We start from the raw sequence: 72,089 nt of genomic DNA on the forward strand, positions 1-72,089 counted from the left end.
ATCTGGCTAGCCTTATAGTTTGCAATGTCCGCAAACCACGGAGCTCCAAATATAGCAAATAGCTGCTCATTAGGAAAGGCTTCATTAACTGGAAAGGTGGTCGGCTACCTTATTCTCCATACTTTTCCTATCTCTGATCTTAACATCAAACTCCTAAAGAAGGAGCACCCATCTTATTAACCTGGGCTTAGCATCCTGTTTGGTCAAAAGATACTTTAAAGCAGCATGATACACTACTTAATATTATTTTAGGATGGACACAATAGAAGAACTTATCCCCAAAAGAAGCAGCAGTTAGAAGTAGATTAGATGGACGATGAGCAAAGAGAGTAAGAGGCTAATTGGGAAGAGACAATGGATCAGACCCATGAAGAAAGTTTAGCTGTAACTAAGGAAGAGGCATTGACACAAAGGCATCCTCAGACACAGGAACAAGCTGCTGTGATAAGAACCATCATTACATATTATATCATTGAATGATTATTTTTTTTCTCAAACAGAGAATTACAAAAATTTATGAATTTTTCTTAGGCATAACAGCCAAATGCAGCATGTACCAAACAAACTAAGTCAGCAGCAAGTTCTAGTAAGAAAGGATAACAACAAAAAGAAGACAAAAGTTGGTGCTCCAACAAAGTCATATGTCATCCCAACCACACCTTAAGAACGACCACAAAGAGTTACTGTATCAACAAGTCAGACAAGATCAGCTACTATGCACCATTCAAACCACCAGGAGCATTACAAAGACCAACTAGACCAACTGTAGCAGCAACCAGACTACATGCACCATAGCACAGGGCCAAATTAGCCACATATAGGCCTTTAAATCCAGTTAATTCAAAACCAACATCGGTGAGGCCTTCTACAGTAGTGAATAGGGCTACATCTTCAAGCATAAGGCTATCTGTGAGTGTTGAAACCATGGAAGCAGCAAGTCTTGCAACAAGCAGCATATTTATGCAATTCATGCCCACATCAACTTTGACAACTCAGCCCCAAAGTGGACCAAGTGTCTCAGTCCCAAACAAGGTCCCAACATGAACTGCAAGTCTTTTTTTTTTAATGGTTTTTGATCAATTAAGGCTTAACAAGAATTATGTCAAATATATGCTGAACAACTCTTTCTTGGTGGCTTTTTTATTTTTTGCCATAATTATATTTAGGTATAAACATTTTATGGTTTGATTGTTTTTTGAGTTTACTGCCACCAGGCATGGATCCAGGTAGAAGTAAAAGGGGGCATTTGCCCCCACAAAAATCTTGATAAAAAAAATATAATTATATATAAATGTTAATATTTATCTTTTTATTATATTATGTTTATTTTTAAAATTAATTAATTAATTAATTAATTAATTAATTAAAAAATAGTGATAATTAACTTCATGAACTAGCTAATTAGGAGTTATTTGGAATATGTCTTAAATATCAGTAGTTCATTTAAGAAAATGTCCAGAATTTAAATTTTACTTTGTATATATAATAATTTATTGGACATTAACAGACTCTTAAATAGAGTTTAGATCTACGATAGATTAATCTTTGATCTATTATGTTAGAATATAATATAAAAAAAGATAAAATAAAATATCTATACATAAATTTTACTTTATATATTTTTGTCCCATTGTTAATTTTTTTTGGGTCCATCCCTGACTGCCACAACTGTATTTAGTTATAAACATTTCTAGCATTTGGTGTTGTTATTTTGTACTACTTTATGTAACATGGATACTTTAATCTATTCCAACATTCTCAAGTTCACACATAAGCAAAAATATGCAATGAATACAATGTAGTCATTATTCATTCATAAATAGCAAGAAATACATGTTCATTTCAATTACAATTTTAGCATTAAGCACACCCAAAGATAGCACTCTCTACTACTAATAATTTTTACCACCATATAGCAACAACAACACTACCACTACTACCTAAATAATGACAAAATGTTCATTATTATAATAAAAGCTACCCCAATTACAAGCACCAACAACAAAGTATCTATCATCCTCATGTGCTCTTCAATCACATATGACCTCATAGCTATGTGCTCTGTAACTCCCTCATTGTCCAAGATTTTCATTCCTTCACTCTTTCCAGTTTTCAGATTAATTTTCTTAATATCTTCTTCCACTTCATCAACCCAAACAAAATACTCACATCCCATTCTCAATTTCTGTTAAAATAGAAAGCAAAAAGGGAAAGATTCAACAAATAAAAAGAATCATAAAATTTGTTTCAATGGGTTTCATTCAAAACGATATACCTGCCAAGAAAGACGATGAAAAAACCAATGCCTAGGATTGGCATGCGTATTCAATTTTAGCATCACCACCTCCTCACGGCAGAAGCAGCTTCCATCAAATGATTTCCCCTTCTTTTGGTGCAGCCCTCATAGTTGTTCTCATAGATAGAATCATCATTCTCCATCAACAAATATTTTTTCCGTATTTTTGCTCCACTAACTACTTAATTTGGTGCTTAGGGTTTAATTCAGGTTAAAATGTGATGGACTCCCCATGTAGATCACTCTAATCCTCCAGGTAAATACTTAATGCATCACATAAACATCTCCATTAATGTCTAGAGTGAGGAGTTAACGTCGAGGCCATTTTTTCAAATGGTGCATAATTTTTTAGGTTCATTTTGTCAAAAACAAATGGTAGGGTCCATTTTGACAAAACCAGAATTTTTCGGGGGCTAAAATGGCTATTTACTCCATTTTACATAACTTTGTGATTTTGCTATGGTTCAACATATCATTCATCAATAATTCTAAATTGATTTGTTTGTTTTCCTAATTTGTCAAAATTTTCTATAACTTTGTGAATTAGGAGTGGTTTGACATACCATATCATATGTGTTTATGCCTAACTAGTACTTATTCATTGGTTACAAAATTATAAAATGAGACCCTTTAAATAGTCACTTCCAAATACTTAGAATTAATAACATAGAGAAAAGACAAGAAATGAAGAAGGGAAAGAAATAACAACTAGAAAAAGAAATTAACTAATGTTTGACTTTTTAGTAGGCCCTTTCTATTTTATATTCAGTTGAGATCTGCAATAAATTATTGTGAGGGAACTAATTTTTCTTTCCAATCTTTAGACTTGAGTCTTAGATGCTATTAACCTAGATAGTTTCATATGATCTATTCTGTGCGAAATAAGAGGCTCATCATCAATTTTATTTCCACTTGTTGCCCAACCAGAACTAACATGAACCAATGGACCTATATGCAAAGGCCTCCTATGGATATGCCCAGAGTGATTGTTTTCGGTTTCTTTAGCATCTTCTGAATGTTTAGGTAGGTAAATTAGTTGTTTGGACACATATTCTCTATGAGAGTTGGAGACTTCACTTCGATTCTTTGTAAATGAATATCGTTGTACTTGCTGCATCAAACAATATAACCAACTGAGGGATAAAAAGAGAGATAAAAAGAAGATAATGAAAAATAACCACAAATGTAGGGTAAAAAAAAAGATTATTATTGCAAAGCATATTAATGGGTTAATAAAATGTTATATACGAAATAAGCAACCAATAATAGTCATACAAATCTACATCCTTTTCTGTGCTCATACATTATTTCTTTTCTACATCTCAAAATTAAATAAGAATATGTGCCACATGACTAAAAAGTCAACTGCAACCATAACACAATTAGCATGTGTTACAAATAACTTAGCAAAAAAAGCATTAGTTAAATATTTTTGTTGACTTTAATAATAATATCAGGTAAATAACTAAATTTCAAACAAATAAATTTCTTTATATTTCACAATGATTCATTTCCTATCTACAAATTTGTTAACTGAATCAATACAAAGTCCAAAGAATTATAACTTCTTCCTTTCCCTAATTTCTTAATTACTATACTATACGATATTTTCATGATTCAAGAGGTATCCAATAAAAATTGTTACAATAAAAATTGAATCTTTTTTTTGAATTACCTGTATTGATGTTTTTGAACCAATATTGTCTTTTGACGTGACATATGCCTTTGATACTTGTCTAATTCTTGAGTCAATTTTTTTCTCCCTATCTCCAGCATAACACTGCCTGAAAGGATATTAAAAAATGGATATGTATTAGTTATCTTATCAACAATAGACTTATGGAACAAGGAACACCTTTTTAAAAATGAATTGATCGAGTGACTTAAAAAGTATGACAAAAAATAGCAATTGAATTATTAGAAGCATACAATTTTTGTTGCATTTGCAATATTGTTTAGGTTAACTAGCTATGATATAAAATAATATCTTCAAGAAGCCACCAAAGTCATTGATTGATCTTCTCCTAATAGTTTAAGCATTGAAGATAGTCTATTCATGAGATTAATTCAAAAATTAAATAACTATAAAGTTTAAACTTTCGTATGAGTGAGCATGCAAGACTTGGAAGAAGGAGGGATTATCATATTTACTACAAGTACATGCAAAACTCTATCAATGATTCTTTTGTTCATAGTAGAGTTTAACATTCAAATTAAATAATAAATAAGAGATCAACTTAGTTAACCAATAATATATTAAGACATGAAATTCCATACTAGTGGTTATAGGGAAAGCAAATGAAAAAATCTATCATGTATTATAAAATGTAAAAAAAAATATACATAGTGCTGGAATAAAAAAATGACTACTAACAACAATTATAATCCAAGGACTTTATTAGGGGGTGAAAGATAACTAATAATACAAACTAGTAATAAAATAAAAGGATAACAAAAATTAACTATTTTTGTCTCAATTTTAAAAAAATCAACTATTCAAGTACCTTCTGTTTGCTTCATCTCGCAATTTGGCGTCGATTTCTTTGCTGGGAGGATATTTTGGTAAGCTTGATGGATCACAAGGCAGAGGTTCTAATGTAAAGAACTGTGAATAAATAAAAAAAATTTTAAAATAGAAAATCACACCCCTCTAATACAAAAAAGTTCAAACAATATTACATATAACTCAAGAGTGTGAGTAACAATTATTATTTCTTCATTTATTCCACACACACAGAGGTTATATTTATTTGTAATAATTTATTTGTAGATTACAAATTAAGCCTCGGTAAGTACATACTGGCCACTGTGGGTATCACTTCTTGTATGCCATAGCAAAAAGATGCTATTTAAGCACATGAGGAATTATAAAAAATAAAATATATCTTAAAAATTTGAGAATAATACATTGTTTAAGGGGTGAAAGAACAAAGTTATCATTACTCCTCTAGATGTAGCATGCATGATCTATAACAGATGGGATGACATAAAACACATATAAAGAACACTAAAGTTAAAATTCAATTGAATTTTTTTTCATTAACTAATTTCCATTGTATTTATTGTTTAACAAGAAATTACGGCAGAAACTGCATGTAGAATTATGAAGATATCTCTGGACATCTGTCAAATATCTCATCAAATGAATGTAATTTGGATATTTTCATTATAAAAAAATTCCTTTATGTTATGGCAAATGTTCTTGCACAATTGTTGAAAATTCTAAAAAAAAAACATTTATGAGTTAAGTGAGCATAAAAAACATCAGTTTTTCCATGTACATTGGAGAAATTCAAGTTAAATTATTTATCAAACAACACAATAGCATTGAGTCATTGAATAAATTTTCACAAAATCTATTGGCTTATCAGTTATAGTAGAGTTTTGTGATATGAACAATATGATAGTAGGAAACATCATGAACTTTTTATCATGCATGTTATAAACAGTAAGTAAATGACCTCAAAATATCACTTAGATTAGATAAGAGAATGATGAAGCTAGCTGAATTAGATTAGATAAATTACTTGCTAAAAAAAGAAAACTTCATACCTCACTTTTGAGAGCAGCGGCAGCTGTCCCTCGGTGTGTTGGATCAATAGATAATAAAGTCTCTATAAGCTTCACAGCAGCATGTGGATAATCCTTGAATGTGTCTGCAATACATCTCCTATAATGGTGTGGAGACTTAAATACTGTTGAAAGTGGCAACCGCAATTTCATCCAATAATCATCAGATGGGGAACCACAAAGTTTAAAAATCCGATGTATCTGCTCAACCTATAAGGAAGAAGTAACCTTCAGTTACCTCTTATATACCATCAATAACATTGTGCATTAAAATTTGAACTCACAGTCAACAATAGTAAATATGAATTAAAAACTAGAGTTGTACATAGGAAGTAGAGTTCATTAATGTTTCAAAGATGGCTAAAATAATTCATTTTAATTAAATAAGATCAATTTCATAATGTAACAACATTGGGAAAACGCCTTTTCTTGGTAGTTCTATTGGTCATGTTAAAACTGTATGTATATGCAATTTTGATAGATCTTAGTTTTTGAAATTGGTAGGCATACCACAAAATATAAAGATATCATATTAACTATTAACAAAGATAAATGGCTAATAGAGCATTCGTAATAACTAAATGATGGACACCAGAACATCACACCTCGGTTTTTCCTGGCAATATAGGTCTGCCACTATATAGTTCTCCTAATATGCAACCAGTGCTCCATAAATCTACAGCAACCCCATAATGGTTTGCTCCGAGTAAAAGTTCTGGTGGTCTATACCAAAGAGTTACAACACGTCTTGTCAATGGAATACTATGATGGGGGTCAAAAAAACTTGCCAAACCAAAATCTGCAATCTTTAAGACATTATTGTTGTCAATGAGAATATTTGATCCCTTTATATCACGATGGATGACACCATGACTATGACAATGATCCAATCCACTAAGAAGTTGTTGCATGTAGCATTTTAGCTGACACAAAAAGGTATTGTTAGAAGTTTTTCTATAAAAAATGATGTAGAAAGATAGTCAATAATCGAAGCTTTGAAAAGGGATAATGCTTCCTATGTTGCTTCTTATCTTATTCAATACACGTATGCATAATGATCTCAATTCTAAGTAAAATAGAAGACATAGAATGAAAAGAAACATGACTACCTGTGGTTCAGAGAATTTAATGGCAGGATTTGATGCAAGTCCTTTAAGATCATGTTCCATATACTCAAAAACAAGGTACAAGTTGTGGGATGTCTCTGATGTTATCAAGCTATCCAACTTTATTATGTTTGGATGGTTGAGCCTACGAAGAATAAGGATTTCTCTTGCCATAAACTTGATGCTCTCAGGGTTAAGACTGTCAAAATGTACCTTTTTTAACGCAACAATCTTTTGATTAGTCACATCACGTGCCTTATAAACAGTACTATAAGTTCCTTGCCCAATCTACGTAATAGAATGTCATCAAAAGATTCATTCAGTGCCATAGACTAATATCATCAATGATAAAAGTATCAGTGTACAATTTGTTTCGTAAGATTCAAAGTACACAATTTACAAAACCAATGAATAACATTTTAACCACAACAGAAAAAGAAGGGTCTCTTTATCATGGTAGAGTTTAAAAAAAGCCTCGCAAGCACATTCACAGAATAACATTAAAAATTACTTAATAGTTGAATCATAATACAAACATAGATAGACAACGAAAAAAAGTAATTAGCATCTTACTTTATGTAACCTTTCAAAAGTATTTGCGCTCCTTGGTATCCATCCCTTGATAGCTTCACCAGCAACAGAAGAAAGCCAATCCGGCCATCCTGCTGAAACTTGCTCTGCCTTTTCAGCCTTTGGAATCCTTCCAATAGCAGGATGGTCAATAATAGTCAATTCAGGTTTCTCTATCTTCTTCTTCCCAGTTTGATCATGATATGGCTGAACTGAACCATTGTCTTTCTTATCAATTGATGAAACTTTCACATCATAATTATCAAGTGACTTATCTTTAACTTGAATACCCTCAACCATCTTCGAGGAATTCAACTGTAAAATATTTTGATCTGATGCCCTAGTGCAACATGATAATTTGTTTGTGATCCATTCTCTACAGTCTTCTATGTTCGAACTCTTTGAACATATACAACCCATGTTGCAGTAACAAAGTTTATATATAAAATTGCCCTTTTAATAAAATAATAATTAGGACTACCACCCACCAACTAGTACTTCATCATCTTCTAACTGCAAACCAAAAAATTCATGAATAGTCACAAACTAAATAAATAAAATTTTTAATTTTATTCTATATAAAATCAAAGTTAGAATTTTTTTTCTCTATGGGGATATACAGATACTTTTTCTATTGCAACACATACCATAAACACAAATCACAAAAAACTACAATTTTGGAGTCTAATTGAATATTTTACTTTGACTCAATTAAACCAAACATACAAAACTCACACACTGTTAGTAATAGTTAACCACCGTAAAAAATAACACTTTTCACAAATAAAATCTAAGCAAAAAAAAGCAACGTTCAACAAAGAGAAAAAAATACTAGATAGTAATGACAACAATGAAAAGAAAATTTAGCCATCAAATTAAAAAATTAAAAATTGAAACAAATTAATGAATAAAAAATATACCTCAAGTGGTAGGAACTTAGAATTGGGATTAAGATGTGGTTTAAGTATGGTATCAGTATCAGTATCAGGAGCATAAACAATATGTGTGAATATTCTGTCTTCGACTGGAGTTTGCACAAATATGAGAATATTCATAGATATCACCTAGTAGTAAAATACTAATCAAATTGAGTGTGACTTCTGCTCATCAAAAGTGGGATTTAGTAAGCATATTCTAACTAAATAATAGAGCTACTGAAGGAGGAGGACTCTTGACCCTATCAAACAATAGGTATAGAGTTTCAAGTGAGCTTTGAAAGAAGGTTAGACGATGAATCTAGGAAAGCAGATTCTACTGAAAAAAAAGTACATAGGCTTAAGCTTAAGAAAAGGAATTTATTCTTTGAAAAAAGGCCATTTATCCTAGGAGTAGGGAAGGATGCTATTTCATTCTCTTTTCTCAAGGAAGATTCTAAAAAAGTTCAAAAACTTGTATTAAAAAAAATTAAAATAAAGAGAGAAAAGAAAAATAGAAAAAGAGAATTTGATGATGAAGCATAAAACAACCTTATATGCTTTTATTAGCTATGCCTATGCTCAATCAAAAGAAAGCACTTTCTCTCTCTAGAATGAGTGGTGCTATGGTATGAGTAAATGAGTGAGAGTGATGACTTCATCCACTATGTTTTTGCTCTAACAAAGAACGATGGATATTGAGTCTATGTTCAAAGTTCAAACTTCAAAGCAGGTCACCAATTTTTGTTTGGAAGATAAATATAAGCAAGGGCCACATTAAATATGTTTTTAATTGCATTTAACCTTGTTGACTAATTAGGAACTCGTTTATATTATTCCTTTTTTAAGATATTAATAGCTAATTACCTAATAAATATGTAACAATAAAGGTTTAATTACTCTGTTAGTCTCTATAGTTTCATTGAATTTTCAATTAGATCCCTATACTTTTTTTTTCGATTGTGTCCCTATACCATATCAGATTTTATAATTAAGTCCATACCATGATAAAAATGTTAGAATTAACGGAATATTCTGTTAAGCAAAACGAATATGCCTAACACTTGACTGAATATTCTATATAGTTTAACAAAATATTCTGTTAATTTCAACGTTTTTGTCACGTTAGGGACTTAGTTACAAAATCTGATATGGTATAAGGACCTACTTGAAAAGAAAAAAAAGTATAGGGACCTAATTGAAAATTCGATGAAACTATAAGGACTGACAGAGTAATTAAACCAACAATAAACTATCATGAAAATAATCAAGATAATAGATTATTTGTTTAATAAAAATTTTTACTTTAAATAAATAACAAAAGAATTAATGGTTATCCTCAAATTATTTTTTTTAGAAAGCCAAAATAATTTTTATAAATAATCAGTGGGTATTCGTTTAAAATTATATTCTTAGAAATATTATATTTTGGGTATTGTAAAAAAATAACTTATTTGTTTAGATGACACCATGGTGTGGACAAGTGAGGTTGAGTAAGTCCCTCTCTTGTTGCATCGGGAAAATCGGTAGAAGGTTGAATGAGTTTCTTCGAGTCAATTCCAAAACTATGATGTGAACAAGCTAGGTTGAGGAGTCCATTTCTTGTTGCATCAAGATATTGGATAAAAAGTTGAATGATTCTCTTTTTATTTAACTAGATTGAGCTTTATATTTGTGGAATCAGGTTTTTTTGTTTTAACATAATAAAAGGTTATATACCTCCTAGACTATTGGGCTGAGTTTGGAAGAAAGATTGAGATTGAGAGACAAAGACTAAAAAACAAAGACTGAGAAACAAAGACTAAATTAAGTTCTATATTATATTTGATGTAAAGTATACAAGACTAAGTTATATCTTAGTATCATTTTTTATTTAAGATAATATAAAGAGTGAAACAAATAAAATTAGTTAAATTCCCTTAAAAAACAAAAACAAACTCTAACCCGTTTTGCCTTTTCCTTTTCTCAAGAACTCTGCCTCCCTTCACCTGAGTCCCTTCTTTCGTCTCTATTTGTAAATGAAAAAATATCAACTTACTTAGACAACTAAATTTGGTATTGGTATTAGCACTATACCAAATTAAAAAGATTTATCTTGGTTGACATTCTACAATTTGACAATTGTTGTATTTAGGTCACAAATAGAGTCATATCTTTGAAAGCATATATTATTATTGTTTCTCATCTCATCAACTTTTCTGCTTGAATAAATAAAAAGAAAAAACAACCAAGTGAATCAGTATTTTGAATAAGGCTATTATAGTAATGATTATAACATCCATCCATCACTACAAAGAGAAGTAAAGAGAAGATCCATTTTGGCATCGCGTGTATATTCTCAAAGCCATAAGCATCACAAATCTATATTGTGAGGATGGTTAATAGTTATATTGATAAGAATAAGAACGAAAGTGAAAAAGCTTTAATTTGTTTTCAAAGAGCAGTAAAATTAGAATTTGAAAAGTTAAATGAGAAATGACACAAAAGTCATGTCAGCTTGCACAACACACAATAGAGTATTTTTAACCAATACTAATTGGAGATATAAATAATTATGTAAGCTCTTAAAAGAAAAAGAGTGAAAATAAATTCACAAAAACTCATCGGAATGTAGCTTTTTTGGGACTGAGGCATGATGAACACCATTCAAAAACTGCCAAGCAAATCATTTCACTAATGCCATAGCCATTAGTTTATGAACTAAATAAATTTGAAACGGTATCATAATTTATAATAATAAGATATAGTAACTTCCATTTTTAAGAACCTTAATTCTCTTGCTAGTTGAAATAATCATAGTAGAAGAAGAAGAAATGTCATTATGTGTTACTATTTGTACTTGTTCTTTGTTTGAAATATGACAAACCATTTGGCAGTTGGATAATATTTTCCAATAACACTCAAGTTTCTCACTTATAAAATAAGACAACGTAACTTACAACTTTTTCGCTTTCTCCATCTTCCTCTTTCACCCTTCAAAGAAAATAACAAACAGAGAGCAAAAATAGTAAGATATTTTTTCTAATTTGAGAACCAAAACAAAATAAATATTCGAGAAGGTAGATATGATGAACTGAAAACTATGCAAGGTTAGGGCTAAAACGTTTTGCGAGTCGAACCAGGTTAGCTTATGCTAGACCTGCGACACTAATGCTCATGATGCTAACTTCCTTACGGTTAGGCACTCCAGGACGATCCTCTGCTGGAGGCTTGTGGAGAGGAAGTCATTTGAAGCGGAAGAAGTAGATGGTACCAATATCACTGGTGCTGATACAAGTAACGAGGTGAAAGTCGCAGAAGATAAGGTTGGACTATAAAACACCGGAGTCCCAAAAACTCGAAGCTACCTCTTCAGATATACAGAGAATGATAGATTTAAGAGAGAAACAAAATTAGGAATGAGAGCAAGAGAAAGATTCAAATCATAAATTTAAAATGAAAAAAGATTAAATCTTACTTAAAAGCTTTTCTTTTAAGGAAAATTTCAGTTGAGCCAATTTTAATGTTCAAATTTCGTTTGTCAAGTAAGGAAAAAGTTGTTGTATAGAAAAGTTGTTGTGCAAAAGTGAATTTTTAAAGTTCACATGGTATTGTTGTGTTTTCTTGCCTTCCACATGTCATTCAACCAAAATGCACATTGGCCGAGCACTCGCTGCACCACGTGTCGATAAAAAAATCATCTACTACATTCCTATTATATATTAATAGATAGATATATATCCTTTCACAATAGTATCATGTTTTTTGACCAAGACTCTAGCCGGTTAATTAATGATGCGTTTCTGAGTTAAGTCTCTTATTTTTCTTTCCCAACATTTGAAAATCTTTGGATGCATCTTCCCTTTCTTAAAATTAATAAAAAATATTAAAAATAAATGAAAAATTATTGATCAACAAAAGTGAAATATAAAAATAAAAGTTTGCAAAAACCTGGAAACTAAGACCAGAAAAAGGTAGTGAATTGTTTAAAAATAGTGAAGGGGAAAATTTTGGTAAAGCAATTTGAGGTGGAGGAATGATTAGTTGAGAAAAATAAATATAAAAGACCAACTTCTAAAACTAAATTATGGGAAAACTCTTGTTAGAATACAGTCAACAGAAATAATTTAACCTCTTAAAATGATAAAAAAAGAATAAAAAAACTGTTCAGTAAATATGTTTTAAATTTATAATAAAGAAATGAAACTTGAAGAAATGAAGAGTTCTGATACTAATATCATAACAAAGATTTCAAAAGCATAATAAATTTTCAAAATCAAGAACAATAAATCGAGAGAGAAAAAGCACAAAGAGAGATGAGGAAATTTTCAATTTCAAAAGTATGAATTATTTTCGAATTTCGGGAATATCATGCATAAACATCAAAGAAAAATTTATCGAAAAATCATTTGGATGGTTGAAAAAATTTAAGATGTGGCATCAACGCTCATCCACTCATAGTGCCAAAACCATTCATCATTCCACGATGCAGGAATTCAGGAAAACAATCAAGAGCTAAGCAACACACACAGTAACATAAAACCATGAAGAAACATAGCAATAAATTGTCCAATCACCGGAGCCTTTAAGGGAGAAAACAAAGATGTAAAGTACTAGGAGATAGTAGAAGATGCAGGGCTGCATAGGAGTTGCTTAGCACCATTTCTACTGCTCAAATTTCTTAACATTAAATTCTGCCTCTTGATAAACACACAAACTTGTCAGATCAAATAACTAAAAGAAGTACTTATATTGGACCATAATGAACAAACAGCCTAGCACAAGAAAAGATCAAATAGCATGAAAGCCCAAACAAATTAATTTTCCTTCATTTATTCTCTTATATTTTTCTACATCTTTCTAGAAGTGGTGACTCGGTATTCTGTTAGTTATTGAGAATCTTTTAGGATTTGCCATATCATCAATATGATTTGATTATCTATATATTCTTCTCTTGTATATGTGTAACAGCTCCAATCATTTGTAAATGAAGGAAATACACACAAATATTCTGCACATAATATAACCTCTGCTCTTTAGCTTAATATGGTATCAGAGATCTCTAAGAGCTCTGTTGATACTCTAACATGGTAAAAATTGCCAACCCCGATAATCATTCTTCTCCTTCTTTTTTCCTTCCATATCTATTGTCATGGATGATCCTTCATAAAATACATCACAAAGCCCCTCTAGTCCATATTATATTCACCCCCAATTAAAATCCTACTTCTGTTTTTGTCACTCCAGTACTTAGTAAGAACAATTACCATTTCTGGTCAAGAGTATTTTCTATGGAAGAGATTTCCAAAAATAAATATGGCCTTCTTACTGGTCTTCTTGCTTCTCCTTCTCCTGATGATCCTCTATTTTCTGTCTGGAAGCGCTGCAACAACTTAGTGCTCTCCTGGCTTTTCACTCTCTATCTTCATCTATAAAACAGAGCGTAATATACCTCTCAACTGCTGCCTCTGCTTGCTCTGGTCTCCATGAGAGATTTTCTCAATCTGATATTCTCAGAATTGCTGAACTCCAGGAGCAAGTTTATGCCTTAAAACAGGGCACCTGATAAACCCCAATTTTGTGGTTTATCTTGTGCTTATTTTGGGGGAGTTTATCACCTTTTTCCATATTTATTCAATGAAATAGCATGTTTTTGTAATTCTCCCTTAAATTGTGCTTAAGTGTAAAAACATGCTTTTTAGGCCCTTAAATTGGTGATTTTAATTCATTTTAATTCCATTCAATGCCTTGATGTGTTTGTTGAGTGATTTCAGGTTCATAAGGCAAGTATTGGATGGAAGAAATGGAGAGAAAAGCATACAAAGTGGAGAATGCATGAGGAAACAAGGATTTGGAGTACATCAACCCACGTGCACGCGCCATGCACGCGCACGCGTGCATTGGAGATTTTTCAAGCCACGCGCACGCGTCAAGCACGCGTACGCGTGAATAGGGGTTTTTGCCATCGACGCGCACGCGTGATGTGCGGCACGTGACTCACTTAAAGGCAAATCGCTGGGGGCGATTTTTGAGCTGTCCAGGCCCAAATCCAACTCGTTTCTAAGGGTATTTCATGCAGAATTGAAGCTTGAGCAAAGGGGGAGCAATTATTTGTAACTTAGCATCATGTAGGTTAGTTTCTAGAGAGAGAAGCTCTCTCTTCTCTCTAGAATTAGGGTTCTTAGGGATATTTCCATCTTAGATCTAGGCATCCCTATCAATCATAAAGTTTTACACAGCTTTAAAAACTCTCTCGGGGGAGCTTGGTAATGCCCAGCCTCTCCCTCCTTGCACTTGTGATGAGCGGATAATTTATACGCTTTTTGGCATTGTTTTTAGTATGTTTTTAGTAGGATCTAGTTACTTTTAGGGATGTTTTCATTAGTTTTTATGTTAAATTCACATTTCTGGACTTTACTATGAGTTTGTGTGTTTTTCTATGATTTCAGGTATTTTCTGACTGAAATTGAGGGACTTGAGCAAAACTCAGATTCAGAGGTTGAAGAAGGACTGCTGATGCTGTTGGATTCTGACCTCCCTGCACTCAAAGTGAATTTTCTGGAGCTACAGAACTCGAAATGGCGCGCTTCCAATTGAGTTGGAAAGTAGACATCTAGGGCTTTCCAGAAATATATAATAGTCCATACTTTGGCTAAGAATAGATGACGCAAACTGGCGTTCAACGCCAGCTCTCTGCCCAATTCTGGCGTCCAGCGCCAGAAAAGGATCCAAAACCAGAGTTGAACGCCCAAACTGGCACAAATGCTGGCATTCAACTCCAAGAAGGACCTCTACACGTGTAACACTCAAGCTCAGCCCAAGCACACACCAAGTGGGCCCCGGAAGTGGATTTATGCATCAATTACTTATTTCTGTAAACCCTAGTGACTAGTTTATTATAAATAGGACCTTTTACTATTGTATTAGACATCTTTGGACGCCTGGTTCTTAGATCAGAGGGGCTAGCCATTCGGCCATGCCTGGACCTTTCACTTATGTATTTTCAACGGTAGAGTTTCTACACTCCATAGATTAAGGTGTGGAGCTCTGCTGTTCCTCAAAGATTAATGCAAAGTACTACTGTTTTCTATTCAATTCATCTTACTTTGCTTCTAAGATATTCATTCGCACTTCAACCTGAATATGATGAACATGACAATCATCATCATTCCCTATGAACGCGTGCCTGACAACCACTTCCGTTCTACATTAGATTGAATGAGTATCTCTTAGATCTCTTAATCGGAATCTTCGTGGTGTAAGCTAGAATGATGGCGGCATTCAAGAGAATCCGGAAAGTCTAAACCTTGTTTGTGGTATTCCGAGTAGGATTCAATGATTGAATGACTGTGACGAGCTTTAAACTCGCGATTGTTGGGCGTAGTGACAGATGCAAAAGGATAGTAAATCCTATTCCAGTATGATCGAGAACCGACAGATGAATAGCCGTGCTGTGACAGGGTGCGTTGACCATGTTCACTGAGAGGATAGGATGTAACCATTGACAAGGGTGATGCCTCCAGACGATTAGCCGTGCCGTGACAGGGTATTTGGATCATTTTTCCGAGAGAAGACCGAAAGTAGCCATTGACAATGGTGATGCATTACATAAAGCCAGCCATGGAAAGGAGTAAGACTGATTGGATGAAGATAGCAGGAAAGCAGAGGTTCAGAGGAACGAAAGCATCTCTATTCGCTTATCTGAAATTCTCACCAATGATTTACATAAGTATTTCTATCCCTATTTTATTAATTATTTTCGAAAACCCCATTACTATTTTATATCCGCCTGACTGAGATTTACAAGGTGACCATAGCTTGCTTCATACCAACAATCTCTATGGGATTCGACCCTTACTCACGTAAGGTATTACTTGGACGACCTAGTGCACTTGCTGGTTAGTTGTGCGAAGTTGTGAACCATGGTATTGGCATCATGTTTTTGGCGCCATTACCAGGGAAAGAAAGAGCGATGAATTTTACATAATCAAAGTGTAATCACAATTTCTGCGCACCAACTTGTCCGGTGAAGACACACCGCTCCCAGGACTTTATCATCCACTTCCTCAAAGGGCTTGACAAACGTTTTTTTGTGGTTCATTCGCAACTCCTCTTGCTCGATCCTCTGTTGTTAATAAATCGCGTCTTTGCCATGGTGATATAGTACGAATGCCAGGACGCAGTGATGTTGCTGCCAAACTTTGTACCTATTATGGGCAGGGAGGTCACACCATGGAGGTGTGTTATGGCAAGCATAGTTATCCTCTTGGTTATCCGTGCCATCTTGGACGGTCTCGGTTCTCTAACCGCAACACTACTACTGATCGTGCTCAACGTGGAAGTGGCTCTGATTCAGTGAATAAAGTGGCTACCTCTTCCCCCTAATTTTCAGAATGTGCTAAAACTTGATAGGATTCCCACTCATCACCCAAGGATTAGTTTTAGGCTTCACTTCAACCCAACGTCACACTCTCATGGCCCTTTTAAAATAAGTTGAAGCCCACAATCAAGAATGCAAGGACCAAATTAAAGATATCCATTCATCTCAAACTGGGCTTCTCTCTAGCCCGAATTTGGGTAGCCATTTTCTTTGTTCATATCACACTTTTTCCATTTTAAATCATATATCTTCAGAAACAAAATTTTTTTATACTTGAATTTTTTATTCTGGAGCTACTGATCACATTGTATCTTACTTATCTTGGTTCATCTCTTATTCCAAAATTAGTTCTATTTTTATTCATTTGCAAAATAGTTCCTACATCACAGCTCACTATATGGGAATTGTCAAATTTTTAACTTCATTAATTCTTGCAAGTGTCCTTTATTTTCCACATTTTCAATTTAATTTCATTTCTATCTCCAAAGTGACATATACTCTTCCATGTGAAATCACTTTCTCACAATTCTCTCATACTTTGCAAGCACCGAACAACAAGAAGACGATTGGTTTAAATAAAGTGAGAGACTGATTATATATACTTGATTAAGCAATTCATCAAAATAACCTGTTACCATTCTACTCAATAAACTCCACTTATCGTACACCCATTACGCAAGCAAATTTATGGTACTTTCGTTTAGGTCACCTATTCGGACATAGACTTAGTATCTTAGACAAGCAATTTTTTTTCATTCATTCACACCATGATGAAATTTTGTGATGTATGTCACTTGTCAAAACAAAAGAAATTTTTTTCCTCAAAGTTCCAATAGAGCAAATAGCATTTTTGACATATGGATATTTGAAAAATTTTTTGTCAACATTCCATCCATAATCATAAATATTTTTTGACGACTGTACATATCATAGTCGCTTTACTTGGGTCATATTATTAAAATCGAAGAGTGAAGTGACTCAACATGTCCAAAATTTTGTCACACTAGTAGAAAATCAAATTAATCCCAAAGTTAAGGTCCTTCGTTCCGATAATGGGCCTGAAATTTTTATACCACATTTTTTCTCTTCTAAAGGAATTATTCACCAAAAGAATTGTGTTGAAACCCTCCAACAACATAATCATGAAGAAAGAAAACACCAATATATTTTAAATGTTGCCTGTACCCTCATGTTTCTGGTTGATAGATTGGACAACCCCCAATTCTATATTCCTCACTAAGAATTCGAACCTGGGTGCAGCTCCAAACAAGGTAGGTGATGCTGCCATTGATCCAAGGCCTCGGCTGCATCATTTATTCTCTTGAACACACACAAATCCATGTCTCCGGAAATGTCCAATTTCATGAATCCTTTTTTCCCTTTCACAATAATAATCACATTCCATCAAGCTCAACCCAAACTCTACATGATATTTTCCCACCCATTGCTTTAGAATTCTCTATGGCCCAACCTCACCATAAGCCCATCACTTATTCTCTTCCTATCGGGCCAACAACCCTACCCATTGACCCCAAGTCACAATCACCCTATCCCCATCTTACCTTCAACAATCAACCATAAACACCACAACATTTCTCTCCGTCTCCAACATCATCTTTCCCTTGCTTAACCCTTTCACCGTCTTCCTCTCCTACCAAACTTATTCCTCTCGCTATATCACCCAACTCTGACACTTCTGTGGTCCCTCCACCTCGTCGAAGCCTTCGCCAGAGCCGACTCCCAACCCGCCTTGCTGATTACATTTGCAGCGCCTTTCTCTCTTCACCCACACCATCCTGTTCTCGGTGCTGGTATCCCCTCAAGTATGTCTTTTCCCTCTCCTCGTTATCTTCTTCTTATCGCAGCTTTATCTGTTCTTTGTATTCTGATTATGAGCCTACGTCTTTTTCGGAGGCCAATAAATTACCTCATGGCGTGTGGTGCACGAATTGTGAATCACACTTTTCACAACTCGTACCACTAACCAGCAAGTGCACTGGGTCGTCCAAGTAATACCTTACGTGAGTAAGGGTCGAATCCCACGGAGATTGTTGGTTTGAAGCAATCTATGGTTATCTTGCAATTCTTAGTCAGGAAGTCAATTATATTTATTAGTTGAATTGCGAATAAACAAGAGAGCATGGGTTAAAGGTTACTTGTTATGCAGTAATGGAGAATATGTTGGAGTTTTGGAGATGCTTTGTCTTCTGAATCTCTGCTTTCCTCTGTCTTCTGATTCACACACGCACATCCTTCTATGGCAAGCTGTGTGTTGGTGGATCACCGTTGTCAATGGCTACCATCCATCCTTCCAGTGAAAAGGGTCCAGGTGCGCTGTCACCGCACGGCTAATCATCTGCAGGTTCTCAGTCGTACCGGAATAGGATTTACTATCCTTTTGCGTCTGTCACTACGCCCAGCACTCGCGAGTTTGAAGTTCGTCACAGTCATCCAATCCCAGAATCCTACTCGGAATACCACAGACAAGGTTTAGACTTTCCGGATTCTCATGAATGCCGCCATCAATCTAGCTTATACCACGGAGATTCTGATTAAGGAATCTAAGAGATATTCATTCAATCTGATGTAGAACGGAGGTGATTGTCAGACACACGTTCATGGATTGAGGAAGGTGATGAGTGTCACTGATCATCACCTTCTCCATAGTTAGGCGCGAATGGATATCTTAGATAGGAACACGCATGTTTGAATGGAAAACAGAAATACTTGTATTAATTCATCGAGACACAGCAGAGCTCCTCACCCCCAACAATGGAGTTTAGAGACTCATGCCGTTAAAGAGTACAAAGTTCAGATCTAAAATGTCATGAGATACAAAATAAATCTCTAAAAGTTGTTTAAATACTAAACTAGTAACCTAGGTTTACATAAAATGAGTAAACTATAACAGATAGTGCAGAAATCCACTTCTGGGGCCCACTTGGTGTGTGCTGGGGCTGAGACTAAAGCTTCTCACGTGCCTGGGGCTGTTTTGGGCATTCAACGCCAGCTTTGGATCCTTTTCTGGCGTTGAACTCCAACTTGCAACTTGTTTCTGGCGCTGGACGCCAGAATCAGGCAGAGAGCTGGCGTTGAACGCCAGTTTACGTCATCTATCCTTGAGCAAAGTATAGACTATTATATATTGCTGGAAAGCCCTGGATGTCTACTTTACAACGCAATTGGAAGCACGCCAATTGGAGTCCTGTAGCTCCAGAAAATCCATTTTGAGTGCAGGGAGGTCAGAATCCAACAGCATCAGCAGTCCTTTTTCAGCCTGAATCAGATTTTTGCTCAGCTCCCTCAATTTTAGCCAGAAAATACCTGAAATTATAGAAAAATACACAAACTCATAGTAAAGTCCAGAAATGTGGATTTTGCCTAGAAACTAATGAAAATAAACTAAAAACCAACTAAAACATACTAAAATCTATATGAAATTAACCCCAAAAAGCGTATAAAATATCCGCTCATCACAATACCAAACTTGAACTGTTACTTGTCCTCAAGCAACTAGACAAATAAAATAGAAGACTAATAAGTCAAGAAGCAATAATATCTCAGAGTTTTTGAGTGAAGCTCAGATTCTAATTAGATGAGCGGGACTAGTAGCTTTTTGCTTCCGAACAGTTTTGGCATCTCACTTTATCCATTGAAGCTCAGAGTGATTAGCATCTATAGGAACTTAGAATTCAGATAGTGTTATTGATTCTCCTATTTCAGTATGATGATTCTTGAACACAGCTACTTTATGAGTCTTGGCCGTTGCCCTAAGCACTTTGTTTTCCAGTATTACCACCGGAAACATAAATGCCACAGACACATAATTGGGTGAACCCTTTTAGATTGTGACTCAGCTTTGCTAAAGTCCCCAATTAGAGGTGTCCAGGGTTCTTACGCACACTCTTCTTTTTTCTTTGGACTTTGACTTTAACCGCTCAGTCTCAAGTTTTCACTTGACACCATCACGCCACAAGCACATGGCTAGGGACAGCTTGGTTTAGCCGCTTAGGCCAGGATTTTATTCCTTTAGGCCCTCCTATCCACTGATGCTCAAAGCCTTAGGATCCTTTCTATTACCCTTGCCTTTTGGTTTTAAGAGCTTTGGCTTTTTCTGCTTGCTTTTTCTTTCTCTCTCTCTTCTTTTTTTTTCTGCAAGCTTTGTTCTTTGCTGCTTTTTCTTGCTTCAAGAATCATTTTTATGATTTTTTAGATTATCAATAACATGTCTCATGTTTATCATTCTTTCAAGAGCCAACATATTTAACAGTCTTAAACAACAAATTCAAAAGACATATGCACTGTTCAAGCATTCATTCAGAAGACAGAAAGCATTGCCACCACATGTTACTAATTAGAATTTTTCTTATTAAAAACTCGAATTTTATTGCCTCTTATTCAAAAGATCTACTATTTTATTCATGTTTGCTGATGATGAGAAAAATAGACTATAACTTAATTGGAGGTAAAATCAAAATAGACACTAATTACTACTATATGACTCCTAAGGTAAACTCCTATAACGACAACTATCACAGAGTTAAAGCAGAAATTGGAGGGAAGTGGATGTTCCTCGGATCTGTGGGGTGCTTGGTCCTTCAAGAGATAACTTCTGGCGCTTCAATTCCCTCAAGTAACGCCCTTGCTCTTCCTGTTCTTTAATCAAATAGCAAAGAATTTGACTTTGTTCCTTCTGTTCCTTTATTATTTGTTCCATAGCTTCTTGCATCTTGGTAACTGATGTTTCAAGATACTCCCAGTATACAGATTGAGGGATTTCTGGGAGAAATTCCTGTGTTTTCTTCTTGATGGGGGTCATCATGTGCTTGTTGTTTTTCTATTGATGCTTTGGTGATTGGTTTTTCAATTGAGATATACTCAGTTATTCCCATCCTTACTCCAGCGTCCTTGCAGAGTAGAGAAATCAAGCTTGGGTAAGCCAACCTGGCCTCTTTAGAATTTTTATTAGCAATTTTGTAGAATTCAGTTGAAATCAGTTGATAAACTTCTACTTCTTTTCCCATCATGATGCAATGGATCATCACTGCTCTTTTAACAGTAACTTCAGAACGGTTGCTAGTGGGCAGCAGAGAATGCCCAATGAAGTCCAACCATCCTCTGGCGACTGGTTTGAGATATTCTCTTTTGAGTTGATTTGGGACACCCTTCGTGCTGGTGGTCCACCTGGCTCCAGGGATACATATATCCTCTAGAATCTTATCCAGGCCCTTGTCTGTTCTCATCATTCTCCTGTTGAAAGAGTCTGGATCATCTTTCAGCTGAGGTAGCTTTAAGATCTCCCTGATCTTGTCAGGGTTGGTATGAACAATCTTTCCTCTGACCACGGTCCGATATTCATAGAAAGCAGTTTCAGATAGTTTTTGCTTGTCTGTCTGCCACATGTTAGCATAGAACTCCTGGACCAGATTCCTTCCCACTTTCGTCTCAGGATTAGCTAGGACCTCCCAGTTCCTGATTCGAATTTGCTCCTGGATCTCCGGATATTCGTCTTCTTTCAGCTTGAATCTAACTTCCGGGATCACTGATCTTAGACCCATTATTTTGTAATAATGGTCTGAATGTTCTTTAGATAAGAACTTCCCTTGATTCCAAAGTGGTTTTTGAATGCTCTCTTTCTTGCCTCTTGAAGTGGGTTGTTTTCCCTTAGGAGCCATGATCTTAGTGATCACGGATAAACACACCAAACTTAGAGGTTTGCTTGTCCTCAAGCAAAAGAAAAGAAAGGAGAGGGATAGAAGGAGAGCTAGGTGCAATTGTTGATGGAAGGGGAGGGAGGCCGAACCCATATTTAAAGGGAGGGGGTGGGTTCAAAAATTTAGAAAATATATGATAAGAGAGGATATAGTTTAAAATTGAAAAGATATGAAAGATTTTTGAAAAAGATAAATCTAGATTTTGAAAAAGATAATGTGGAGATTTGAAAAAGATATTGATGAGTTGAAAAGATTTTTGAAAAAGAGTTGAATTGGATTGAAAAAGAGGATTTGTGCTTATGGATTAAGATACATTTGATATTTTTAAAGTAGGATTTTTAGAAATTAAGGATTTTAGAAATCAGGGTTCTTAACATGTTTATGCAAGAAATCATGATTTGAAACTTGGAAATTAAAATTAGAATGAAAAATATGAAGAAAAAAAAACGAATTTACCTCCTCCCCATCATCCTGGCGTTTGAACGCCCAAACGCTGCCTGTTTTGGGCGTTCAACGCCCAAATGCTGCTCTCCTGGGCGTTCAACGGCCAGTTGTTGCCCTTTTCTGGCGTTGAACGCCAGATAGCTATCCTTACTGGCGTTCAGCGCCCACTGGATGCCTCTTTTGGGCGCTGAACGCCCAAAATAGGCTCTTACTGGCGTTTTCTTGCCAGTGAGCTCTTTTTCTCTGTTTTATGTGCAGATTCCTTCTGTAACCCTGTGAACTTATGCAATTAATTCATTACCTTAGTATCAATGAACTTTATATAAACAAATAAAAATAAAAATAGGGCAAAATGCTCAGAGGATTGATGCCCCATGGCTGGGTTGCCTCCCAGCAAGCGCTTCTTTATTGTCTTTAGCTGGACCTTGCTGAGCTTTTAATCCAGCTTCAGCCTTGAGCACTCTTGCTCAACGTTACCTTCAAGATAGTGCTTGATTCTCTGTCCATTGACAATGAACTTCTTATCAGAATCAATATCTTGAAGCTCCACATAACCATATGGTGATACACTTGTAATCACATATGGTCCCCTCCACCGGGATTTCAGCTTCCCGGGGAATAGCTTGAGTCTAGAGTTAAACAGCAGAACCTTCTGTCCTGGTTCAAAGATTCTAGATGACAGCTTTCTATCATGCCACTTTTTTTTATTTCTCTTTATAAAGCTTGGCATTTTCGAAAGCAGTGAATATGAATTCCTCTAGCTCATTTAGCTAGAGCAATCTTTTTTCTCCTGCTAATTTGGCATCAAAGTTTAGGAATCTGGTTGCCCAGTAGGCTTTATGTTCCAGTTCCACGGGCAGGTGACATGCCTTACCATACACAAGTTGGTATGGAGAGGTCCCTATAGGGGTCTTGAATGCTGTTCTGTAAGCCCACAGAGCATCATCCAAGCTCCGTGCCCAATCCTTTCTACGGGTACTTACTGTCCATTCTAGGATTCTCTTTAATTCTCTGTTAGAGACTTCAGCTTGCTGACAAACCCCAATTTGACGGTTTGTTTTGTATTGATTTTTGGGGATTTTATCACCTTTTACCCATATTTATTCAAGAAATAGCATGGTTTCGTATATTCTCCTTTAATTGTGCTTGAATGTGAAAACATGCTTTTTAGGACTCAAAATAGCTAAATTTAATTCACCTTGATTCTATTAGATGCCTTGATATGTTTGTTAAGTGATTTAAGGTTTAGGAGGCAAAGATTGGATCAAGGGAATGAAGAAAGAAAGCATGAAAAGTTGGAGAACTCATGAAGAAATGGAAGAACCGGAAAGCTGTCAAGCCGACCTCTTCGCACTTAATCGGCCATAACTTGAGCTACAGAGGTCCAAATGATGCGGTTTCAGTTGGGTTGGAAAGCTAACATCCGGGGCTTCGAAACGATATAAGATTTGCTATGGTTGAACCGCTCATGATGACGCGTACGCGCATAGTACGCGCACGCGCCGTTGCTGCCACCTGGTTCACTTAAAGCAAAACGTGGCCAGCGAATTCTGAAGCCTTGTGGGCCCAATCCAACTCATTTCTGATGCTATTTAAGTCAAGGATTGAAGGGGGAATGAAGATACTTTTCATACTTTAGATGTTAGTTATCATTAGTTTAGTTTTAGCTTAGTTTAGTAGTGAGAGTTAGTTTCTAGAGAGAGAAGCTCTCACTTCTCTCTAGAATTAGGATTAGGTTTAGTTCAATAATCTTAGATCTAGATTTTAATTCATGCTTTCATCTCCTTCTATCTCTCAATTCTTTGTTGCTACATTCATCTTCTTCTATTCTTTTATTGTAATTTCCTTTATGTTGTTCTTATATTTTGTTGTAGATCTAGTATTGTTCCTTCTACTTTCTTCCAATTCAATAAAAGGTAATTCATAATAATTGTTCTTCTTTGCTTTTCTATTGTTGATCTCTTGCCTTTGTAGTTGTAGATTCCTTTAATTCTTGCAATTAATAATGTTTACTTCTATTGCACTCTATGTGTTTGTTGAAATGCCTCTTTTAGTTTTAGTGTAGATTTTGTTCCTCTTGGCTATGGTAGAGTAATTAGTGACGCTTGAGTTATCTAATGTCTTTGTTGATTGATAATTAGAAGTTGCTAATTGATTTAGATACCACTAAAGCTAGTCTTTCCCTTGGGAGTTGGCTAGGACTTGTGGAATCAAGTTGATTCATCCACTTGACTTTCCTCCATTATTAGAGGTTAACTAAGTGGTAGCAATGGACAATTGTGGTCACAATCGAGGAGGATAACTAGGATAGGACTTCTAATTCTCACAACCTTGCCAAGTGCTTTTTAGTTGTTAGTTTATTTTCATTGTCATTTACATTTCATGTCTCTTATCCCAAAACCCCAAAATACAATCCATAACCAATAACAAGACACTTCATTGTAATTCCTAGGGAGAACGACCCGAGGTCCAATACTTCGGTTTATAAAATTTAGGGGTTTGTTACTTGTGACAAACAATCTTTTGTATGAAAGGATTAGTGATTGGTTTAGAAACTATACTTGCAACGAGATTTCATTTGTGAAATTCTAAACCGTCAAGAATCCGTTCATCAAAATGGCGCCGTTGCCGGGGAATTGCAATGGTGTTATGTTATTGGTTATTGTATATATGTGAATATTGTGAATATGTTTGCCTTTTGCTTCTTTGTTAGTTCTTACTAGTTTTTAGGATTTAATTTTCTTGCTTCTTATTTGATTTTATTTTTATTTTCTCGTTCCATTATGAATTCTCATTTTGGCTATGAGTGTGATTACAACTATGTTGTAGGTGATGAGGACTATAATGGAGATGTGTATTAAGGATGGGACAATCAAAGGTGGGAAGAGCCATATGCTTATGATCAATCATCATGGCAACAACCCCCACCAATGCACTATGAGGAAGAGCCATTCTTTGATGCATATCAATCAAATGGCTATGGTGGATCTCCTTGTGATTTTCAAGAACCACCACCATATGCCTATGAGTCATATCCTCAACATGACCCTCAACCACACTCACAAGCCTATTTTCAACAAACACCTCCATATGACCATGATCCTTACCCACCATACCAACCTCCTTTTGAACCATATGAGCCATACATGGAACCACAATTCCAAGATTACTACTCTCAAAAACCACTTCAATACACACCACCACCTTACCAAGAAGAACCACCTTCCTATAATGAACCCTTTCTCCAAGACAATGAACCTTCTTATCCACTCCAACCTCTAATGGATGGAACCCTTGTTGTTCTTCTTCAAGGACATGAGGAGATGACAAGGGATGTGCAACAATTCATGACCGCCTTGGATGCGGTGGTAAACCGGTTAGCATCCCAACTTTTGGACACTCAAGGAACTCCCATGGCTCAAGAAGAGCATAGCATGAAGGAGAGATTGGAAACTCCGGTGGAAAAGGAGGAAGGCTACTTTGTGTTAGAACAATTGGAGGAACCTAGGACCATTGAAGAAGAGGAAGAAGTGGTTGAAGACTTAGGAGATGCGGAACTTCCATGGGAAGCTAAAATCAAAGAAAACCCCTCCAAGAAGAGTAAATTTGATGTTGAGGAGGAATGTGCACAACCTCCGAGGCATATTCTATATGAAGACTTGGAGAGAATGAAGCAAGAATTGAGTTCCCTTGGTGATGAAGATCATGCATCCAATCTTCTTGGTGAAGAATCCTTCGAATTTGAAGAACCTTCTCCCAATGAATTTAAAAGTGATGTGGAGGTAGATTTCTCTCAACCTCCCATTTATGACTTGAGTAATGTTGAAGAGTTAGAGGAAGTTGATGAACAAAGGATTGAAAATGAAGAAGTTTATGAAGAGGTGGAGATTGACAAGGAAGCAAATAAGGGAGTAGAGCTTGCAAGCACATTGGAGATACCTCTCCCCAAGCCACCACCATCCATTCTCTCATTCAAGTGGATAAATTCCTTATACTTAAGCTTTGTTATTCTCCTTGAATATGGTTTGCTTGAGACGGATGATCAACTTAGAAAAATTAGTGGCTTTAAGAGTAAAACGGAGATGGTTAGTGGTTGGAAGCATCATTCTAGGTTCATTATGGTCACGTGTCCAAAGCTTGATAGCAAAGGTTGGTGTATAACTAGAGTACATGGGTCTAGAAGGATGTTTGGTCACTTTGTTGAGAATTCACCTTGCTCACCACCCACATGGATTAATGATAATCAACTTGGAGATGGGTGTGAAGACAAAATATGGGATCCGGGAACACATGAGGATCAACATTGGGAGCACATGGTTTGTGAAGAACTCCATCAAAGCTTGGAGATATTAATCTTGAATGATGGAGCTATTTGGAAGTCCAAGCATTGGTGGAAGTTCCAAGATGAGTACAAGCACAAGCCACCTTGAGAAAAGCTCCCCATAAGTCCAACTTAAGGACAATAAACAAAAGTGCTAGGTGGGAGACAACCCACCATGGTAAAATCTTTTCATTTTCTCTTTTGTAAATATTTGGTAGAATTAGTCTAATTTCATATTTTGTTTAGATAGTTGAGTTTAGTTGGTAGTTTAGTATGTTAAATAAGGTTTTATGGTGTTTTGGTAGCTGTTTGGAGGTTTGGAATGCTTGGATTGGTGCAAAAACATAGAAAAAAATTTTTGAAAAACAGAGCACCATCCACGCGTACGCGTACATGGCGCGTACGCGCACTTACAGCATTTTCGACCATCCACGCGCGCGCGCCATGCGTGCATACGCGCGGATTGAGAAGTTCCAACCTCCATACATTTTCCAGAGAGTTGTGCCTGTGCCGCGCCAACGTTGTGCCTCTGGCACAAACCCCACTTGCGCACACGCGCACATGACGCGTACGCGCCACTCTCGAAATAAGCCAACGACGCGCGCGCGCCATGCGTGCGTACGCGCGGATTTCTTTCTCCCATCCACTTTTCTTTTCTTCTCCTCTTTCCAATTCTTTCCTTCTCCTTTCTTCTTCCCTTCTCCTACCCCTCATCCAACACTTCCAAACACCATGGATAACCATTTATTTTAGTTAGTTAATTAGTTAGTTGGTTAGTTAATTAGTTAGTTTTAGTTTAGCTTTCATTTTATTTTCTCTCTTTTCATTATACGTGTTGGATTATTGACTTTGTTTATTATACGTTGCTGCCCTTATTGCCTAAATGCTATTTTAGCATGAATGTTTTTAGATAATCTTTGTTGGATTCTATGATTGAGATTATATTTTGTTACTTGGTTTTGAGTTCTTCATGCTTACCTTTTGAAAAATACCAAGTGATGAGAATTGTCTTCGAGCTTATAACTCTTTTGAATTGCATGTTGTAGCTAGCCACCATGTGATTTGAACCGTATTCTTTGATTAGGCAATCTCTTGATGGATAATGTTGAGCATTTACCTTAATGCTTTGTATTTCATGATTATATCCATCCATATGTTTGACTTGAATGCTTTCATGCTTCTCTAATGCTTGTCTTACCTTACAAGCTTACTTAAAGCATCTCAAGCACACTAGAATGAGTACAGTGCATGCTTCTTTTGTGACATAGCTCTTTATACTAATGTGTATTCTAAACCACGCAATTTAGAATTCACACACCTAATATTTCTTAATGTCACACTAATTCACTCACCTCATTCTAGTGATTTACCTCATTCCAACAATGTATGCTTCCTTGCTTTTATATCTTCTCATCTTATGGTGTTATATTTTTGTTTTTCATAACGAATGCACCACAAACAACCATGGAGGTGGAAGAAAGAACACATAGCAATCCGGAGAGTCGTCGTACCCCCTTGCTCATCTTTGAGTGCACCGAGGACGGTGCAAACTTTTAAGTGTGGGGAGGTCGTCCGACCGATCGGCAATCTTGGGTGACAAATTTCTAACTCCAATACTTTTGCATTTCATTCTAGGATTTTAGGATTTTTACTTGCATTTTCTTATTTTTGCATATGCATACACAATAAGCTTAGTCAAAATAATGAGAATTTTTCAAGATTTCTATCTATAGGGCATGTCAATTGATTTGAGTGAAAACTTTTCATAGAACTTGCTTGAATTATATATATTGTGGAACATGAATTTTTGAGCTAAGAACACAAGCTTGCGAGATTCGAGCCTAATGGCGTGGTTACATCTTATAACCATTTATTTTTCCTTCTTGTGTGCATTATTCTCTTTCTATGATTGTAATCTTTGATTTGTTTGATTCTTTATGTCCATTATTTTGTGTATTCATGCATTTATGTGATTGAGGCCATCATTTCATTTAGCTCACTTACCCAAATAGCCTACCTTTTATCTTCCATTGTTAGCCAAATTTGAGCTTACGATTAACCCACCTGTTCTTAATTTAGCACATTACAAGCCTTAAAGCGAAAAACAATAAATGTCCTTATTTGGATCTTTGATTAGCTTAGGCTAGTGTGTGTGAGTATCATTCAAGTGTGGGAACCTTGGGACATTGGGTGAATAAAAGGGTAGTTTTGTATTATTATTGTAAATATTGGGAATTGGGTACATGCTCATGTATTGATTAAATGTATAGACCTTATGCATTGGTACTCTTGTATATAGTTTGAAAGAAAGAAAAAATGAGAAAAAAAAATATATGAAAAGTATAGGAAAAAATGGAAAAAGAAAGAAAACGAAAAAGAAAGAAATAAAAAGGGGACAAAATGCCTCAAGGTGAAACTCAATAAGATCAATGCATATGAGTTATGAAATGAAAAGAAAATGCATGAGTATGTGAAAAGGTGAAAAATGGGTAGCTAGATTAGAACTTAATTGTATAGGATGTCATAGGTTAGGTGGGAAGTTTAAGCTTATCAAAGATTCAAACTTCAAGCTCACTTGACCATATATGCATCCTACCTTGACCCTAACCCCATTACAACCTAAAGAAAAGACCTCATGATACTTGTATGCATGCATGAAATGTATGTCGATTGTTAGAAGAAAAACAAATCTTGGAAAGCATGAAATAGAGGAGAATTGAGTGAATCAACCCTAAACACTTGAGTGAATAGAGTGCAAACACTACCGGTGAGGGTTTGATGCTCAATTACATGTTTTCACCTATGATCATAATTTTCATGCAAGTTTGTAAAAATATTTAATAACTCAATTCAATTGTGGATTAGACTTGCTAGTCCTTAGCCCTTGTGCATATATGTTTCTTGGGAATTGATTTATTTTGACCCAGCACTTGCATTCATTTAGATAGTTGCATATAGGTAGATTGCATTTAGTTAGTTTCCATTGAATAAATGCCATACCCTTACTTCATTCTTGGTTTAAGCATGAGGACATGCTTGGTTTAAGTGTGGGGAGGTTGACAAACCCCAATTTGACGGTTTATTTTGTATTGATTTTTGGGGATTTTATCACCTTTTACCCATATTTATTCAAGAAATAGCATGGTTTCGTATATTCTCCTTTAATTGTGCTTGAATGTGAAAACATGCTTTTTAGGACTCAAAATAGCTAAATTTAATTCACCTTGATTCTATTAGATGCCTTGATATGTTTGTTAAGTGATTTAAGGTTTAGGAGGCAAAGATTGGATCAAGGGAATGAAGAAAGAAAGCATGAAAAGTTGGAGAACTCATGAAGAAATGGAAGAACCGGAAAGCTGTCAAGCCGACCTCTTCGCACTTAATCGGCCATAACTTGAGCTACAGAGGTCCAAATGATGCGGTTCCAGTTAGGTTGGAAAGCTAACATCCGGGGCTTCGAAACGATATAAGATTTGCTATGGTTGAACTGCTCATGATGACGCGTACGCGCATAGTACGCACACGCTCCGTTGCTGCCACCTGGTTCACTTAAAGCAAAACGTGGCCAGCGAATTCTGAAGCCTTGTGGGCCCAATCCAACTCATTTCTGATGCTATTTAAGTCAAGGATTGAAGGGGGAATGAAGATACTTTTCATACTTTAGATGTTAGTTATCATTAGTTTAGTTTTAGCTTAGTTTAGTAGTGAGAGTTAGTTTCTAGAGAGAGAAGCTCTCACTTCTCTCTAGAATTAGGATTAGGTTTAGTTCAATAATCTTAGATCTAGATTTTAATTCATGCTTTCATCTCCTTCTATCTCTCAATTCTTTGTTGCTACATTCATCTTCTTCTATTCTTTTATTGTAATTTCCTTTATGTTGTTCTTATATTTTGTTGTAGATCTAGTATTGTTCCTTCTACTTTCTTCCAATTCAATAAGAGGTAATTCATAATAATTGTTCTTCTTTGCTTTTCTATTGTTGATCTCTTGCCTTTGTAGTTGTAGATTCCTTTAATTCTTGCAATTAATAATGTTTACTTCTATTGCACTCTATGTGTTTGTTGAAATGCCTCTTTTAGTTTTAGTGTAGATTTTGTTCCTCTTGGCTATGGTAGAGTAATTAGTGACGCTTGAGTTATCTAATGTCTTTGTTGATTGATAATTAGAAGTTGCTAATTGATTTAGATACCACTAAATCTAGTCTTTCCCTTGGGAGTTGGCTAGGACTTGTGGAATCAAGTTGATTCATCCACTTGACTTTCCTCCATTATTAGAGGTTAACTAAGTGGTAGCAATGGACAATTGTGGTCACAATCGAGGAGGATAACTAGGATAGGACTTCTAATTCTCACAACCTTGCCAAGTGCTTTTTAGTTGTTAGTTTATTTTCATTGTCATTTACATTTCATGTCTCTTATCCCAAAACCCCAAAATACAATCCATAACCAATAACAAGACACTTCATTGTAATTCCTAGGGAGAACGACCCGAGGTCCAATACTTCGGTTTATAAAATTTAGGGGTTTGTTACTTGTGACAAACAATCTTTTGTATGAAAGGATTAGTGATTGGTTTAGAAACTATACTTGCAACGAGATTTCATTTGTGAAATTCTAAACCGTCAAGAATTCGTTCATCAAAATGGCGCCGTTGCCGGGGAATTGCAATGGTGTTATGTTATTGGTTATTGTATATATGTGAATATTGTGAATATGTTTGCCTTTTGCTTCTTTGTTAGTTCTTACTAGTTTTTAGGATTTAATTTTCTTGCTTCTTATTTGATTTTATTTTTATTTTCTCGTTCCATTATGAATTCTCATTTTGGCTATGAGTGTGATTACAACTATGTTGTAGGTGATAAGGACTATAATGGAGATGTGTATCAAGGATGGGACAATCAAAGGTGGGAAGAGCCATATGCTTATGATCAATCATCATGGCAACAACCCCCACCAATGCACTATGAGGAAGAGCCATTCTTTGATGCATATCAATCAAATGGCTATGGTGGATCTCCTTGTGATTTTCAAGAACCACCACCATATGCCTATGAGTCATATCCTCAACATGACCCTCAACCACACTCACAAGCCTATTTTCAACAAACACCTCCATATGACCATGATCCTTACCCACCATACCAACCTCCTTTTGAACCATATGAGCCATACATGGAACCACAATTCCAAGATTACTACTCTCAAAAACCACTTCAATACACACCACCACCTTACCAAGAAGAACCACCTTCCTATAATGAACCCTTTCTCCAAGACAATGAACCTTCTTATCCACTCCAACCTCTAATGGATGGAACCCTTGGTGTTCTTCTTCAAGGACATGAGGAGATGACAAGGGATGTGCAACAATTCATGACCGCCTTGGATGCGGTGGTAAACCGGTTAGCATCCCAACTTTTGGACACTCAAGGAACTCCCATGGCTCAAGAAGAGCATAGCATGAAGGAGAGATTGGAAACTCCGGTGGAAAAGGAGGAAGGCTACTTTGTGTTAGAACAATTGGAGGAACCTAGGACCATTGAAGAAGAGGAAGAAGTGGTTGAAGACTTAGGAGATGCGGAACTTCCATGGGAAGCTAAAATCAAAGAAAACCCCTCCAAGAAGAGTAAATTTGATGTTGAGGAGGAATGTGCACAACCTCCGAGGCATATTCTATATGAAGACTTGGAGAGAATGAAGCAAGAATTGAGTTCCCTTGGTGATGAAGATCATGCATCCAATCTTCTTGGTGAAGAATCCTTCGAATTTGAAGAACCTTCTCCCAATGAATTTAAAAGTGATGTGGAGGTAGATTTCTCTCAACCTCCCATTTATGACTTGAGTAATGTTGAAGAGTTAGAGGAAGTTGATGAACAAAGGATTGAAAATGAAGAAGTTTATGAAGAGGTGGAGATTGACAAGGAAGCAAATAAGGGAGTAGAGCTTGCAAGCACATTGGAGATACCTCTCCCCAAGCCACCACCATCCATTCTCTCATTCAAGTGGATAAATTCCTTATACTTAAGCTTTGTTATTCTCCTTGAATATGGTTTGCTTGAGACGGATGATCAACTTAGAAAAATTAGTGGCTTTAAGAGTAAAACGGAGATGGTTAGTGGTTGGAAGCATCATTCTAGGTTCATTATGGTCACGTGTCCAAAGCTTGATAGCAAAGGTTGGTGTATAACTAGAGTACATGGGTCTAGAAGGATGTTTGGTCACTTTGTTGAGAATTCACCTTGCTCACCACCCACATGGATTAATGATAATCAACTTGGAGATGGGTGTGAAGACAAAATATGGGATCCGGGAACACATGAGGATCAACATTGGGAGCACATGGTTTGTGAAGAACTCCATCAAAGCTTGGAGATATTAATCTTGAATGATGGAGCTATTTGGAAGTCCAAGCATTGGTGGAAGTTCCAAGATGAGTACAAGCACAAGCCACCTTGAGAAAAGCTCCCCATAAGTCCAACTTAAGGACAATAAACAAAAGTGCTAGGTGGGAGACAACCCACCATGGTAAAATCTTTTCATTTTCTCTTTTGTAAATATTTGGTAGAATTAGTCTAATTTCATATTTTGTTTAGATAGTTGAGTTTAGTTGGTAGTTTAGTATGTTAAATAAGGTTTTATGGTGTTTTGGTAGCTGTTTGGAGGTTTGGAATGCTTGGATTGGTGCAAAAACATAGAAAAAAATTTTTGAAAAACAGAGCACCATCCACGCGTACGCGTACATGGCGCGTACGCGCACTTACAGCATTTTCGACCATCCACGCGCGCGCGCCATGCGTGCATACGCGCGGATTGAGAAGTTCCAACCTCCATACATTTTCCAGAGAGTTGTGCCTGTGCCGCGCCAACGTTGTGCCTCTGGCACAAACCCCACTTGCGCACACGCGCACATGACGCGTACGCGCCACTCTCGAAATAAGCCAACGACGCGCGCGCGCCATGCGTGCGTACACGCGGATTTCTTTCTCCCATCCACTTTTCTTTTCTTCTCCTCTTTCCAATTCTTTCCTTCTCCTTTCTTCTTCCCTTCTCCTACCCCTCATCCAACACTTCCAAACACCATGGATAACCATTTATTTTAGTTAGTTAATTAGTTAGTTGGTTAGTTAATTAGTTAGTTTTAGTTTAGCTTTCATTTTATTTTCTCTCTTTTCATTATACGTGTTGGATTATTGACTTTGTTTATTATACGTTGCTGCCCTTATTGCCTAAATGCTATTTTAGCATGAATGTTTTTAGATAATCTTTGTTAGATTCTATGATTGAGATTATATTTTGTTACTTGGTTTTGAGTTCTTCATGCTTACCTTTTGAAAAATACCAAGTGATGAGAATTGTCTTCGAGCTTATAACTCTTTTGAATTGCATGTTGTAGCTAGCCACCATGTGATTTGAACCGTATTCTTTGATTAGGCAATCTCTTGATGGGTAATGTTGAGCATTTACCTTAATGCTTTGTATTTCATGATTATATCCATCCATATGTTTGACTTGAATGCTTTCATGCTTCTCTAATGCTTGTCTTACCTTACAAGCTTACTTAAAGCATCTCAAGCACACTAGAATGAGTACAGTGCATGCTTCTTTTGTGACATAGCTCTTTATACTAATGTGTATTCTAAACCACGCAATTTAGAATTCACACACCTAATATTTCTTAATGTCACACTAATTCACTCACCTCATTCTAGTGATTTACCTCATTCCAACAATGTATGCTTCCTTGCTTTTATATCTTCTCATCTAATGTCTTTGTTGATTGATAATTAGAAGTTGCTAATTGATTTAGATACCACTAAAGCTAGTCTTTCCCTTGGGAGTTGGCTAGGACTTGTGGAATCAAGTTGATTCATCCACTTGACTTTCCTCCATTATTAGAGGTTAACTAAGTGGTAGCAATGGACAATTGTGGTCACAATCGAGGAGGATAACTAGGATAGGACTTCTAATTCTCACAACCTTGCCATGTGCTTTTTAATTGTTAGTTTATTTTCATTGTCATTTACATTTCATGTCTCTTATCTCAAAACCCCAAAATACAATCCATAACCAATAACAAGACACTTCATTGTAATTCCTAGGGAGAACGACCCGAGGTCCAATACTTCGGTTTATAAAATTTAGGGGTTTGTTACTTGTGACAAACAATCTTTTGTATGAAAGGATTAGTGATTGGTTTAGAAACTATACTTGCAACAAGATTTCATTTGTGAAATTCTAAACCGTCAAGAATCCGTTCATCAGGCGTCCCTCCCTCCTACTGAGATCTCTGAAACCTTTCCGGATGAGCAACTCTTTGCCATTCAGGAATCACCATGGTTTGCAGACAGGAAAGGGAAGAAGCATGAAAGGCTTCTCTCAATACAGAGTCAAATAAAACCCCCACATTCAAACTCTAAGTTTGGTATTGAGAGGCCACAACCAAACTCTAAGTTTGGTGTTAAGAGGCCATCATCATGCTCTGAGTATCTGTGAGGCTCCATGAGAGCCCACTGTCAAGCTACTGACATTAAAGAAGCGCTTGTTGGGAGGCAACCCAACTTTACTTATCTATGTGAAAATTCTATTTTCCAGTGTTATTTTATGATTTCTGTAGGTTGATGATCATGTGAAGTCACAAAAACAATTGAAAAAGCAAAAACAAACTGAAAAATAGAATGAAAAATAGCACCCTGGAGGAGAGGCCTACTGGCGTTTAAACGCCAGTAAGGGCAGCAGAATGGGCGTTAAACGCCCAGTCTGGCACCATTCTGGGCGTTTAACGCCAGAAATGGGCACTAGATTGGCGTTTAACGCCAGAAAAAGGCAAGAAGCTGGCGTTAAACGCCAGAAATGGGCAGCAACCTGGCGTTTGACGCCAGGATTGGCAGCAAAGGGCGTTTTGCAAGCCTAATTGGTGCAGGGATGAGAAATCCTTGACACCTCAGGATCTGTGGACCCCACAGGATCCCCACCAACCTCAACTCATTATCTCTCTTCTTCACACCTTTTCATAATACTCTTCCCCAAAAAACCCCTCGCCTATCACATCCTACCCTCTTCCCCATCACCTCTTAACCACTCACACATCTCCATCTCCTCCATTCTCTTCTTCTTCTCAAGCCATCTTTCTTCTTTTGCTCGAGGACGAGCAAACCTTCTAAATTTGGTGTGGTAAAAGCATTGCTTTTTGTTTTTCCATAACCATTTATGGCACCTAAGGCCGGAGAAACCTCTAGGAAGAGGAAAGGGAAGGCAATTGCTTCCAAACTCTGAGTCATGAGAGATGGAGAGATTCATCTCAAAAGCCCATCACTAAGAAAGGATGGAGCAAACAAGAGAGCCCACTCATTGACCTCAACAAGAGCATTCCACTATCCTCCATGAAATTAGAGAGGACCAAAAGGCCAGGAGAGAGAAGCAACAAAGGCAAGGAAGAGACATAGAGGAGCTAAAGCACTTCATAAGATCTTCAAGAGGAAGAACAAGCCGCCATCACTAAGGTGGACCCGTTCTTTAATCTCCTTGTTCTTATTTTTCTGTTTTTTCGATTTCTATGCTTGATGTTCTATCTATGTTTGTGTCTTTACTACATGATCATTAGTGTCTTAGTTTCTATGCCTTAAAGCTATGAATGCCCTATGAATCCATTACCTTTCTTAAATAAAAAGTGTTTTTAATTGCAAAATAAAAAGAAGTACATGAATTTCAAATTTTAAAACAGATTAATTATTTTGATGTGGTGGCAATACTTTTTGTTTTTCTGAATGAATGCTTGAACAGTGCATATTTTTGAATTTGTTGTCTATGAATGTTAAAATTGTTGGCTCTTTAAATAATGATGGAAAGGGAGAAATGTTATTGATGATATAAAAAATCATAAAAATGATTCTTGAAGCAAGAAAAAGCAGTGAATAAAAAAAAGAGAAGAAAAAAATGCGAAAAAAAAGAGAGAAAAAAAAAAGCAAGCAGAAAAAGCCAATAGTCCTTTAAACCAAAAGGCAAGGGTAAAATAAAAAGGATCCAAGGCTTTGAGCATCAGTGGATAGGAGGGCCCACAGGAATAAAATCCTGGCCTATGCGGCTAAAACCAAGCTGTCCCTAACCATGTGCTTGTGGCGTGAAGGTGTCAAGTAAAAACTTCAGACTGAGCGGTTAAAGTCGTGGTCCAAAGCAAAAAAAAAAAAGTAAGTGTGCTTAAGAGCTCTTGACACCTCTAATTGGGGACTCTAGCAAAGCTGAGTCACAATCTGAAAAGGTTCACCCAGTTATATGTCTGTGGCATTTATGTATCCGGTGGTAATACTGGAAAACAAAGTGCTTAGGGTCACGACCAAGACTCGTATAGTAGCTGTGTTCAAGAATCAACATACTGAACTAGGAGAATCAATAACACTATCTGAATTCTGAGTTCCTATAGATGCCAATCATTCTGAACCTCAAGGGATAAAGTGAGATTCCAAAACTGTTCATTGTATATTCTCTTCTTTTTATCCTACTTGATTTTCAGTTGCTTGGGGACAAGCAACAATTTAAGTTTGGTGTTGTGATGAGCGGATAATTTATACGCTTTTTGGCACTGTTTTTAGTATGATTTTAGTATATTTTAGTTAGTTTTTATTATATTTTTATTAGTTTTTAATTAAAAATTCACTTTTTCTGGACTTTACTATGAGTTTGTGTGTTTTTCTGTGATTTCAGGTATTTTCTGGCTGAAATTGAGGGACCTAAGCAAAAATCTTATTCAGAGGCTGAAAAAGGACTGCAGATGCTGCTGGATTCTGACCTCTCTGCACTCGAAGTGGATTTTCCGGAGCTACAGAAGCCCAATTCGTACGCTCTCAATTGCGTTAGAAAGTAGACATCCTGGGCTTTCCAGAAATATATAATAGTCCATACTTTGCCTGAGATTTGATGGCCCAAAACGGCGTTCCAAGTCAGCTTAAGAATTCTGGCGTTTAACGCTAGAACTGGCATAAAAGCTGGAGTTAAACGCCCAAACTGGCACAAAAGCTGGCGTTTAACTCCAAGAAAAGTCTCTACACATGAAAGCTTCAATGCTCAGCCCAAGCACATACCAAGTGGGCCCCGGAAGTGGATTTTTACACTAAACACCCTAGCTTACTCATTTTCTGTAACCCTAGGTCACTAGTTTACTATAAAAACTACTTTTAGTGATTCATCTGGTACCTCATGACACTTTACACGTTTCATATTGTATTTTCTACGACATGAGTCTCTAAACCCCATTGTTGAGGGTGAGGAGCTCTGCTGTTCTTCATGAATTAATGCAATTACTACTGTTTTCCATTCTATCACACTTGCTTCTATTCTAAGATATTCATTCGCACTTCAACCTGATGAATGTGATGATCCGTGACACTCATCATCATTCTCACCTATGAACGCGTGCCTGACAACTACCTCCGTTCTACCTTAGATTGAATGCATATCTCTTAGCCTCATGATTCAGATCAGAGTCTTCGTGGTATAAGCTAGAATTATTGGTGGCCATTCCTGAGATCCGGAACGTCTAAACCTTGTCTGTGGTATTCTGAGTAGGATCTGGGAAGGGATGACTGTGACGAGCTTTAAACTCGCGAGTGTTGGGCGTAGTGACAGACGCAAAAGGATCAATGGATCCTATTCCGACATGATCGAGAACCGACAGATGATTGGCTGTGCGGTGACAGCGCATTTGGAACATTTTCACTGAGAGGACGGGAAGTAGCCATTGACAACGGTGATGCCCAACTTAAAGCTTTCCATGGAAGGAGCCTTGCGTGCATGAAGAAGAAGATAGTAGGAAAGCAGAGATTCAGAAGACAAAGCATCTCCAAAGCCTCAACCTGTTCTTCATTACTGCATAACAAGTATTTATTTCATGTTCTTTTACTTTTTACAATTAAATTTGAGAATTATTGATATCCTGACTAAGAGTTACAAGATAACCATAGCTTGCTTCAAGCCGACAACCTCCGTGGGATCGACCCTTACTCACGTAAGGTATTACTTGGACGACCCAGTGCACTTGCTGGTTAGTTGTGCGGAGTTGCAAAAGTGTGATTGTAATTTTGTGCACCAAGATACCAACTCCTTCATCCCACTTTACAGACGTATAAGCACACGGTCCAACATCAGTGTACTTCAAAGAATCAGTGATTGTTTCATTATTTAAAATAATGTCTCTGCCCTTAACATAAGAATGCACACTTCCTTCATGATAAGTCATATTTGCATAAAACTCTATAACCAACAGAGGATACACAGGTTTTTTGATTTTGAAAAAGCGATTCCAGTCTAAAAATTCTAGATTTTCAATAAAAGGAAAACCTTTCTTTTTCAAAGTAGGTAAATCTGCAAGAAAAGAGGGACACAGAGTACGATACTGAATAACTCCTTCATAAAAATCGTGGTTTATGGCAGATTTGAAACGATGGGGGTTATAGTTGGAGTGAGATGTCATGAAGTGTGATTTGTGAGCAAAAGGATCAATGTCTGGTTCTCTAACTTATTTGAGAGGGAGACGAGGGTTACCTCTTTGTGAACGCAAAGGAACAAACCTAGACTTTGGCTGAGTAGGCTCGGAAACTAGTTCCTCGGCTACCGGACGTTTGCCTTTGGATGAGCTTGGTTTTGAGGAGCCAAGTTTTGAAGGAGGCACCCTTGGAGGAGGCGTCGGCTTAGCAGAGGCAGGAAATCTGGTTGTAGTTTTGGTCCGTGCCATTGGGTCAGTTCTCGGAGGAGAGGTAGGAGGAGATGGTGAGGGTGTGAAGGTTCGGTCTTGGGAGCGAGTGGAAAGCTTTGATGGAAGCTTGTACACTTTTTCACGAGGAGGCTTGTGTGCTACGGTTTTCTTCCTCATTTGGTGGTTTCTGGTTTAAGAAGAAAAGAAGTAATAGAGATAGTGGAGAAAACCAAAGGGTTTGAGAAGGAGTTATGGAGGGAAGAGAAGGATTATTGGTAACCGTACCCAAGAAAAGGTTTCTCAAACCATGCAACTTCATCACCTTTTGAAATGACTTGAAAAGACATGACCTCATGAAGGAAAGATTTGATTTGATTTAAAAAAATTATTTTTAAATTTCAAAAACTAAAAAAATTAAAAAGAATTAAATCAAACTGAAAATCTTTTTGGAGCAAAAAACATTAAATGAAAACCCTTTTTTTAAAAAATTAAACACACAGGCCAACAAAAAATTATTAACCAAACAAAAATTGTAACATTCATATTTGGGCCCAAAGATGGTTGGATTTAAGAAAATATATTGGACCACTCTAGATCTGATATTTGAGGTTGGCCCAGATCAATTTTCACTTGCAACAAGCCTAGAACACACTGATTGAAGGGAAAGTTCTTCACATGCCCAAAATTGTCTCATGCCTGTTTATGAGATAAAAACTCCAACAAACACATCATTAATTTTTAAACAATGAATCATAGTTCAGAATTCCTAGGCTAGTCCTAAGCAAGCAAAATCTGTCCTCAGCAAGTGGTTTTGTAAAAATATCTACTAATTGCTCCTCCGATTTAACAAATTGAATGCTAATATCCCCTTTTTGAACATGTTCTCTTATTGAGTGAAATTTCACTTCAATATGCTTAGTCCTAGAGTGCAAAACTGGATTTTTAGAAATATTAATGGCACTCATATTATCACACATTAAGGAAATGTTTTCAGCATTTAATTTGTAATCGGCAAGCTGTGTTTTTAACCATAAAAGCTGAGAACAACATGAAGAAGCAGCTATATACTCAGCTTTAGCAGTGGATAGAGCCACTGTCGGCTGTTTCTTACTTGACCAAACATTTAAGGACTTTACAAGGAAGCAACATAAGCCTGAAGTGCTCCTTCTATCAACTCTATCACCAGCAAAATCTACATCACAATAACCAACTGCAGAAAAATCATCAATCTTAGGATACCAAACACCAAAATTGGATGTGCCATGAACATATCTAATGATCCTTTTAACTGCAGAAAGATGTGACTCTTTTGGTTTGGATTAGGACCTAGAACACAATCTAACACTTTGCACAATATCGGGTCTAGAGGAAGTTAAGTACATAAGAGAACCAATCATTCCTCTATACCTAGTCTCATCAACATCTTTCTCAGTTTCTCCCTTATCTAATTTTGAATTAGGATGCATGGGAGTTCCCATGGGTTTGGCATTTTCCATACCAAATTTCTTAACTAATTCCTTGGCATACTTCTCTTGATGAATGAAAATACCATTTTCAGTTTGTTTAATTTGTAGTCCAAGGAAAAAATTAAGTTCACCCATCATACTCATGTCAAATTCACTTGTCATGAGTTTTCCAAATTCAGAACAAAGGAATTCATTGGCTGATCCAAAAATAATGTCATCAACATATATTTGGACTAGAATGAAAGAATCATTAGAATTCTTGATAAATAGAGTTGTGTCTGTGGTGCCTCTTTGAAAACTATTTTTCAAAAGAAAAGAGCTAAGTCTCTCATACCAAGCTCTAAGAGCTTGTCTTAAACCATAGAGAGCTTTAGATAATTTAAAAATATGATTAGAATGCTCTTTATTTTCAAAACCAGGAGGCTGCTCCACATACACTTCTCTATCTATCACACCATTCAAAAATGCACATTTAACATCCATTTGATATAATTTAAAATCACAAAATGCAGCATAGGCTAAGAGAAGTCTTATGGCTTCCATTCGGGCAACAGGGGCAAAGGATTTATCAAAGTATATTCCTTCTTCTTGGTCATATCCTTGTGCCACTAGCCTTGCCTTGTTTCTTGCAATGCTACCATCTTCTCCTAACTTGTTCCGAAATATCCATTTGGTGCCTGTCACTTTCTTTCCACTTGGCCTAGGAACCAAAGTCCAAACTTGGTTCTTCTCAAACTCTTGGAGCTCATCTTCCATTGCCTTTACCTAAGAAGGGTCACTAAGGGCTTCCTTAATATTTTGAGGCTCCATTTGAGAGAGAAGGGCAATGTTCGTTCCTTCATTCTCTTTTCTTGTTGAAGACCGAGTTCTAACCCCATGAGAGACGTCCCCAATGACAAATTTCTCAGGATAATTCTTCAATAATATCCATTCACGAGGTTTGGTGGACTTGGAGGTAGATTCAGTCACCAAGAGATTCTGGGTGTTGCTGTTTCTAGGATCTCCTTCAGATTCATGGGACATAATGGAATTGTCTCTTGAATTTTTAGCAGTTGCAGTTTCTGGTTCAGCTTGACCAGAATGTTCTTTTTCATGATTTTGAGCAGTTTCATCTTCCTTTTGAGCTTGATTTCCAGCATCACAATCTTCCAAAATGCTTTGCACCAAATTAGTATCACAAAATGTAACATGTATGGACTCCTCAATAATCCTAGCATCTTGATTATAAACCCTATATGCTTTACTAGTTGTGAAATATCCTACAAACAAACACTCATACGCCTTTGGATCAAATTTACCCAAATTATCCTTGTTATTTAAAACAAAACATTTGCATCCAAAGATGTGCAAGTAGTCTAAGTTTGGTGGGTAACCTTTCCAAAGTTCATAAGGGGTTTTCTTCAAAAATTTCCTTATGATTGTTCTATTCAAAATATGGCAAGCCGTGTTAACCGCTTCAGCCCAAAGGAATTTTGGAACATTACTCTCACAAAGCATAGCTCTTGTCATCTCTTGTATGCTTCTATTTCTTCTTTCCACCACACCATTTTGTTGTGGTGTTCTTGGACAAGAGAAGTTGTGAGATATTCCAAGTTTCTCACAAAAGGATTCAAATAAATTATTTTTAAATTCAGTTCCATGATCACTTCTTATAGAAGAGATTTTTAAATCCTTTTCATTTTGAATTTTCTTGCAAAAAGGTTCAAAGGCCGAAAAAGCTTCATTTTTGTGTGCAAGAAATAAAACCCAACCAAACCTACTATAGTCATCCACAATCACTAAACCATAATGTTTACCTCCTAGGCTTTGAGTTCTTGTTGGACCAAATAAATCAATGTGTAGCAACTCAAGTGGTCTTTTAGTAGAGATGTCTTCCTTTGGTTTAAAAGAACTTTTTGTTTGTTTTCCCATTTGGCAAGTATCACAAGTGATGTCTTTGTCAAATTTTATCAAAGAAAGACCTCTTACTAATTCTTTCTTTACAAGTTTGTTTATTTGAAACATACTTGCATGGCCCAATCTCTTGTGCCATAACCACTTTTCAGATACTTTAGAGTGAAAACAAGCTACATTTTGATCTTTTAGTTCATCAAGAGTAAGTCCATACATATTATTAAAATGCTTGGCAACAAAAAGCACTTCATTTGTCTTCTCATTAACAACACAGCATTCAAGTCTATTGAAAGTTACTAAATATCCTAAATCACACAGCTGACTTATACTCAAAAGATTGTGCTTCAAGCCACATACCAAAAGTACATCATCAATGAAAGTTAATTGTTCATTACCTACTTTTCTAACAGCAATAATTTTACCTTTACCATCATCTCCAAAAGTCACAAAACCTCCATCATACTTGTTTAGTTTGATGAAATAAGTTGACCTTCCAGTCATGTGCCTTGAGCATCCACTATCCATGTACCATATGTCCTTTTTGTTCTTGGATGCTAGGCAAATTTGCATGAAGAGTTTCAAGTAGCCTTAGGTATCCAAATTAATTTGGATCCTTTGAAGTTAATCCATCTTGGTTCCAAGTGTATTGAAATCACAAACAACATTATAAATTTGGTTTCCCATAACTCTCTTTTCAATGAAACATTGTGCATATGAATGACCAAATTTTTTGCAATTAAAACAATGATTTTCTGATACATGTTGCTGATGTTTAGATGAGCTACCATGCTGGAAATGATTAAATGATTGAAATTTTCTAGTTTTTGGAAGATGTGCATTTCTTTTGACAAACTGATTTTTGTTATAATTATTCCTCTTTGCAAAAGCATTTTCACCAGAATTTTTGAAAAACTTTGAATTTTTCGAAAATGAGGTTTTGTTGTAAAACGGTGGTTTCTTGAAAGCTACCTTATTTTTTGAGTATCCCAAACCTGGCCTATTTGAACTAGGTTCGGTTCTTGGTGAAGGTTCAGTTTCACTTGTGTATACTTCATCAAATTTTTCTTCAAATGTTAAAACATATCCAATACCATATTTGATTGGTGTGGATTTACTATTTGATGAAGAAGCCACAAATCTTATAAAGGAATCATTAAAAACTGCATCTTCCTTGGCTATATATCTTAAACCAGATTTTTCAAATAATGGTCTTTGACTTGCAAGTAATTTGTCCAAGTTACTAGAACTTTGAGCAAATTTTGCTAAGTCACCATTCAGCCTTTTAATCATATCATTTAATCTTTCATTTTCAGTAATTAACTCATGAGAAGGATCCACAATGTGCTTTCCTTTCAATTTTTCAAGTTCATATTTTAAAAATCTGTTTTCTTCAATAATGTCCAAAGCACATTCAGTTTCCTTCACTTTTTCTTTTAAAACCTCATTTTCAGCTCTCAACACATCTCTTTCAGATCTGCATTCATTGTACTTGTCAAGTAGTTTTGAGGTATTTAAAGTGAGATCATCAATAATAGCATGTAAATCATCAATGGTCAAATCATAATAGTTTACCTCATCAAGATTGTTGTTTCCAGTCATGAAGCAGTCTTTATCTTCACCTTCAGATTCTTCTTCTTCATTTGAGTCGTTCTCAATATCTCCCAAGCTGCCATGAGCACTCTTTTCCTTTCTTTCTTGCCTTTATCCTCCTTTTTGAGCTTTGGACAGTTTAGCTTGAAATGTCCAGCCTCCTTACAATGATGACACGTCACCTTGCTCAAGTCGATCTTTTGTTCCTTTAAGCTTGAACCCTTGTATTTGCCTTTGTTCTTCATCATCCTTCTAAATCTCCTAGCAAAAAACAAAAGCTCATCATCTGAAATACCATCACTGGACTCACTCTATTTTGGTCCTATTTTTGACTTGAGGGCTATTCCCTTTTTCTTTGAGTCCGATTTTTTGTGTGTGGTTTCATATGCAAGGAGTTTTTCTCTCAGCTCATCATATGTTATGGGGCTTAGGTTATTGTTTTCGGTTAGAACAGTGGCAGTGGTTTCCCATTCTTTTGTGAGGCTTCTAAGGAGTTTTCTCACTAGGGTTTGTTCTAAGTAGTTTGTACCCATAGCATCAAGGTTGTTGATTATGATTGAGAATATCTCAAACGCTTCATCAATGCTTTCTCCATCCTTCATGTTGAACATCTCATACTCTTTTCGCAGCATATCGATCCTCGTTTCTTTGACTTTTTTAGTGCATTCGTGTGTAACCTAGAGTTTTTCCCAGATTTCTTTGGCTTTCTTGCATCTAGACACCTGCCGGTACTCTTCAAAGCTGATAGCACAGTGAAGAAGGTTGATTGCTTTAGCATTCAGCTCTATCTTCTTCTTATCATCTTCATTCCATTCAGCTTCTTCTTTTGTAGTCACCACTCCATCAGTACTTGTTTTTGTTGGGATCTTGGGACCACTCACAACAATCTTCCATATGTTGTAGTCAATGGATTGGATGAAGATCCTTATTCTTTCTTTCCAGTAGGAATAGTTCTTCCCGTTGAAGAAAGGTGGCCGATTGTTTGACTGGCCTTCAGTGAGGGTGTAGGCAACTATGGTTGTGCCCAAGTTGTTCACCATTGGATCTTTGCTCCAAGCGGTTAAGCTTGATTCTTGAGACCTTAGCTCCTGATACCAATTGAAGGTTGTGGTAGGCTTAGAGAAGGGGGGTTGAATCTATGCCTTTCTTTTATGTTACTGAAATGACCCTTTAAAACAAACTTTCAATTCTGATTCTGTTTGAACTCAGTAGCGAAAATTTATGAGACAATTTATTTTTGTCTCATGAATATCAGAAAATAGAACACAGCAGAGAGAAGAAAAGCTAACACCAGCATATATCCTGGTTTGGTTGCCTTGTGCTATGCAAACTACGTCCAGTCTCCTCCATAACAATGGAGGAATTTCCACTATAGTTAAAAGTATTACATACACCAATTTCACTCTCAAGTTCTAACCTAACTTGACATTGGCTATACTAATACCTAACTCTTCACTCTTAGTGCTAACCCAACTAAGAAAGGGATACCCAACAGGTACAAGATACAAGACACTTAATCAACCTAAAGAAATCTGAAATAAACTCTAGGCTTTTCTCTCAAGTGTTTCACTCAGCCTTTTTTCACTCATGGCTTTTACTTGAGCTCTCTCAATATGCCTTTTCACTCAAGAAATTACAGAAAGATAAACATTGAAAAGTAAAATACAATCTGTAACAAACATGAAGGAGATTGACTTCATCAACAGCCTCTTTGCTATGTGATAAACTAGATTTGCATGTCTCTAATTCAGTTCTTTATTTTGGCGGAATGCTTCTTTGAAAGAAGGCACTATCCAAGTAGAGGAACTTCTTCAGAGCACTTCACAGAACAAAACCTCAATACTCTGGGTTATCTCTCCTTGACTTCTGAATGAATAGCAAGCCTCTTTTATCTCCTTGCATGTTGCTGGGTTCACCTTCCTAGGTCAACTTCTTGAGCCTTGAGCTTCACCAACCCAGCCGTTCACCTTTTTCCCAGTAATCTTCAAAATAGAAACTTTGCTTCTGACTTCTCTACCTTGTCCGAAAGCCATAAAGCAGCAACCACAAGAGTCTTCCAATGGTCAACCGAATCTGAGCCATTGAGAAGCTACTTGGTCCCCAAGAATCACTTGTGACCGTAGATACACAGCAGTAAAGAACAGAAATCCTCTTTTCCATATAGCTCAAAAACGGAGTGGCAGAGAGTTGAAGATGAAGAGAAGAAAGTGTGTTGCATGTATGAGGAAATGGACTACCTTTAATCTTCTGATCTTTTCTTTATATGGCTTGAAATGGTTAATTAGACCTTACCCCTCTTTGCTTAACCTTCTCTTTCCTTCTTCTTTAATGACTAGCTTAGGGACTAAGCTCTCTTTCTTATTTTTTCTGAGTTCAGTGATTTGACTGAGACCGAGAAGAAAGGAACGTTGCTTTGGAAGCAATGAGAGAGAGTGAAGACTTCAATCTTGTATGAGAAGCTTGGTGGGATCAACTTGGATTGATGGACACGGGCTTGGATCGGGTTTGATTTGCTTGGCCCGTTAGTTCCTTTCTTTGTTTCTTTTGGGCTCCACTTGATTAACCAACTCATTAGCCTTGATGTTTTTATTTTCATTTCAATTTGGGCTGCTTGATTGAATTTTGGCCTACAACAATTGATAAATAATTAGCAACATATAATTATTAGCACTCAACACTAATTATTTATTTTGCCCAAAAATAATGTTTGTCATCACTAAGTAATTCAGTTAATTTCTTAACTCAACAAATTCAAAATCTTAAATTTTGAATCGTAAATTCTAAATTCTAAACTCTATATAATCTTAAACACTTATTTATTATTATTTTTTTATTCTGAAATCACCCTAATATATTCATTTATTTTTGTTTTCTATATTTTTGACTCATTAGTTGTCCTAAAAAAAGCCTCTTCATGCGTAAAAATTTTTATTTATGATATCATGCATAAAAATTTTAATAGATTAGATATATTCTACAAAAAAAAAATTACTACAACATTCCTTTTTCACTCAATAATCAAACAAAAAGGCCAATTAGAACAAAATTTTCACCCACAAAATACTAAAAAACCCAATAACTAACACACCTTTATAACAAGAATTAATCTAAATCACACCAGGTTCAAATCTTAACCGTGGACCCGTGGTGGACTTGGCTAGGTTAGTGTGTGTGAGGGAGGGTGTGAGTATATTTGAATGAAAAGAAAAAGTGTTTGAATAAAAAGAAAAAAAAATACATATTTATATATATTTACTTAATTTATTAAAAAGAGATCAAAATTAATATTTAATTTAAAAATATAAAATAAATAATTTTTAAATATTTAAAATTTACTATAAAAAATAGGTTTGACAATTTTCATACTAAACTTATAGGTATGTGTTGGTCGAAATATTTTATTTTGAAGAATATTGAGTTTGGAGAATAATAAATTTTTATTTTGAAGAATGAAGGGCTACATCGAAATAGATTTATTGAAGAATGAAAAACAGAAGCTAGTCAATTCGCTCAGTTGAGGAAGAGAAGTTATTCGAAGATGGTAATTTTCGGTTACGTAATTGTATAGAAAGAGCGAGAACAATTATTTAAAGAGTGGTACACGTGGGAGTTACATGTAAATCTGATTGGTCAAGAGTTTCTATAAATAAGTAAAAGGTCGAAGGGATTGAGGTTGGAACTTTATTTTAGAAAAAACATTCAAGTACACTCACATTTCACTGCATTCGAATTATTTTTCTGTAAGGTTTCTTCCATATTTTTAATCTCATTTATATTTTCAGTAAACTTTATTTTTTTGTGGAGATTTACCTTTTAAGCAATATTTAATTTCCTTGTTCAATTTAACCTTTTAGCATTTTATTTTCGAATTCAAAGCCCTTTGATCTTATCGAAAACAATCTACTATTTATTTAAATTCAATACAATTTCTTTCCATTCTAGACTTCTAATTAATTTATTTTCAAAATTTATTTTATTTATCTTTTTAGATTTCCTTTTTAAAAGAATAAATTTCACTCCCAAATTATTACATATCGAACTATCGATATGCTAAAAAATAATAAAACATTATCAAAGATTTTGCCAAAAAAAATTCCCTAATTAACTTACTCCAGACAACACCCTGCATCGTAGAGAAACACCATGCGTCGTCAGTCATCGGTAGCAGACGATGTCTGCGCTGTAATCACACGAACCAACGCGTCACGCAATGAGCTGCACCACGCAATTTCCTTACCTGAGTAAAAAAAATCACTTCCTCATGCTAGCTAGCATTCAGGGGTAAATAAGGATTAGTAATAACTTAACAATAATGCTAGAGAATCAAGAGGGTATCTGCCAAAAATCAGCCAAATGCCTTTGGGTGAATCTAAAATCTTTACGTGAATGGTGCTTATGCTAGGCATTAGGATGTTTCTTTTCTCTGTAAATTAGATGGTTCTAAATCTATTTTTTGATTTATCATGTTTTAGGCATTTTGAGAGGGAATGAGGGTGAAGAGACGGAAGCTAATTGAATCAATTTGCATTATTCACGTTGGAATGATAGTGAACGTATCTCCTCCTAATTTGAATGTGGTGAAACATTTAATAACCAATATTTTAAATCATAAATAAATAAGTTAATATACATGGATGTTTTTTCTGCTAAGTATCAGAATGTTTCTTTTTCATACTAAATAGATGTTCTTTTATATATTTTTTGAATGTTTTTGTATTGCAAATGTGAATATCTTTATTTTTTTTAAGAATTTCGTAGTTTTTTAAGAATTTATCTCCTTTGTTCTTTCCTTTTCACAGCCGTCGCCCTCTCTTCCATCCTCAAGATCCTCAAGTTCGAGGTGTTCGATGAAAGGATTCCCGGTGTCAGAGAAGCCATGGAAGCCATTGTTACCGCCATCACAGGTTGCCGACTCGAGAAAACTAATTTGGTGTCTAAGGACGTCGTTATGATGAAGATTCTTCAGGTTCTTGATGGAACAATGCACCACAGAGCTTCCATCTTACTCAGTGATCCCGCTGTGTGCACGCTTGTCAATGCTTGTTTTCAAGTTGTGCAGCAAATGAATGAGATAGCATTTGGATTGAAATTGAGTGGCCACAAATTTTTGTGGAGGTTTTTAGAGGTGGATATGTTAATGTAAAAGAGAAGAGAAAGGTTTTTATAAGTTTTAATTATGTTTATTTTAAAATTTTTTAAATTTTAAATTTAAAAATTTAAAATTAATTATTAATAATTATAATTAATTGAGTTGTTTATTTTTTGGCTGATTAAACACTTGATTCCCTATACTTTTTCATAACTTAATAACTGCCCAGTACCAAAGCCATTATGCACCAAAAATAAAAATGCCAAAGGCAACGACAACGCAGGGAGAAGAACCATTGCAACTCAGCTACAATGAAAACACCATTCATTCACACCGCAATTCCTTCGATCTCTCTCTCTCTCTCCAAACCAGAAAAAAACAAAAAAAAACAAAAAAAAACAAAAAAAAAAACAAAAAACAAAAGAAGCAGATCCATCAAAGAGAAAGGGGGAAAAATAAAACAAAATAAGAAAGAGGGGTAAGAATGAAAGAGATAATGAGTTCAAAGACATTGTTCTCTTCCATTCTCTATTTCTTCCTTATATCCACATTGGCCACTGCCTCCCCATTCCTTTCAAGTACATTTTCCATCTTCACATGTTTTTGTATTATTTTATTTTTCCAATCATACGAACTGTCACATTATCATAATTACACATTGTTATTATATATTTGTTAATATAATTGAATTTTGTTTTAAGACAGATGATATATTTGAGTCTGGGGCATCCACCTCCCGTTCCCTGCTACAGGCTAAGAAAGGTAACATTACATTTTGCATTACCTATTTTGATTAGTGGTAATTCAGAATATAATTACGCTGGAATTTGAAACATCTTTATAATGTTATAACTTAGGTGATAATCGAAATGATAAATTACCACTTGGAACATAATGTAGATTACTTTAAAATTTTCGGATTATTTGTAACTCAACCAGATTAGGTAATCTTTTATGTGCAAGTAATTTAATCCAATGGTACCATTAATCTAGATGTCTTAGCTAAAATAGGTATGCTTCTTCAATTGACTTTCTTTCAATCAAATGTAGGTAGTGTAAAGTTACAAAGTACCTGAAATCAAACTGATTTTTTAGGAATTGAATGTATTGGCCTTGATCATGCCAATTGGTGACAAGTTTGTTGCATTATGATTCTCTAATAAGTAACATGATAAAATACTATTTTAGTCTTCTAACTTAATCCTTAATAGTTTTATTTCAACTCCAAAAAATTTCAAATAAAATAGGTTTAATGTTGTTTCACCGTTAAATTTGACATGAATATTTAACATGTTGAAAAGTCAATAACTTTCAGTAAAATCAGTCACCAATGATCACCAATATAAAATATTTTTCTTTGATCCTAGAGTATTGATGATTGATTAATAGAATTTGGAGTTTTGTACAAGAAAGAAAACTAAAAGACGAATCGTTACAAAAAGATTTTGGTTATATTTTTCTAATACAGACTAATATATGACTTAACTATTAATATTGTTAACTTTTACCTTACTCATTTCATTAAATTAGAATTTGATCCAAATATTAAGAACTAAAATAATACTTCTCCTGAGTAATAAAATCACTTAGAGATGTCATAATTTTGTTAGGGTATTTTCACTCCGTCCTTCTAAGGGGTCTTCCGTCTATAAGATAGAATAAGTACACAAAGCATTTCTCAGGCTGAATCCACTGATAAATGTACTTTTTATGTCCTATAATGTGCAGCTTGTGGAGTTGACTTTGAGAATCAGAACTACACAATCCTAACAAGCCAATGCAAGGGACCACAATACCCACAAAAGGTTTGCTGTGAAGCATTCAAGCAATTTGCATGCCCTTTCATCAATGAAATCAATGATATGGCAACTGATTGTGCCACAGTCATGTTCAGTTACATAAACATCTATGGAAAGTACCCTCCTGGCCTCTTTGCTAATGAGTGCAAAGAAGGCAATGAAGGCCTTGATTGCACCAATGTCAAAACAACATCCAATAACAGTTCCTCTGTTTCTAACTCTGCTCATCTTGCTGCTCCTTATGACTCTATGTTGTTATTGGCCGTACTTGGTTTCATTGGTCTTTTGTTCCAACTTTTCTGAAGGCTCTCTCTTATGTCAATTGGGTCAAGTTTTGTATAACTATTATAGCAATCACTATTTTGAGCTCATAATTTTCGGAACAAGATTGCTTTATCATTCTGTAACGTTCGTGATACTCTATTTTAAAATATGTAAAGACGCGTGCTGCAGATGTGATAGGTCAATGACTTGACAATTATTTATGATAAATTATTGTGGCATTGTTTGATCCGTGTAACTAATGTTATGCAGTGAGACAAAGTGTTTTAGGTTATATACAAAGATGTATTATACATTGTACCAAGATTATGCAAATGATTTTGTTTCGTTGGCAAAATTTTTCAGTTTGCTTCATTTTTCTTGTCATACAAAGTTATAAACTGTGTTCATAGTCATATATTATTATCTATGTAACGCTGATATCTTAATGACTTAGTCTGAATTTTGATAAATCACTTTGGAGTTTGGATCATCGTTTTGATCCATATAAATTGTTACTTATTTAAACAAAATCTGGTTGTTGATACAACGATCTTCACAACACAATTTGAAAATGAAAAAAATATTACTGAATCATGGAGAGTATGTAGCCAACTCTTTTAAAATCATATGGAAATTCTGTTACTATATCAAGGACCAAGGGACCATTATTTGAAAGTGGAAAAACTGATTTTATACCATTATTGTAGCATATTTGTATCAACATTTGATTGGGCTATGAGTTACATCACCCTTTTGAAGTTGAAGATGATCTAATAAGGTGGGGGCTATGATTTGTCAATTGCTGATTTAACATAGAGGATATAATTAAGATGCAAGTTGAAAGAGTGGGGTTTGCCACTTAGAAAATTTAGTGGTCTCAAATATGTTTCTCATCACTCTCATGTTTATCTTCTAACGTCACCCTAACATTATATTTATTATTTATTTATTTTATTTTATGTCTGGACCAATTTAAGAAGATTTAATTCGATGATGACTAAAGCTCACAAATTAAAATAACCAAATCATAAATAAATTGGAGAAATTTCTTTGATAAAGTGAACACTTGAATGAAAAATAAAAAATGTAACTAAATTTTCTAAGAGAATATGTATTGAATTACATAATATATTTATTTTTTAATATTTTTTATTATAAATAGAATCTTTTTTCATAAAAAAACACTCTTCATTGTAGTATTACTCTGCTTGTATTTTATATGATAGAAACATATTCATTGAATAAAAAATTATAAACGTTATGAGGGGAGGAAAAAGTGTATTTGTTTCGCACGTTCAAGTGCACGTCTTAATTGAATTTGTCAATATAAGAATGTTAGTGTTACGTGATATACATAAGTTGAAGCATTCTTCTCCACCTGTGATATAATTGAATTTTCTCTAAAGCCACAGAAAATATTTTGTTATAGTCAAACATTAAAAGGTTTGATATATTTTTAGTTTTTTACGTCTAAATTTAGAATAGCACTTCTGAGTTCTGACACCGATCCTATCTATTTCTCAAATAATCCCGCTACGTTACTAACAATATTTCTGCCAATTTTTGCCAATTCTTATTTATAATTGTATTTAATAGAAGTATCTTTGTGGATGTGTCTAATAAAAATATCTTTTGTATGACTGTGTTCAATAGAAATATCTTTATAAATATATTTTTTGGATGTGTCTCTTTATATATGTGTTTAAAATATAATAATTAATTATTATTGACAATAAGTTGACAGATAATATGTTAGTATCCTATACTTTTCCTTTCTCAAATGACAAACTAACTTGTGATTGGTTCTTCGAAAGGGCACCCCTTTATCATTATTTTAGATTATTTATTTATTGGTACATATCTTTTAAAAAATTAATTCAATTAATGGAGATAAATAGTTGGGGACAATAGCTTTTGGATAACTTATTGAGCCATCATGGCATCATCATCATATTATCATGTCTACTTCACTTGGCATTCGTTTTCAAAGAGGATCATCACATGTTGGCCATTGAATTAAGCATCTTTTGCCGGGCAAGTTGTCCTATTTTGACTTTGTCGAAACTCGAAACCTTAACCAACTTGTTTGTTTGATTCTATAAGGAAGTTAGCACTTCCTAGTTCATAGCCATGACCATTCCAACTTTCATGCTAGTCATGTCTTCGAAAAGACATCATCCTTCGGAGCTTTCTTATTCAATTTCGAGTTGGACGGGGTGCATGTATTTGGAACAACACGAAAATGAAACTGATTTCAAACTCTGTTTAGAATAGATAAAAAAAAAAAAAACTTAAAATGATTTAAAAATCTCATGTAATTAAAATTAAATTCAAATTCATTTATTTTAATAAAATTTTATTGAAATTGAAATAATTTGATATGCTAAAAATGTAAAATTTTATTTTTATCCTGATATAAAAAAGAGAAGAGTTTAGGAAAAAAATGTGGTAGAGGTCTGGTGGTGGTCTGCCGTTGTCAATGGTAGGGACCACGGCAGTTATTACTTATTAGTGACAATCAAAAATTGAGTGGTAAATAAAAAATAAACAACAATGCTAGAATCAAATGTCTTTGGGTGAATTCAAAATCTCTACGTGAATGGTGCTTATGTTAGGCATTAGGATATTTCTTCTATTAAGTATCAGAATGTTTCTTTTTCATACTAAATGGATGTTCTTTTATATATTTTATAAATTTTTTTATATACTAAAAATCGAGATTGTTGGAAGTTCCGTGATTCCCGCTTCTATTTTTCTAACGTATTATTCAGAAATTTAATTTGGGGTGAAAAGTAATTAATATTAAATATTATAAATTAAAAACAAATAAAATTAATTAAATATAATTATAAATTAGTTAAATTGTTTATTTTTTAGCTTATCACTTCTTAGTTCCATATACTTTTCTAAAATAAAAAATAAAAATTTATAATCAAATTATTTTTTTTGTGACTATCAAATTATTATTTGTGTATATGCATAATACATTTCGGAAATGCATAACATGAAAATGCATTTAACTATCTATCATAAAAAATAATTAGAAAAATTCAAAATGAATTAGGAAAGAAATGACATTTTGATTTAAATATCATTTTTTTATTATCCAATTTGAATGTTAAAATGGTATTTTTTTTTTTTAAACTATCTTTTTATGATAGATAGTTAAATATATTTTCATTTTATGCATGTATGTACTTATATACAAACATCTTTAAATAATATTTTTAAATTTTTATTAATGATCAAATACATACAATTCCCCAACATTTTTAAAAGTATAGTATAATTAATAGGAATATTCTGATAAAATACAATACTTTAAAATTTTTATCAATACTAAAATACAATATTTCAAAATTTTTTAAAATACAATATAGTTAATGAGAATAGAAAATTTTTTTATTGGTATAGAATTGGACGAAAGATCATCTATAAATTCATATCTCTTTATATTAGTTTTAAAAGTATTTTCTTAGCATATTTAGGAACTAATGTCATGGTAAATTTTTTTGCCAATGACATCGTTCCTATGAAAAAAATAATGAAAGATTTAAATCAGGAATTAAAATTGTGAAGAGGAATTTTAAAAGGCTACGATTTGAGCATAAATCACGATAAAACGATATTTATGGAATGTAAGTTTGGTAGGCGAGAAAAAACGATAGTACTTAAATGAAAATTAGAAAAACCATCTTACCGCAAATAAAGTATTTTAAATATCTTAAGTGTATCATACAAGGTACCAGAGAAATTTAGGAAAATATAAAACATTAGATACAAAGTTGGCTGGTTAAAGGATAGAGTCCGTCTGATTTTATATGGACAAAAAATGTATCTTTAAAATTAAAAAAAAAAATTATTGCACTTAGATCGGCTATGTTATATGAAACAGTGTGTTGCACGGCAAAGGATGAAAATGAATATAAGTTAAATCGGGTAGAGCTGAGGATCTTGAGATGAATGAGCGGTCATACATGTATAAACAAATAAAGAATGAAGATATAAGAGAGAAAGTTGGCGTAGCACCTATAAGAGAAAAAATGGTAGAATCTCGACTCAGATGGTTTGAAAATGTGAGGAAAAAAAACTAGTAGAGTACATAGTTAAGAGGATGAATGAGATGAAAGGTGAACAGGTAGTGAAAGGTAGAGAAATTCCTAAAAAAACCATATACATGAGGTGTATTAAACCACTCTTCTATTAGTCCACATTAGCCCAACAACAACAAAGAAATCTTAAACCAACCCATAAATTCAACTCAACAGAATACATAAATACTGCCACAATTTTAGCTTTTATTGTTCTTATCTTATCTTTATTTGTTATCTTATCTTTATTCATTATCTTATCTATTTTTATTATCTTATCTTTCATAGACAATGTTGTCTATATATTTAGCTTTACCTTTATAATTTTTCAAACAAGAAATACAAAGTACAACATTTTTCATCTTTTCTTATTCTTTCATAGTTTTATTATGGTATCAGAGTGATGATATCTTCTTTGAAGAGGAAAACTTATTTTGGTTCCGGTGAGAGGACCATATTCTTCTTCATAAGTACTCTTCTTCTCTGTCATTTTTTTCTTTTCTTTTGTCAGTGTTTTGATGCTTTTTTTCACCTCACCGATTAGTCTATCATCTCCGTCTTGTGTCTTTCTAAGTCTAATAAATTAAACATTTTTGTAATCAGCTACTTATTTACTCATGGAAAAATCATATATTTTTCGCTTCCTTCTAGCAATTTCGTCTACGCTTCTTTCTGGCAGTTCCGTCTGCGCTTCCTTCCGACAACTCTGCCTGCGCTTCCTTCCAGCAGCTCTGTCGCGCCTCTCTCTTCCCTTATCTTCCTCTGCGTCGCATACGCTCTCTGAAGATCACTGCTTGCTTTGTTTCTACCGCCGATAGCCCTAGCTCCGCCGCGCCGCTCTCTTCCTCTGTGTCACTGAGCCGCACTCATGTTCTTCCGCGTCACCGTACCGTACACATCTTCCCTAACCATTTCATCAGAACTTATCCAAGTTGTGGATTATTGACATCTTTCATCCACCACTTTGCGGGAGCATATTAAACCACTCTTCTACATTAGTTCACATTAGTCCATGATAACAACAAAGAAGTCTCACACCAGATCATAAATTCAGCCCAACATAATACATAAATTCCACCACAATTTTAGTTTTTATTGTTCTTATCTTATCTTTATTCGTTATTTTATCTTTATTTGTTATCTTATCTTTCATAGACAATATTGTCTATTATTTAGCTTTAGCTTTACTTTAATAAATTTTTAATAAAAAATATAAAGTATAACATTTTTTATTTTTTTTATTCTTTTATAGTCTTATTAAAGTCTTATTAAAGTAGTCAAAAAAAATATAAATGTTAACAATTTTATTATAAATATGATACATAATAGAGCACAAAAATATTGTTTAATTTATGTAATTGACTCATTTAGTGGAAGGAGACCTTGTTGATATTATTGTATAGTTAATGGGAGTTGTGTGTTATTCAACATTTTTAAAAATTGAATATGAACCACCTTTCTCCCCCATCACTAAACTCTAATGCTGCTTTATGCTAGTTCGTTGTAGCCTGCCAGGCCGCCACAAATTAGCTTGAAGCTTATTCTCCTCGTAAATCATTTTCACAAACTATTTAAATTTGTTAGGTCTTATCAACCTTCCACAATTTACATAAATACGAAATAAGACATAAAAGTAATCAGATTTTAATTAAGATATTTGGATAAATTTTGTTTTAAACCATTTTATATATGTGAATTGTCCATAATTTTACCTGACACAGGTTAATTAGAGTTGTAGAAGATTTTGAACCATCAAGCCAAAAAAGTATGCAAAACCTATGAATTTTTAGAAGATGAAGTAATCGGATCTGTTTGGCCAAAGTTTTCTTTTTTTATTTTTTCTTTAGGAAAAAAGTTTAACATAAAATTTTAAATAGCAAAAAGAACGCAGCCGGATTCACGATTTGCCTAATCAAAAGAAAAGGAATATTATATTAGTGTGGAGTATAAGCGTAGAACATCACTATCACCTGAAAAGTTAAGAAATTGAGAGTTTTTCCGAAAGAGCAATTTTTACGTGTCCTCATGTACGTGTATGTCTTGTCTTGTTGGGAAGCCAAGGGGAAACGTAAAGCCTCAATCTTATATGATAAGATCATCTTGTGTGTGTTATATAGTGGTGGTGATTAATGAATATTATGGATGCTGATTGTTCCATAGTGCCTTGAACAGAAAAGGAACTATGCCATTGAATTCTTATCATCAATTAAAATTTAAAGTGACAGCGTTCATTGCTGATTCAAGTCATTTTGGATCTAGGATGATTTATTATTATTTTTTTTTTTCAAGTCATCTTGATTTCTTTAATCTCTATTTTATAATTTTTCCTAATTCTCACTATTAAAAAACTCTTAAGTCAACCAAGTTAGGTTGATCCAGTGGTTAGCTCATTAGTCCGTTTAAGTAAGTGTTGAAAGTTCAAATCCACCTTATGCATGCAGCAATCTATTAGCTAGCGACATATTAATCTTTGACCTATCGAGTTAGGAAATACTGTAGGAAAAAAAAGCCCTTATAAAAATAACAATATTTTAGTTTGAATATTAAGAAAATTCAAAAAATACTTCACATGATATACTTGGCGATGCAGGAATACTTATAAAAAAACTAATAAAAGAATTATGATACGTAAGCGATTATTAGTTTGGGAACTACGCCATATTGATAGCGGTCAAATCAAGGGATTGGAGAGTTTAGTCTCCAAGTCAAAGGAGAGATTCCTACATTGAGACTTGATAGTTAGGTCAGTTCGAGATGAACTCTGAAGGTATTGTAATTTGGAATTGGAATACTTGCTTCGTCATTATGTAACTAAACATTAGATACAGCACGTCCATCTTGTTGAAACTGTTGGTTGTCTATCATCTTGTTTTGGACAAGAATGGCGTAAGTTGTTAGATTAGGATCTCCGAATCTTCCTAGCTCGTAACCTTACCAAAAGGTACAAAAATTTGGCGCCATCTATGGGGATCCTATGCTGTTGGTTCCATGGCTGATCACAAAATATAATCAGTAATTAACCCAACATTCCTTTCAAGGAACGACAAAATTCAAATGATAGACATGAAGCTGATATCACCTCACCTACCAATCAGGAACTTCAAGTTCCTCCAGGATTCGACAACCACGAGGTTCATAACACTGGAGTTCTTCATTTTGTTGGTTTAGGAGAAGGCTACATTCATGTCATGCAAAAAATAAGCCACAGAGTGCAAGAGTTAGAACGTCGATTGGAAGAGCGATCGCAATCGAGGCAATTTCGGTCTTGAAGTCGTACGATTAGAGGTCATGATCAAAATTGTGAAAGGAGGACCCTTGAAAGGGCTTATGTGCGACACTAGGAGGATGATCATCGACATTTTTGTTCACCTCAGGACATAGGAAGGACTCGCCTTGATGTGATGAAGGGCATCGCAAACTTGAAAGAAAGGGAAGAACTGACTCCCGTTAAGCCCAGTCTAAAAGGAGATGGACTCTACAAAGGAGTCTGAGTCCTAAAAGGCACAGGGATACTCAGGAGCATGTGATCATGGGTCAAATTCCATTTGCTCTCTGTGTCCTCCAGGTTTGCTTGCCTAAGCATTTTGATAAACTAACAGATCTCAAGTGTGAAAGCAAGTCGGATCCTTAGGAGTACATTGATGCTTTTAAGGTTAGGATGAACCTTGAAGGAGTAGGAGATGCAATCCAATAACATTGTCAGGACTAACAATGGCTTGATTGAACATATTGCCTTCTGGATCCATCTACTTCTCTTTTGTTGATATCAAGATAAAATTCTTAGCACACTCTACTACAAGAAATACTCAAGCTAAACACCTAATTTCATTACTTGTTATAGAGCAAAGGGTGGGAGAGAGCATCCGAAATCACTTGGATCGCTTTAACAAGGCATTACTAGAGGTTAACACACGAAATCGTGAAGTCCTGTGCTTGTGCCTCATTGCTGGTTTGCTAGAAGGTGATTTCAGGAGACACTTGACTTTCAAAGATGTGAAGTTTATGAAGAAAATTCATCAGATCTCCTTGGAATATATGCGAGATGAAGACGTCTCGAAGGTGATTTCGACTAAAAGAAGAAACCCAGCTTCGTCACCTAATAAGGCTAAAAATTCGGGGAAATCCTCAACCCCAAGATCGTCAACACCATAAAAGTCATGTAGCCACTATTCGAGGAGATCGGAGAGCTGTTGTTTATACCAACAAAGTTTTGTGATGAAGTCCTGACTTCTGAAGGTCGTATAGCAACTATTCGTGGAGATCAGGTAGCTAATATAAAGTGTAATAAAATAAGTTTGACCTTAAGGGATAAAGCTAAAAATATTTTTGGTGGACTTAGACTCCCGAGTTCAAGAGAAGCCAAGACCAGAATCCAATGAAAATTCGGAGAGCCTAGTCCGAGGTTGTTATTCGGGAGTTTCAGTCACTGTAAGGATCTTGACTTTATTAATGAGGTAAAGTCAGCAACCAATTTAGCTGAACAAACATTAAAGCAACGGATTGTAAAGATATAATACCAAAGTTAGACCTATAAGCTACCAAGCAGGAGATCTGGTACTTAAACAAGCTGATACCGGTACCTCAGTATCTTAAGAAAAGTTAACCCCATTTGAAAAGGACCCTTTTAAGGTTAAAAAAAATCTGGACAAAGGGGCGTACAATTTAGACAACTTAGATGATTCTGAGCTCTCGAGAACATGGAATACTATCAACCTCAAAAGATATTGTTCTTAGAAAGTTACCAGAGTAAAAACACTCTTTTCCTATTCACTTAGCTTTTAATGAGGTTTAAATTCTATGTTTATTTGAACTTGACTTCATACATTAATGTTATTATTGCCTATTTAATGTGCATAAATGTTAATGCCAGAGCAATGACATCACAAATATTTAAAATATATTCAATATCATTACTGGTACAACAGTGATAAAGCGCAGTTAATACTAATATCGGAAAACTGTTAAAAAATAAAAGCACAATCATAAAAGCACTGACTTTGGAGACATCCAAGTCTGGAGCTAAGAGTTTTACTTAGGGATGGCAAAAACTTCCGGCGGGGTGGGTATCCGCGGGGATTTACCCGCCGGGGGGCAAATACGGGGAGAGATTTTTACCCGCGGGGAAGGGAGATGGGGCCCCGTATAATAAACGTGACGGGGGGCGGGGATAGTGGTCCCCGCCCCGTGGAGACCCATTTAATTCCCGCCTATGTAAAATGACTAAAATGCCCATATATATATATATAACATAATGGAAGAAAGTGAAACCCTAGCCGTTTTCATTTTTCAATTCAGTGAATTCACAAACCCATAAACCCTTAACCCCTCTTCCAACCCCATCCTCTGAAGTCTGAACCACCCACCGAGCCACCTCCCAGCCTCCCACCCGCTCAGTCCGTCACCCATCCCCTCAGTCCGTCTTCCTCACCGCGACATCTCAATCTCTCACGAGTCACACACAGACACATTGTGGATCTCATTCCCCTCACCGCCAGTCCATCACGTTACGCACACCGGCACACCGCACCAGGGAGACCGTCGACTCTGAAGTCGTTGCTTCTTCCCGCGGAGGCGTGTTCGTCGGCGTGGTTCTGGTTCTGGTCGTGTTTTGGACGCCTCTTCGCGTTGGTCGCCGGCCGTTGTTCGTTCGCGTTCTGGTTCTTCTCCGCGTTGCTGGTATTTCCAGGTACTGTACCTTCTCCGCATTGCTGGTTTATTGATCAATTTCACTTACATACTGTTGCTCCCTGCAACTTGTTACTTCTGTTTTCAACTTTTTAAAGTGTAGATATTTTTAGATTCAAAGCTATTGGGTCTGATTTGAATGACAGATTTGGATTATTTCAATTCACTCCACATTTAAGTAAACTTTATATTTTTTATGTTGAGTTATTGAGTCTGGTTTTTATGATTCTAGAATCTTTATAATTTTACTTTGATTTTAATTTCTGATGTTAAATTGTTGATTCAGATTCCTATGATTAATTCTGTGAGTTAGGTTAAGTATAATGAATATTTTTAAAGTTGAGTTATTGAGTCTGGTTTCTATGATTTTGGAATGTTTATTTCACTTTGATTTTGATTTTTTGATATTAAATTGTTGATTTTGATTCCTATGATTCATAAATTTTTATTACTTACTTTGATGTTGAAAGATTTGTTATGATTTATATTTTTGATGCTGATTCTCAACTTTATGTGTTTATGTAATTTTAGAAAATGGATATGCTTAAGTGATTATGATTCCTATGATTCCTATGATTCATAAATTTTTATTTCTTTTCGATGTAGGATTCAAGTAGGTCGGAATCTACCATCACTACCATTACGGGATGAAAGAAAGATTGAGATAGTGGAATTATATTTTTACGACGTGATGAACTTTGTTTATGGATATGGTTGGATGTTTATGTAATATTTAGTTGTTTATGGATATGTTTGGATGTTTATGTTTGTTGTTATTGCTATTTAAGTCTTTAAAGACTATGGATATTATGTTTGTAATGACAATTGAAGATTATCTTTATTTTTTTCTAATTTTTTTCAATTTTTCAGTTTTTATTAGTTTTTACAAAAATCCGCGGATATCCGCAAAAACCCAGGTCCCCGGCGGATACGGGGTCTTCGTTACCCGTCGCGGGGACGGGGCGGGGACAGGGACAGATATTGGGCCCGCCCCGCCCCATGGGACCTGTTGCCATCCCTAGTTTTACTTGCTCAAGCATATGCTCAGCATTGAATAACCCATCCACAACAATATGTTTATACTTCGTGACAGACTGGTTGAGGGTTTCGGCCTCCTTCATGAGCTCGGCAAATTCAGAATGGAGATTTAAAATTTTTATCTTACTATCCCTAACAAAGGTAGGTGAGCAAAAACAATCTTTTGAACTCACGGCAAGATATCTCCAATGGCCATCTTGGCTAGCCCCGATTTGGTGGTCTCAGTCATAAGATATGAGTCCACAAACTCAAAAAATGAAAGTCTTTCTCCATAATGCAACCAAAGGAGGTCGGGAGAACGACCCCAGATGGTTCATTAAAAAATTTACCGAGATGGTTCATAAATGCAACCAAGAAAAAAATTATTTGGGTTTGGTCTATTAAATTTGGATATTTTTGACAAAGTCGTTAAGTCAACAAACGTGAATTGGAGCACAAGAATGGCGTAACGAGAATATGAATAAATGAGAAAACGACGTTACTAGCTAACAGCTAAGTCTTTAAGACTAATAAAGCTATTAACTCACGAAATTATTAAATTATGACATCAAACACATACATTAAAGGCAGTAAATGCCTAATAACAGTTACATCGAAGAGATATAATAAAGGAAAAAGAGAAACTCAACCGGTAACGAACTGTTCACTCTGTCATCTAAAACACTACTGACTTAAGCATTAGAATATTTTGCAGGTTGTCCTCTGGCTTGGTTTTAATATTGTCAGATTAGGATCTGCGAATCTTCATAGATTGTAACTTTACCAAAAGGTATGAACACATATGCAGTTGAGTTTTGAGTTTTCAAAAACAATCCTAATATTACAACATAAATACCTCTGGTACTTTATGTGAATAATGATATTATGAACTTTTGATATTGAAAAAATTCAAAGTGTTCACATCATATCCTGATGGGACAAAGAGTACCTATAAATACTTTAGGAAACATTTCAAGTGCACCGGGAGTACCGATACACCAGTTGTTTTAACTGTTGATCTGAATTATAAAAAATATATATAATATATTAATTGAAATCAATGGTTAAAATAATTGGTGCACCGGTACTCCCCGATGCACTTGAAATGTTTCCAATACTTTAATGCTTAAAGTTATTAAAAATTCTTTCCATATATTTTTTTAGAAATGTGTGCGGTTAACAACTATGTAATCGCCAAGTCATGGAATTGGAAGACTTGGTTTTCAAGTGAGAGAGAGAAATTTTTTGGTTAAAGTTTTATAGTTAGTTTGCAACCCAAGTCAAGTCGAGTCTTGGCTGAACAAGTTTGTCTTGACTTGTTTGATAGCTAGGAATCAAGGCAAGATGAGTTTTAAAGGAGTTATGATATTTTAGGTACTCAAAACTTCTATTTATACATAGTTAATTTATTTTTGATATGTATTTATATTTTAACATATATTTTATATTGATGACTGATTTTAATGTACACATAACATAATTATACATGTATACTTATAAAAAAGGAAGAATTTATTTTTCTAAATATACTTGTAAAACATGTCAAATTCGTCTTTTAAAATTATTTTAAAATATATTTCTTATATTTATATATTTTTATAAAATGAATACTATATTTTATTTGATTTTTTATCCCTCTTAAAAAAAGTCAGCGTCTAAAATGCTGATTGATTTGAGCATTTTTATTTTTATTTTTAATGAAAATAAAAATAAAGCATGAAAATATGATTGATTAAACATTTCGAAAATATTTTTTAAAAAATAGAACAAAATTAAAAATGCCCTTTTTTTATTTCCAAAATTTTGAGTTATAACTCTTGAAAACATTTTCACTTCAAAATACATAATTTTTAATTTAGAGTTTAACATTTGAATCTCTCTAACTCTTCTTTTCATGCGTACGATTTTTTTTTTTCTCATTTTTCCACCCTCAATTTCATGTGCTGATTTTTTCTCTTTCTTCTTATACTATCAATTTTATACGCTGATTTTTTTTTATTTCTTCCCTCTTCTACCATTAATATTTTTAACATGCCAATTCTTTCGCTCTTTGTCACCAGGTGTTCTTGTCAGATCTTTTATTTATTTATATAAATATCTTTTTTGAAAGATAAATATAAAATTTTTAATATGGTTAGTTTTTTGAATAAAATTTTATTAATTAATTATTTTAATAAAAAATAATATATTTTTAATATAGGTATAAAAATAAGATGGGGTCTCCAAGTTCAACTAAAAAATTAAGTACAGTAAACAGTGCTAGAAGCAGTAAAAAAATCGATAAAAGTATGATAAATTTAGTTCGAAAATTTAGGATTGTTATAGTGAATAATAGATTAACTTTTAGTTTTTTTAGTCTTATTTTTTAATGGTAGATCCATATAAATGCAATTAATTATTTTAAGATAGTAATTTATTTCATGTTTAATATTGTATAAAAATATATTGTTAACTTAATAAAAAAATATATAACTAAAATCGTACATTTAATAAAAATATAATTTTATATTCTAAAATATTAAAAAGTACATTTTTTGAAAATAGATCAACCAAATATATTTTTATTAAATTCTTTTTGTTTAGTTTGAATACACGTACTAACTGAATTAAAAGAGTAACGTTATTCATCAATCGAATTGTATCCGTAGATCATCTGTATCTGATTCGAAAATTGCAGATACAATCTGATCCGAAGATTGATCGGATAGGATCCGATCCGTACTCTTTATGGATCGAATCACGAATATATGCTCTACATCTACATATCTAATCTGCATAAAAAATAGAATTTCATTTAAAAATTTTCACAAATTAACACCAAGTATCAGGTATGAACTAAAAAAAATAAAGAATAAATTAATAAAAGATTACTACCCCCAATTTATTTTTTCACTTTATTCGTTTCTTGAGTCTATTGTCAACACAGTTTTTTTAAATAAAATAAAAGATTTTATTTTATTTTATTTTATTTTATTTTATTTTATTTTATTTTTACCAAAGATAGGAGACTCAAATTCGCAACCTCTTAATTGAGTATGGGGAGACTATGCTATTTTCTTAAGCAAAAAAAGAGATATTATATATGGGTATTCAATTTTTCCAGAAGTTTCATGATCTTTGTCTATTAGATTGCGAACTTGTGAAGTTCATGTGAGAAAGAAAGACGAACTTCTTTGCACCTGTTCTCAATAATATTTGTATTTTTTTTAATTATGTTTACCCTTATTCTTTCATTTTATAATTTACACTTTATCTGAACAGTTTTATATTATAAAAAATATTAATATGAACAATAAAATATTTATTTATTAATATTTGTTATAATTTTCATTAATATTTTTATTGTACTCATTAATATTTTTATAACTTAACGAATATTTGATAATTGAGTATATGATCAAATAATTCAAACTAAATTTGAGATAATAAAATCTAAATTAATCTTTAACTCTTATCTTATATTTACATTTAAGTAGAAATAAACATCACAATCCAGTCACCTCTATAGTATTTAATAATAATAATAAATAATTTTATATTTAAATATTTATTTTTGTCCATAACTTAATGATAATAATTTAAGTAGAATAAAAATATTAAATTATAACATTTAATATTTAAATAATTAAAACAAAATCATAATAATATAATATTTAATATTATTTCACTGTGAGTACGTATTTAATTATTCTTTAAATATTATTTTTTTTTAAAATATTATAGAAAATAATTTTCACTGTGAGCACGTACTCAATTATTTTTGCAAAAAAATATTTTACTTAATCTGCGTACCCTAATTCGATTTACTATGAAATACATCAAATTTGCATAAATCTGCTCAGCTTAATTCGATTATTACTACTAGAATTTGTAATTCGAATTACTCTCACTTTTGATTTAGGTGATACAAGTAATATTTTGGCTGCATTTAATTTATCCAAGTATTTTATCCTTTCTTATATAAAAATTTCAATTAATAATCTAACGATATATATTTTTAGAACACATTAACAGACTGCAAAATATAACTTTTTCAGCTATTCTTCAAGTCACCTAACCCTCTTCCTCATCATCCATCTCTCATTTTTTTCAATGTTACAAATCCCTAATTTCACAAGCAAAATAAGGATCCAATTTTCCATATGAGTTGTTCTTATGCAAACATGTGGACACTGTCATCAACTCGTCTAACATGTACAATCCTCCTCTTTGATGAGCTGTGCATGTGACAGGCTCCAACATGTTACACGTTGATGCTTTCTCCAAAACAAAACAAGGACCAACCAAACAATAAAATTAAAAAATATTGAATATCACGCGAAAAAGTTTTTTCTCCCTTAAAAAAATTCACAAATAAGAACAATTAAAAAGCCACAAAAGGGTAGAAACTTTTTTTTTATTATTTGTTGGAAAATTCATGCAGAAGAATCACAAGAAGCACATCATAAGTTCAGGTAACACAAAAGGGTACAAATAAAAAGAACATGAAACAAAACAATCTCGCAACATTACAATTTCTCACTCTCGCTCAATCTTTAACCCTACGACAAAATGAAAAGAAAAAAGTTAAAAATTTTCCATGGTTAAATCCTTTTTTCCTATATAGCGCGCAAAATAAAAACGATTAACAGGGCCAAAAAGGTGTAAACAAAAGGAAAATAGTAGTACAATAATTGAGCAAGAAGCTTTAAAATCCTTGTTCCCTAGAAAACAAAGGTTTCATCTGTGAGCAGTGACTAGGGTCTCAATGAACCGCAACCCGTCGAATCTTGGAGCAAATTTCTCTGTCGAAGCGGAACCCTCTGGAGAAGAAGAAGAGCCTCCATGTCCCCTCTGAGACCCACCATCCTGACAAGAATGGAAGCACCGGCATCAGAATTCCAACCCCAGTAACATAAAAAAATCTTAAAGATTCAAACTTTTCGGTAAGATGTGCTAGATCCCCGTTGTTTTGAAGCAGAACTTGAAACAGAACAGAGCGAAAGGAAGTACCTGAATGGAGACGTGCGTGGAGGACGAAACAGAAACCGCGGTGGCCGACGCAGCGACAACGGAGGCTGCAAAGAGACTGGATTTCTTCATCATCTTGGGGAGGGCGAGTTCTTCGGGAAGAAGCGTGTTTGGCTGCCTAGAAAATTAAGATAGATTTTCGCAAGAAAATTAGGAGAGAAAAAAAAAAGAGAGAGATGAATTTTGGTGAAGCGTGTGTGTTGTTGTGGGTTGGGTTTGACTGCTTATGTATATGGTGGGGAAAAAAGAGAACGAGGCAATGGACACGTCGCAAGTCATTCGTTCCTCTCTGATTTCAGTGATTTGCATTGTGCCTTTCTGGACAAAGCGGTAACAATTACTTAGTAGTAATAACTAATTGATGATTACTAAATTACGGCGCAACCATTCCTTCCCCTCTTTTAGAAAAAAGAGTTGACATAAAAACAACTTAGTTGAAGGATTTGAGTTGGTTAACTGATCCGTTTATTGTCTATTTAATTAAATATTAAAAATTTAAATTTTATTTTATATATACAATCATTTATTAGTCATAATTATTTAATCAATGACAAAAATATATTTTATTTCTGTTAATAAAAATATTTAAAAATTTGATAATAGTATTTAAAGGTAAAAAAAATCGTCTCTGGAAACAGATACCATTGAGGCAATACATAACAATACTCGCGTGACTTTTGTAAAGTGAGTATATTGTCATTTTCAACATTATATGATACCAAAAACAAATTTTGCTACGTTTGAATACTTTTATCACATTACAAAATATTTTAAAACATTTTTAAGGTACTTTGCCATTAACAAAATCAAGATATTTTATTGGCGACTAAATATTTCCAAAGCAATTTTTGTGGCTAACACTAAAAAGAATTTGTTAGCACCAAGTTTGATAATTGTAGTGGTACCAACTACCAAGTACCAACCATCGTATATAATTTGACAATTGACTTAGTCGACAATAAGATGGAACTCAAGTTGAAAAGACTATATATGTCGAAATAAAAGAGACATGTGAAAAACAAGAACTTTTTTTGAAGGAAGAACTTGGGAATGACTACTTGGTGGCCAAGGTAAAAGAGAAAAACGTGGAAGATTTAACATGGAAGACAAGAAAAAACTGGATCGTGGTAGAAAGTATCACTCAGCACGATCAGAATTCGTCGTTTATAAAGGGAGAAATTAAAGTAGGTCAGAGAGACTTCAATTTTTCAACATTATTTCATTTATTTATTGTTTGCGCTTATTCATTTATATGCATTTTAAAGTTTTGTTTCCTTCCTTTATTTTCCCTTTCTTTTGTTCAGTTTTTTGTTATTTAAAATAATTTTTTAAATTTTATTAAGTTTATTTTATTATTTTTCTTTCAAGTTATATTAAGAGAATTTTTTTTACAAATTTGCTTGGATATTGCATGCGAAAATTCGCAATAAAGAACCAACTTCGATACTAAGTCGATAAGTCTTAGGCCGAGCACACTTTATTAGAGGAGTCGTATCTGCTTCTCGAATTGAGATTTTGATACAAACTTGATCAACACCTGTAGTCGAGGGTCAAATGAAATCAGGTGAAACAGAATTAAAAGTCGACAATTTAACAACTAAAAGGAGAAATAGCAATTTCAATAATTATATGATAGGATTACAAAATACATACATTAATTTTAAAATGGGATTGATTTGGGTGTTGTAGAAATTGGTGAAAGAGAGGCTTCACTCTCATCAAACTCTGTCAAATGAGTTTGAGAACAGAGAATAAAGAACGGGTAAAGAGAAGAAGGATGAGAGGATGAGAGAAAAGAGATGGTTCAAGAACAAGAGAAAGAAAAGAGAGTAGAAAGAAGGGAACCAACATTGGAAAGTTCATGAATGAATTCTCTATAAAATTGATTAATACCCTAATAGCTAATGTGTATATATATATATATACAAAATAATAGTAAGTGACTAACTAATTTTGTCGAGCCACTAGGGATAACAAACTATAATGCCAACTAACACATAATTAGGAACCTAAACTACGAGAAATTCTATGACTTAATTTACACTCTCTCACAACTAGGGTTGTGGATGTTTAGAAGTCCTAGTTTGAAAAGATTAACTGCAAAAGGGTCTGGTGCTAAAGCTTTTGTCAGAAAATCTGTGAGCTGATTGGATGGGGAGACAGGCATCAAGTGAGTGAGGCTAGAAAGGTGCTGATTTCGAGTAGTGTGGCAATCCACCTCGATATGCTTTGTCTGTTAGTGAAAAATAGGATTAGTGTCAATATGAATGGCAGATTTGTTGTCACAAAAGAGAGTATCAGGCTCGGTTAGGGGTAGTCCAAGGTCACACATGATGAAAGATAGCTGTTGAGCTTGGCAAGTGGCCGGCTTCTCTAGTGACGGTAAGGATCTAGCAACGGTCCTTTGTTTCCTCTTCTAACTAATCAAGGAACATCCAAGATATAAGCAATGGCCAGTGATAGACTTTCAAGTATCTGCACATGTTGCCCAATCGGCATCGGAAAAACCAGTGAGCTTGAGATCATTGTCTGCTGAAAAGAAAACATCAACGAAAGGGCATCCTTTTAAGTATTTTAACACACAAAAACTTGCCTGCATGTGCTCATCAGTTGGGCAATCAATGAACTGACTAAGCCGCCCTATAGCAAAAGTAATGTCTGGCCGTGTATTGGTTAGGTATAATAGTCTTCCAACGAGCTGCCTGTAAGGAGTGCGATCAACCAGAGCAGTGCCACTTTCTCTGGACCGTTTGGAAGCACAAGTGTAATCCATATGCATGCAAATGGGTTTGCAATATAAGTACCCAAATACTTTGAGGATGTCAAGGGCAAATTTCCTCTGACATAGGTGAATTCCCTCAGAGGATCTGCCACTTCCATTCCTAAGAAGTACTTTAAGTTACACAAATCTTTGATTTTAAACCGCAGATCAATTAACTTCTTAATGCTCTCAACTTCGTTCAAGTCATTACCAGTTAAAAGCAAGTCATCAACATAAACCATAATGATGGTAACGCCCTGAGGAGTGATTTTCGTATACAAAGAGTGATCTGATTCAGCTTTGGAGAAACTGGCAATGGTGAGAGTTTCAGTCAACTTTAAGTTTCGTTGATGGCTCATTTGTTTTAAGCCATAAAGAGATTTCTGAAGTTTGCAAACTGAATCTAATCCTACATTCGGATAATTGAGCCCAGGAAGAAGCTTCATGTATACTTCCTCATTCAAATCACCATGAAGGAAAGCGGTGTTAATATCCAATTGCTTGATATGCCACTGTTTGGCCACAGCCAAGGCCAATACAATTCTCAAGGTCGTCATGCAAACCACTGAACTAAACGTGTTTATAAAATCCACTCCTTCTATTTGGATAAACCCTTTTACCACAAGCTTATCACTACAAGAAAAATGCTGAGTATTGTCGGATTCACCGTCGGATTTACCGTCGTTCTGGAGTTGATGGTATAAACGGCATCGAAAATTGTTTACCGGCGGATTTTATGTCAGTTTTTTCAATGGATTCGTCGAGACTGAGTTGATGAATGATGATTACTGTCGGATTAATCCGACGGCAACTTTGGGCCATTTCACGTGTTATGTGCTAAGTTATCGTCAGATTTATCCACCGATAAAATCCGTCGGTAGTTTATTTTTTTTATATTTTTTAGCACAGTTAAGTCATTAATAGTCAAATTAAAACTCTAGTTAACAAAATATTTAGCATAAATCTTAAATTATCAGAAATGAGCAAATTATTGTATTAAAAATAAATGGTCTCAATATAATAAAATGTCACAGAAGTATAATACAATGAAGTAGACAAATAAAAACATAAATTCCTAAACCCTACAGATCCCGGTAGTCGTCGTCGTCGGGGTCCCCCTATTGAGGCGGCAGAGTAGGTGCTAACATCAGTGCCCCACCAGCGGCATTGCCACTGGAACCAGCAGCGTCGTTGCCTTCAAGGAGCATCTGCTGGTTGTACACCTTCATCTGCTCTCGCAAACGATCTAGCTACTACAGCTTCTCCGTCAGGTCTGAGCTGATGGCAACGACTCCTCCCACACGTGCAAGAAGGTCGCTGTACCTCTACTCAGACTGCTCTGCTTGTTGGTGAAGCTCCTGTCATCTTCTGCACCTCCTCCCTCAAGTCGATAACTTCCTAGGATCGGTAAGGCTGGTGGCAGAGGCAGAGAAAGCTGCCAACACA

At 34.8% G+C, this 72,089-nt stretch overlaps 2 protein-coding genes and 1 long non-coding RNA gene across 3 annotated transcripts; 1 reads left to right on the forward strand and 2 right to left on the reverse strand.

The window, feature by feature from the left end:
• Positions 1 to 3,649: 3,649 nt before the first annotated feature.
• Positions 3,650 to 40,155, reverse strand: LOC112732987 (probable serine/threonine-protein kinase At1g54610). The gene is made up of 10 exons (XM_025781826.3): positions 39,828 to 40,155; positions 8,463 to 8,566; positions 8,041 to 8,055; positions 7,546 to 7,857; positions 6,976 to 7,260; positions 6,472 to 6,789; positions 5,849 to 6,076; positions 4,801 to 4,901; positions 3,972 to 4,080; positions 3,650 to 3,661 (listed from the first exon to the last, which is right to left on the reverse strand). Exons 1-10 carry the CDS (start codon positions 40,153 to 40,155, stop codon positions 3,650 to 3,652), a joined length of 1,812 nt encoding a protein of 603 aa, XP_025637611.3.
• A 10,232-nt stretch (positions 40,156 to 50,387) lies between these two features.
• LOC112737663 (GPI-anchored protein LLG3-like) lies at positions 50,388 to 52,335 on the forward strand. The gene is made up of 3 exons (XM_025787651.3): positions 50,388 to 50,594; positions 50,722 to 50,778; positions 51,745 to 52,335. Exons 1-3 carry the CDS (start codon positions 50,501 to 50,503, stop codon positions 52,116 to 52,118), a joined length of 525 nt encoding a protein of 174 aa, XP_025643436.1. The 5' UTR covers positions 50,388 to 50,500; the 3' UTR covers positions 52,119 to 52,335.
• Positions 52,336 to 67,251: 14,916 nt separating this feature from the next.
• Positions 67,252 to 69,101, reverse strand: LOC112737664 (uncharacterized). Its single transcript, XR_003169047.3, has 2 exons — positions 67,865 to 69,101; positions 67,252 to 67,720 (listed from the first exon to the last, which is right to left on the reverse strand). It is a non-coding gene; the product is annotated as an uncharacterized lncRNA (long non-coding RNA).
• Between the last annotated feature and the right edge of the window lie 2,988 nt (positions 69,102 to 72,089).

The sequence above is a fragment of the Arachis hypogaea genome, chromosome 13 (genome assembly GCF_003086295.3).
Source record: "Arachis hypogaea cultivar Tifrunner chromosome 13, arahy.Tifrunner.gnm2.J5K5, whole genome shotgun sequence".
Taxonomy (NCBI): domain Eukaryota; kingdom Viridiplantae; phylum Streptophyta; class Magnoliopsida; order Fabales; family Fabaceae; genus Arachis; species Arachis hypogaea.

Bases quoted from the DNA above. Each gene is read 5' to 3' on its own strand.
- LOC112737663 (XM_025787651.3), top strand. From the start codon at position 50,501: ATGAAAGAGATAATGAGTTCAAAGACATTGTTCTCTTCCATTCTCTAT. The intron at 50,595-50,721 runs GTACATTTTCCA...GTTTTAAGACAG, and splicing joins TGCCTCCCCATTCCTTTCAA to ATGATATATTTGAGTCTGGG. The intron at 50,779-51,744 runs GTAACATTACAT...TATAATGTGCAG, and splicing joins CCTGCTACAGGCTAAGAAAG to CTTGTGGAGTTGACTTTGAG.
- LOC112732987 (XM_025781826.3), bottom strand. From the start codon at position 40,155: ATGAGGAAGAAAACCGTAGCACACAAGCCTCCTCGTGAAAAAGTGTAC. The intron at 6,077-6,471 runs GTGTGATGTTCT...TCTTCCTTATAG, and splicing joins TATTGCCAGGAAAAACCGAG to GTTGAGCAGATACATCGGAT. The intron at 4,902-5,848 runs GTATGAAGTTTT...ATTTATTCACAG, and splicing joins CCGCTGCTCTCAAAAGTGAG to TTCTTTACATTAGAACCTCT.